Source organism: Lactuca virosa, chromosome 8, assembly GCF_052849685.1.
Source record: "Lactuca virosa cultivar CGN04683 chromosome 8, Lactuca_virosa_CGN04683_v6, whole genome shotgun sequence".
Classification (NCBI taxonomy): domain Eukaryota; kingdom Viridiplantae; phylum Streptophyta; class Magnoliopsida; order Asterales; family Asteraceae; genus Lactuca; species Lactuca virosa.
The window spans coordinates 17359944-17432032 of record NC_136433.1 but is presented as its reverse complement, the minus strand read 5'-3'; the positions used below and the strand labels follow the sequence as shown (position 1 = coordinate 17432032).

The 72089-nt window shown below is 38.5% G+C and overlaps 2 protein-coding genes across 6 annotated transcripts in view; one reads left to right on the top strand and one right to left on the bottom strand.

The window, feature by feature from the left end:
- Window positions 1-34665: 34665 nt before the first annotated feature.
- LOC145128515 (uncharacterized) lies at window positions 34666-46927 on the bottom strand. Of its 5 annotated transcripts, XM_079063308.1 has the most exons (11): window positions 46212-46927; window positions 38812-38954; window positions 38646-38727; window positions 37721-38568; window positions 37520-37614; window positions 37249-37397; window positions 37115-37162; window positions 36909-37016; window positions 36729-36819; window positions 36014-36044; window positions 34666-34961 (listed from the first exon to the last, which is right to left on the bottom strand). In XM_079063308.1, exons 1-4 carry the CDS (start codon window positions 46340-46342, stop codon window positions 38415-38417), a joined length of 510 nt encoding a protein of 169 aa, XP_078919434.1. In that variant the 5' UTR covers window positions 46343-46927; the 3' UTR covers window positions 34666-34961; window positions 36014-36044; window positions 36729-36819; window positions 36909-37016; window positions 37115-37162; window positions 37249-37397; window positions 37520-37614; window positions 37721-38414. The 5 variants fall into 5 exon arrangements, 3 of the variants coding, with proteins under 3 accessions (XP_078919434.1, XP_078919433.1, XP_078919432.1); XM_079063307.1 differs by having other exon boundaries at window positions 37520-38568; XR_013716962.1 differs by having other exon boundaries at window positions 37249-38531.
- Window positions 46928-72023: 25096 nt separating this feature from the next.
- LOC145130126 (uncharacterized) overlaps window positions 72024-72089 on the top strand; it is a 1758-nt gene continuing 1692 nt past the window's right edge. Inside the window, exon 1 of the mRNA XM_079064974.1 lies at window positions 72024-72089. This exon is cut by the window's right edge and continues 575 nt beyond it. Within this exon, the coding sequence (XP_078921100.1) occupies window positions 72024-72089 (66 nt within the window).

Here is a 72089-nt window from a genome sequence, read left to right as displayed (position 1 = left end):
GGTCGTTGATATGAGGACATGCTAGAGTTTTGAGCTTTCTAGGGCTAGAAGTGGTATATTTTGGGTGTTAGTGACTTGTTCAGCCATGCAAAGGCTTACAGTTATCGACTTTATGGATTAAGAGGCTTAGAAACGGTCAGATCTAAAAGTTGGACGAGAGTCTTAACTGATTAAGACCTCAAGAGCTAAGGGACTGAAACTGAGAGTTACGCGGGGCGTAATCTCAGTACGCGCAGCATAAGGGGTCGCGCACCCCGTTTCTGTGAGGACGCCGGGTACGCCCAACGTACGTGTTTGGTACGCGCAGCGTAACCCGGAGGGTTGACTTTTGTTGACTTTTAGGGTTTGGTCAACTTTAGGGCCTTTGAGCCATGGGAGGGGTAAAATGGTCTTTTACCCTTCTGAGAGTACTAAGAGGAGGAATAGTCTAGCCTTGAGAGATGTATTGATTTAGAGTGTATATTTCATATGATTAGGCGGGGGCTAGACCAGATTTTACAGAGTTCGAGCTTTACCGAGTTACCCGAGGTGAGTCTTCTCACTATACTTTACCTAGAGTGGTAATTAGAGCTATGAGACAGAGTATGATGTATGCTTTTGCATGATGTGATATCTATGTGATTTGTGGCACGACATTATTTCTATGTGATTTATGCTGTGTGTATACCAGAGTTAGGACCGGAAGGTCCAAAGAGCTAGGACCAGAGGGTCCACAGAGTTAGGGCCCAAGGGCCCACAGAGTTATAGCCTCGAGTGGCTAATGTGTGTTATGTTCTATAGTTATGTGCCAGTGTATTTGTATGCTATTTATGTGTTGAGATTTATTGTGATATGTGATATGCATGATCCAGAGTTATCAGAGTTAGGACCTTTGGGTCCATAGAGTTAGGGCTAGAGAGCCCACAGAGAGTTGGGACTGGAGGGTCCCACTGAGACACACTGACCAGAGGGTCAGCAGAGTCATAGCCTCGAGTGGCTAATATGTGTTAGAGTGGTATTTTGGGGAACTCACTAAGCTTTATGCTTACGGTGTTATGTGTTATGTGTTTCAGGTACCAGTGGTGATCGCGGGAAGGCGCCGGCATGATCTGTACACACACCCGCAGAGTTTATTATGATTTGATCTTGAGATTTGTAGTGAGATAAAATTGATACATTGTTTTTGAAAGCAATTGTGGATGAATTTATATGGTTTTAAAAAGTGAAAAATTGTTTTGAAAATTTGGGTGTTACAAAAGCCCTCTCTCAGAACTTGGCAGTGATCTCTGCCACAGTCTTAGTAGTCTGGCGGAGATCCAGAAACTCTCGTGCCAACTGTTTTACCACAATCGCTGGTGCAAACTCAGCTCGGAACCTGATAGAGAAGTCATCCCATGACATAGCTGATGGGTTTTAGGTGAAACAAATAAACTAGAAAACAATTCCTAAGTTCACATGCAACCTACTTTGGATCTATGTTTTAACTATTGAACATATAACTTTGAATTGCAAAACAAGAACCCTAGAGGAGAGAGGCTATTTTCGAAATTAACAAACTAGGTTTTTAGAATTACATACCTTTCAATTGTTATAGCAAACAATTGTTGATCCTCTTGAACTTGATCTTCTTGGAAGCCTAGCACCACAAATGTAATGCCTCTAATGGAGTCACACCCAAAAGCTAGCAAGAAGGAAACTTGAAGGAGAGAGAGTAGGGTATGCAAAAATCGGCCCTAGGGTTTCACAAGGGAAGGAGTGGCTGAATTTAGGAGCTGGGAGGCTCCTTATATAGCTGAGGGATCTAGGGTTTAGGGAAAGCCCTAATACTCCTTTGCTTGGGGCCTAAGCTAATCCAAAGGCCTTATCCAAGCCCCTTGGACGAAATCCTTAGGGTTTCCCCTATAGATTTCGTCCACCTCCTTCCAAGGAGGTTCTGGAGCCTTCCACTCAACTATTTGATAATTGCAAACTAGTCCCTGCACTTTAAAATTAATACAATTAATCCCAAAATTAATTCTAATTAATTTCTGGCTAACTTTTAATTAAACCTTATGATTTCTAATTAATATATTAATCTTTTAACATATTAATAAATCATTTATATTAATTTATTAATCTTATAATAAATTAATATCTCTCATTTCATAATTTCCTTGTCCAGTTGCTAGGTTTGAGGGCAACCCAAAAAGACTGTGCTGCTATCAATTCAAGTACATACCAATTATAGTTATGAGCTTAGACACCTAATCCAACAGTCTCCCACTTGGATAAGTCTGTAACTATGATTGCTAGTATGACTTCTAAATTTGACCAGCAAATTGTAGCTTCCAAAAGCTGCTGCTGAACTCTGACCCAGTCAGTTATGTGTCCTTAGATAAGTGATCATATAATCCTTCGTTCTGCAAGATATCCCCAGACACAAGACATGGAATGTAATCAATCTCTTTGTCCAGAATCTATGTTTCCCGATTTCTGATTTGTGACGATGTAGGACTTCTAATTGAACACATCAATTTAGTCCTGGCTGGGCCCAACACATAAGTCAACACCAAATCATCGAGGGGCCCATAGATATCGCTTTTCCGGTTAGGGTAAAAGGAACGAATAAACGTTGACTCATATGCTTGTATCTTTTACTCATCAAATTATACATGACAATACGTTTTATAACACCAAGTTACTGATGCGTTTTCGTATCACCACTGTATAACCGACTTTGTAAATTACAACCCATATATCTTCGTTTCAAGATTATAAGATATTATCGTCTCAGTATTACTCGTGATGAATTCCATGAAGTGATACTCTGAGCGAGGGTTTATCCAATACTCAAATCTCAATTTCTGAGTACTCATGAACATTGCAACAATTCTATTGTCATGTCTATCCTTAGACAATCTGCAATCCAATTCACGACAGTCTTAATTCACTACTTACTTCTAAAAGTACGAGCGACTGTGGAGTTTGAATAATCATATTATTCGGGAAGTAAAAACATGCAAAAAAATGAAACACAATAATAAACAATTGACAAAAGGCAGTAAACAAACTCATAAATAATACTTTATTATTTAATCACCAAAAGTCAATTACATTTACTTTGTAACAAGTTTCTGAACTAGACTAATCTAACTACTAAAACTAATATCATCTTTCAGTCCTATGCTCCGAGCATGCTGGATATGCTTAGGCCTACTCAGACCCTTTGTGAGGGGGTCTGCTGGGTTATCTTCAGATGACACCCTCTTTACTACAAGATGGCCTTCTTCTACTCTATGCTTGATGAAATGGTACTTTCTGTCGATATGCCTGGTTTTACCATGATCTCTGGGTTCCTTAGTTAAGGCAACCGCTCCCTAATTATCGTAGAACAGTTCCATAGGCTCCTGGCTGGTTGGAACAACTCCGAGATCTCCGATGAAGTTCCTCAACCAAGCTGCTTCTTTCGACGCTTCACTCGCTGCTATGTACTCTGATTCACAGGTAGAATCAGCCACGGTATCTTGCTTGGAACTTTTCCAAGTAACTGCTCCTCCATTCAGTAAAAATACCCAGCCTGATTGAGAACGGAAATTATCTCTATCCGTTTGAAAGCTGGCATCACTGTAACCATCTACTCTCAAAGTATCATTGCCACCAAGCACAAGGACCCAGTCCTTTGTCCTTCGCAAATACTTGAGTATATTCTTAACCGCTATCCAATGAGCTCTACCCGGGTTTCCCTGATAGCGACTGACCATGCTTAAAGCAAATGCTACATCAGGGCAAGTACATGTCATAGCGTACATGATCGATCCGACAGCGGAAGCATAAGGTACACGACTCATGTCAACTATTTCCTCATCTGTACTCGGGCATTGAGTCTTACTCAATTTGGTATTGCTTTGGATATGTAGCTCTCTCTTCTTGGAATTTTCCATACTAAACCTCTTTAGTACCTTATCCAAGTATGTGCACTGACTAAGTCCAGTTAGTCTCTTCTTTCTATCTCTCAATATTCTAATCTCAAGAATATAGGCAACTTCTCCAAGGTCTTTCATGGCAAAACACTTTCCAAGCCAAGACTTAACATCTTTCAAGGTTATAACGTCGTTACCAATGAGTAATATGCCATCGACATATAAAACCAGAAAAGTTACTATACTCCCACTAGCCTTGATATACACACAAAACTCATCTTCACTTCTAGAGAAACCAAACTCTTTGACTTTCTCATGGAAGCAAAGATTCCAGCTGCGAGATGCTTGTTTCAATCCATAAATGGATTTCTAAAGCTTGCACACTCTATTGGGAAACTTTGCATCAACAAAACCCTCTGGCTGATTCATGTAAACATCCTCAGCCAACTTCCCGTTAAGGAAAGCAGTCTTGACATCCATCTGCCAGATTTCATAGTCATGAATGGCAGCTATGGCGAGCAATATCCTAATAGATTTAATCTTAGCTACTGGCGAGAAGGTCTCATCATAGTCAACCCCTGGGGTTTGAGTGAAACCTTTTGCAACCACTCGAGCTTTCAATGTGTGCACATTTCCATCCATTTCTGTCTTCTTCTTGAAGATCCATTTGCACCCAACTGTCTTACGACCTGGTGCATTATCAACCAAATTCCAAACTTGGTTGTCATACATGGACTTAATCTCGCTGTCCATTGCCTCTTTCCACTTGGAAGCCTCTGGGCCTGCCATTGCTTCCTTGTAAGTAACTGGTTCATCTAAATTTACCATTGTCCTATCACTAATGAATGTGTCACCATCTGAAGTAATATGAAAACCATACAACTCAGGTGGCACACTCACCCTAGTGGATCTTCGAAGAGGTAATGAGTTATCAACTGGTTCAACAGGAACTGTTTCCTATAGTTGAGTGCTAGTGTCATCTAAGGTTCCTTCATTGGCCAACTCTTGAATTTCTTCAAGGTCTATGGTGCTCCCACTGTCCTATTTGAATATGAGCTCTCTTTCTAGAAAGACTCCTCTTCGTGCTACAAAGACCATGTTTTCACTAGGTCTGTAGAACAAATATCCAAAAGACTGCTTTGGGTAACCAATGAAAACACATTTCTCACTTCTAGCTGCTAGCTTGTCGTGAGTCTCTCGTCTTACGAAAGCTTCACAACCCCAGACTTTAATATGTGCTAACGAGGGAACTTTCCCCGTCCACATTTCGTGAGGTGTTTTGGCAACCTTCTTTGTAGGGACTAGATTGAGGATGTGGGCGGCTGTCTCTAAGGCATACCCCCAGAAGTGAATAGGAAGCGAAGCATGACTCATCATAGAACGAACCAGTCTAACAAGGTTCAATTACGCCTCTCAGCTACACCATTTAAATGTGGTGTCTTAGGAGGAGTTAATTGTGAGACCGTCCCACATTCTTTTAGATAGTCGTTGAACTCGATACTAAGATACTCTCCGCCTCTATCGGATCTAAGTACCTTTATCTTCCTGCCTAATTGATTCTCGACCTCATGTTTAAACTCCTTGAACTTTTCAAAGGTTTCTGACTTATGTTTGATTAAGTAGATATAGCCATATCTGCTATAATCATCAGTGAAAGTCATATATAATCGATTAGCATCCCTTGTAGTTGATCTGAAGGGCCCACATACATCTGTATGTATGAGGTCCAACAGACCCTCACCTCTTTCACAAGACCATGTGAATGGTGATTTCGTCATCTTTCCCAAAAGACAAGATTCACACATATGATCTGATTTTAGGTCAAATGATTCCAAGACTCCATCCTTTTAGAGTTGTGTTATGCGTTTCTTGTTAATGTGTCCAAGGCGACAATGCCACAAGCATGCCTTGTCTACACTATTAGACAAGTCAATATTAAATACACTATTTCCTAAGCTATCAACACAAAAGCACTGTTTCATACACACCATCACAAGGTAAAGCTTCAAACATGAAATCACCATTCTTATAAACAAAAATTGAACCATTCAAATCATTAAAAGAATATTTAAAACCTTGTCTGAACAATGCATGAAATGAAATAATGTTTCTCGTCATCTCAGACGAATAGCAACAATTCAATAAATCTAATCTAACATCATTACTAAGCAAAAGTTGATAAACTCCTATCTTAGTTACTGGTGAATACTTCTTTTTTCACATGATCAAGTTTATCCTTCCTCACTCTATCTCCTCACTTTCTTTTAGCCCCTACAAATCAGAACAGATGTGAAAACCACATCCTGTATCAAGGACCCATGAACGAGAAGATAATGAGTTTGTAAGTACCTGCTGAAGATGGCTTCACTTTGCCATCTTTGATATCCTGCAAATATTTTGGGCAGCTTCTCTTCCAGTGCCCTTTGTCATTGCAATAAAAGCAATCAACATCCTTTGGATCAGAAACATGGGGAATGGTAGCATTGGGCTTAGCCTTTGGGCCATTTGTAGATGACCCAGCTTGAGCCTTGCTCTTCCAATTTTTCTTAGGAGGACCTTTCCTCTTTTTCCCCTTTCCCCGTCCAATAGCCAAGACAGGGGCACTTGCAGGAGTGGAGGCTATACTTTTACCCTTCATCCCTGCTTCAGCTGTCTACAACAAGTTGTGCAATTGGGCCAGTGTCTGCTCAGTGTTGTTCAAATGGTAAGTTAGGATAAACTGACCATAACAATTAGATAATGAGTTCAAGACCATGTCAATGGCCAATTCCTCATCAAAGTGAATGTTGAGCTTGACCAAATGCTCTATGTAGCGTTGCATTCTTTGCACATGAGATACAACCGACTCCCCTTCTTTCATCTTGCAAGCCATGAGTGACTTGACTACTTCAAACTTTTCTTGACGAGCTCGCTTATGGTACTTTTCCATAAGGTCCTTATTCATATCAAAGGGCCAGTAGTCCTCATAGTACCTCTGCAGTTCTGGGGACATGGTTGCGACCATGATGCATGCCACTTTGGTAGCACCATCATAGTGTTTCTTGTAGGCAACATATTCTTCAGGAGTAACTTTAGACTCATCAAGCTCTTTGAGCTCCTTTTCAAGAACATATTCTTTGTCCTCAAATCGAAGCGCCATTTTGATGTTACGCATCTAATCGTTATAGTTTGAGCCATCCATAACGACTTTGGAGCAAATGTTGAGCAAAGAGAAGTTGTGGTTGGAGGATGATGAAGCAGAAGTGTTTCCAGGAGTAGACATCTGAAAAGAAAGAAAGTTTTAGTTAGATTTCAAGAAACCTCAATATTATAACCCAAAGATATAATATCAAGGTTAGGATCCAACTATGAAGATTCACAACTTAGAAATGGGATGCCGAGATCCAAGTGTAAATTTCATAAAGGTAGGTGAATGACGATTCACCAATTCCACCATTAGACAAAAATAAATGAAGTGAAATTCCTAAATCCTTTTGAGATACATTGAAACTATTCAATGGCATGTTTTAATCTCGGATTATGCTCTTCTATTTGTGACTGGGATATCGAGGATCACAAACAAGATGTGAATAACCATGCAAATGTGCTTGGTAACCTCATTGTCTTTATCATTAATTATTGATGTGCCGGTAAACCACACACGCTCCACCAAAATGATAATTATGAGATACCCATTACTACTCTTTATTAGTGCCTATTAGTGTGCTGGTAATCCACACACGCTCCACTAACGACCAATAAAGCATAATGTGCAATTTCATGGATTAGCATACTTTTCACATTTTTCCTAAAGTAACTAGAGTTGGGATTTTGTAAAATAATGTTCTAGTACTTTATTTAATGACATTATACTTTTAATGAGATGTAGTTGTCCTATCAAATCCGTTCTGCTAACGACCCTCCACTAATCAAGGAAGCGGTGGGTGAGAGTGGACACCCATTCAACTACCATTTTATAGGCAGTTTCTTTATACCTCCTTATAGACTAGCTTCGTGAATGAGGCATACTAGCGATTTGACTGACCATATTCTTATATATATATAATACTTAACTTTTAATTATAATATATATATATATATATATATATATATATATATATATATAAGGTGTGTTTTAAACTTTTTAAAACTTTAGGGTTTATATATAAATTTCGAAAATTAAGCTATTAATTTTAAATTTAAAAATAAACCAAATAACTAGATTTAATATTTATCTATTAATTAACTTTTAACTAATTTATTAAATCTTGTAAGGATTATCTAATTAAATTAAACAATTAATTTAATCCTAATCCATATCCCTTCTAGATTTCGAAAATAAGGGGATAGGATAATTTCCTTATTTTTCTTAATTATCCAATAAGGCAACAATTATCCCAAAACAAGAAACCCTAAATTACCATGTAAAATTCGGAAATCAAGGGAGGAGGCTAGGGTTTCCAAAACCCTAACCCTAATTTCGATTAGGGTTAATGGAGGCTAGGCTTTTTCGAAAACCCTATGAATCAAAACCCTAAAAATCGAAAATCTTGGCCTTTAGGGTTTAATGGCTATAAACCCTAATTTGCAATTCAACTATTATAGCAATTCAATTTAAAACAAACAATGGCTCTGATACCATTGATGGGTTTTAGGTGAAACAAATAAACTAGAAAACAATTCCTAAGTTCACATGCAACCTACTTTGGATCTATGTTTTAACTATTGAACATATAACTTTGAATTGCAAAATAAGAACCTAGAGGAGAGAGGCTATTTTTGAAATTAACAAACTAGGGTTTTAGAATTACATACCTTTCAATTGTTATAGCAAAAAATTGTTGATCCTCTTGAACTTGATCTTCTTGGAAGCCTAGCACCACAAATGTAATGCCTATAATGGAGTCACACCCAAAAGCTAGCAAGAAGGAAACTTGAAGGAGAGAGAGTAGGGTATGCAAAAATTGGCCCTAGGGTTTCACAAGGGAAGGAGTGGCCGAATTTAGGAGCTGGGAGGCTCCTTATATAGCTGAGGGATCTAGGGTTTAGGGAAAGCCCTAATACTCCTTTGCTTGGGGCCTAAGCTAATCTAAAGGCCTTATCCAAGCCCCTTGGACGAAATCCTTAGGGTTTCCCCTATAGATTTCGTCCACCTCCTTCCAAGGAGGTTCTGGAGCCTTCCACTCAACTATTTGATAATTGCAAACTAGTCCCTACACTTTATAATTAATACAATTAATCCCAAAATTAATTCTAATTAATTTCTGGCTAACTATTAATTAAACCTTATGATTTCTAATTAATATATTAATCTTTTAACATATTAATAAATCATTTATATTAATTTATTAATCTTATAATAAATCAATATCTCTCATTTCATAATTTCCTTGTCCAGTTGCTAGGTTTGAGGGCAACCCAAAAGGACTGTGCTGCTATCAATTCAAGTACATACCAATTATAGTTATGGGCTTAAACACCTAATCCAACAATAGGATCCACAACATCATCACCCAACTCACTACCGACTTCCTCCCACCAATCTCGTGCCCTGTCCTTCAGTAGGCAGGAAGCATATCTGACCTTCGCCTCCTCAGGGCAGAAACTCATCCTGAACGCGTTAGCCACATCCGCTAACCACCTCCTACTGACAATGGGGTCCCTCTCCCCATGGAATGCTGGATCTCCACAAGCATGGAACTCCCGAAAAGAAGGAGTGCGAGCTCCAACGATAGCCATAATCTCAACACAAAACGCGCCCAAGCGCTCATCCAATAACTCTGAAACACAGCGATAAACCTCCGATGAGATGAACTCCCGCAACTGATCACTAATCGACTCAGTACCTGCACTTGAGTCGGAACCTGAACCAGAACCAAAACCAGAACCACCTCCATGAGAACTCATCTGCAAACTGAAATACCAGAAGACAACAATCAGAACAAGCTCGAAAATTTCTTCCCACAAGCTCCTTAGATTCTCCAAGGCTCTCGCTGATTCGAGTATGGATCCTGTGATTTCAGTAGTACGGGCCCAATACTACCTTCCACACCTATCCATACTTTCCTCAGCAATCCTCCCGAATCCTCTAAGTCACTCTCCCAAACCAAAGCATAAAACTCACTAAACCGCTTCACTAACCCACTGAAGCATAACCTAGGCTCTCCTGGGTTCCCGACCTCACCCAACCCTCAGCTGCTGAAAGACTTCCACTAAGGTCTACTAACTTCCTCATGAATATAGTCACATGAAACAAAGATCAGATAATACTTCGAGTAAAAGACTCAACCCTAGAATGGTTGGACTCAGACAAGAGCTGCGCAATAGGGTCTAATCCATCATTCTAAGATTATTTAACCTGTGCCACATGTGACTTAGCATATTCACTTAGCAATCAGTTCACACCACCAAAAGTCCCACAAAGCACAAAGCAAGCAACATTCAGGCAACGGAAAATCGAACCAACATACTCTAATCAAGCCATTCTATCCACTTATCAGACATACAAACTAGCATGTAATACTAAAGCTCATACAATCAGGCATATAAAGGCATCCCTCCCATCATATAATACTGAGCAGATCCTTAACCCTAATCTAGCATGCGATTCACATGGTCATATCATATCACATAATAAACATGTATTGGTACTTTGGGAACCACTTACTTGAGCTCGGCCGATTGCACGCATTACACCCCTTTTTTTTTATTAAAATTCCTTTTTAGTTAAATGATTATTTTAGAAAAAATTTCACCAAGCCCTCAATTTGAGTTCAGGCACACCCGATAGTATGCCCAAATCCCTCAAACTAAGGCTCTGATACCGACTTGTAATGACCCAAAAATCAAGGGTAAAATTTTCATTTTTATTATATTCCAAACACTAATATAACTTTTGATCAAACATAGAAAAGCATTTCGAATAAAACAATTATCAGAGTTAATTCCCAGAAATCACACATTGCGGAAAACACGGGTGTATGCGCTGCGATCGTCCCGAGCTCTCTCATTTGAAAACTAGAGTACCTGAAACATAAACTGAAAACCGTAAGCACAAAGCTCAGTGAGTTCCCCAAGTACCACATACCATATATATCAACCGATCCATACATGTCATACATAATCATGAACCATACATGTCATCCATATACCATAATCAATAAGAGTGCTATGTGCCAACCATAGTCTTGCCATTATGCCACGAGCCGCCTCGTGGTCTTTCTTGCCAGGCCGGGGGCCACAACCCTGGGTCTTACAGACAAGTGCCAAGAGCCACCTCTTGGTCTTCCATGCAAGCATCACAAAGACAACTAGCATACAAACTATACTACTTAACTAATTACTTGCTAGAGTTCAGACTCTGGTCTTGCATATAGTGTGCCAGGAGCCACCTCCTGGTCTTTCATGGATGCAAATCTGGACCTTAAAGGTTGAAAGGTCATGTAAAGTTTCCAACTTTACTCTCATGCAAGGCTAGAAGAAGCTCAAAAGCTCAAAAGAGACCAAAAGAAGGGCTTAATGGATTCATGGAGCCCTTAAGACCATAAAGTTGGCACCTTTATGCCACAAGAGCTCCCAAGAACCATGGATCTGAAAGAATAACTCCTTTGGGAAGACCAACACCCCCATCAACCTAACAAACTTGGCTAGACCGTGGAAACTAGCCCTAACAAGGAGATCTAAGCATATAATAAGCAAGGTTGAGACTTTATACCCGAAAAATGATGGAAATGGAGCAAGGAATCGAGATCTGAAAGCTCCTTCTTGAATCCCCACCTTGCACTAAGATCCTCTTCCTTCAATATGCTTCAAACACCCCAAAATGTACTTAAAATGGGCTCACAACACTCAAGGAGGCTCTAGGTTTTCGAGATTAAGGTAAGAGGCTGGAAATGAGGCCAAAACCTGGGACTTAAGGTGTTTAAATAAGGTACAAAACCCCGAAATTAGGGTTTCTCAAATAACGTCCAAATCGTCGAGTTGGCCTTCACCAACTCGTCGAGTTGATCCTCAAAAATGCGCGTGCCAAAGACCTTCAACACGTTGAGTTTCCTTCCCTAAACTCGACGAGTTGGCCTTTAGCATGGGTGATTAATTTCCATAATTAGTTTCTAGATTCTGGGCGTTACAATAGGGACCATGATTGCACGGATTTCTATCAAGGGCTGATTTTGATTTAATATCACAACTAAAGGGATTGTTATCGCCAAATTTCTCTAATGTACAAATGGGGGGAACGGTGCATCTTGGCGGTGGCTTGCGATCGCGAGAACTGTTGGCAGAAGCTCTGGAGGTGGCTTGCGAACGCAAGAAGGGAAGACATCGATCTCCGACGAGCTCCCTTTGGTTCTTTCGTTCCGTCGCCGACAACCACAATTCGCGGAAATGGAAGAAACATGAACGACAACAGATCAGGGAAGTGGGAGGGTGGTTCGGTGGTGGAAAATTTTGTTGTGCAAGGGAGCGAACACTATTGGTGCTTGATTTTTTCGGAGTAAGAAGGGAAATGAAAGCAGTAAGAGCTGCCATCAACGGTCACTGCTAGGAGGATGCTCCGGCGGTCTCTTGGCGGTTCCTTCCTGACCCGATTAGAAGAAAACAAAAAGGGAGGGATAGGGTGGAGCAAATTGGAGGCAGCACAACAAATAATGGATGGAGACAATGGTTTTTATGAATATGAAATGGCGAGAGGGAGAGGGGACAACAAATTTGAGGGCGTGTCTTCTCTTGGCTGCAAGCTTACAACATAGTTGTTGCCTTCGATCCATGGTGCTAGTGGGAGCAGTGGGTGATTAATTGGGGTGGTTGTGTGAGGCATTTGAAGGATAGATGGAGAGCTATTGCTCTTTCCCGGCAGCCGGTTACGACCTCTGGTGGTGGCTCTATAAGGAAGAGAGAACAAGATGTAGAGAGAGAGAGAGAGACTAGAGAGGGATTGAGTATGGGGTAGTGAAAAAGTAGTTGATGCAGCTTCCATTTGAAGACTCCAACATTATTGAAAGTCTAAAGTTTGACTTTTAGAGATATTTTAGGAAACAAACAAGGGTTATGTACTTTTGGGGTTTAAATCTCATTTATCGATTCTCGTGTCATCATATCGTCTTGTGAAATTTTTCTGAAAGTGCCTGATTAATGTATGGGTTGTTGTAATTCCAGAAATGCAGACTAAAATCAATTCGGATATACCAAACTTCGGGAATCGACATTTAAAGTTTCACGATTAATTGCTTCAGTATCGACAGATTTTACGAATCTAATTTTGGTCGAGATTAAAAATGTTATAAAAATGTAATAAAATAATAGACCTTAGTCTTAGTTCAAAAATGTGCTCAAAAGCGATTTACGAGGTTCGTAGCTATTTCAAACGAAGCACTGCACAATTCGTTTAAGAAAAAATGAGATAAATACTGATTTTTATAAGTTTAAAGAGGCATAACTTTTTCATACGATCTTCGTTTTGGACGTTCTTTATATCCACAAAATTAGGAGAACATAATCTATTCGATTTTATTATAAATAGTTGTCAAGTATACTTAATGCAAAAAATTATTTTTAAAGTTACAAATAGAATTAATTTTTCTTGATTTTCGATTCGATCTTCAGCGATAGATGATTTGAACAGTTTGAGATGTTTTGAAAGTAATTATGAATACAATATCTTTAGTATACAACATGAACATAAAATTACACACATTGGTCTTTAATACACAACAGTTCGCAGTGATTTGACCGTCGAACACTAACGAATTTTTACCAATTGTTACAAACATGGATAGTTGGATTTCACTTAGCCCTCTAAGGTACATATCAAATAAAAAACCGGATATAATAGATAACATTTGGCCATCATTTTCGGCTGCTGCAAGACTTGTCACATGTTTTTCCATGTTGGAAACTTCAATATAAGATTTATGCACTTAAAATGAAACTTCAACACCATATGTCTCGCTTAATAACCGATACAAGGTAAATGCACATATAAAATAATAAAACTCGTTAGTAAAGTGTAACACCTAGACATCAGGTATTTTCCTTCCTGGTTTCAAAGTATAAATTTGTTGCAAAAATGGTCCTTATTCCATGCATGGCATACACATGGCATAGTTCATTAAAAGGAATGTGGAATCATGTGAGTACATCAGGCGTACTCATAGTATATGCAATGCATACAAAGCTGGTGAGCAAACCCTAATTTTGAGGGTTTGAACCCTATTTAAGCAACCTTAACTCTCATAATCCCTCCCACTTCTAGCCTCCATCCTCCCAAATCGATCCATCACAAACTCTAGTGTTCATTTGTGAGTTTTTGAGCCACATGTGTGTTTGGTGTCCATCCTTGAAGGAAGAAGATCTTTGTAGTGCTTTTGGACAACTTCAAACCTAGTAGATCTGAGTTTTTCACCTTGCAAGCAACCTCCATAAGGTATAAAGTTATGAACTTGATGAATGTTTCCGTAGATCTTGCAAGTTCTTAAGTTTTTATGCATTTTGGTCCCATAATCTTGGTATTCATGAGTATGGATTGCTCTAAACCATAAGAGTTGTCATTTCGGACGTTTTTGAGTGCTAGGAACCATAAAAATGTGATCTTGATCCCTTTTTTCCCTCCATGAAAGAGTTATGATGCTTGGGTTTGCGTATTAAGTTAGGGTATTGGTTTTTGGACTCCTTCTAGCCATGCAAAGTCATAAAGTTTGAAATTTATGAATTAGAATGATATTTGGGACTAAATATGAGTTATGGACGTGAGATCTTAATGTAATAAGCACTTAAATAAGTCTGTGTTATAGACGTGAGTACGCATCGTGTACTGATGACGTGCCCCATAACCAGGGAAGGGTCTCACTATGCCGTGCGTAGTGACTGAGTACGCATGACGTACTCAACCTGTATGGACCCTTTGACTTTTTGACTTTCAGCTTTGACCAAGAAGTTGACCAAGTTTGACTTAGGGGTATTTTGGGTAATTTGAATGGTAGTTTGAGTTTAGGTCAATGTTTATTGTATAGGTGACCGGTAGGGGCATCATTTGGAGCAATGATCTGTTCAGCTATATTTCGGTCTGTGAGGTGAGTTTTACTCATTGTAATTGTGGGTCGAAGGCACCAATGCCGACCTACTAGACTATGTATCCAGGTATATTGGATATTATTATGCTGGTTATATGATAGATAAGAAGATTTGTATGATTACTTGTATTCACTGGATATGTGTTAGACTGGTAGATATGTATGATTACCTGTACTTGTTGGTTATTGATTGTTATTATATATGTAGACATGTTATGGTTTGTTGGGTTGAGGAAGTTCTACTTTGTGCTGAAGGCCAAGATACCCGGGGCGGTCCGGATAGGCTGTAGGCCCTACGAGGTGGTCCAGTCAAGATGAAGGCCCAAAAGGCGGTCCAGATAGGCTGTAGGCCCTACAAGATGGTCCAGTCAGGCCGAAGGCCCAGAGAGCAGTCTTGATAGGCGGTAGGCCCTGATGTATGATGCCTGGTGGCCTGGGAGAATTTTGTAACAACGTAAATTTTCAAAACAACTTTTCATTTTCAAATCAAACTTTCAACCACATGACAATCACAAAACATAATGTATCACTGTGTCATAACAAAAACATGTCCCAAGATCTCATATACATAATTCCATCATTATATACGGATCATGCTAGCGCCTTCCCGCGATCCTCGCTAGTACCTGAAACACATCACACAACAACTGTAAGCATAAATGCTTAGTAAGTTCCCCAAAATACCACATACTACACATACGCCACTCGAGGCTACAATACGACCCTCCGGTCGATGTGTCTCAGCGGGACCCTCCAGTCCCGTAGCTCATTGGACCCTCTGGTCTGGTCATAGCTCGTTGGACCCTTCGGTCCGGTCTGTATCGTTGGACCCTTCGGTCCGGTCTATATCATTGGACCCTCCGGTCCGGTCTATACAACACATAGCATACATATATCACAATGCACATAATTATACATAACACATAGCACACAAGACCCTTTGGTCTACACATAAATACCACTCTAGGTAATATATAGTGAGAAGACTCACCTCGGGTATCTCGGATGATCTCGCACACGAATCTACTGATCTAGCCCCCGCCTAATCACATACACAATATCCTCAAATAAGTAATGGCTCTCAAAGGCTAGATTAAACCCCCTTCTACGATCCCTCAGAAAGGTAAAAGACCATTTTACCCCTCCTTGACTCAAAAGTCCAACTGTTGACCGAAACCCTAAAAGTCAACGAAAGTCAACAGCCACACTTTGACCCGACTCGCTGAGTGCACTAGGGTGACTCGACGAGTACACGCCTGCCCTCTTCGCCCCTGATCCTCCCTTGACTCGCTGAGTCAACCCTATACTCCATGGGTCGTCACAGGTCGCGAGTCACGGGGCAACCCGACTCGACTCGTCGAGTCCCTTATGGACTCGGCGAGTTCCTCCCATGAAAACTCTCAAAAGATCTCTTGAGGTCAGATCTGCTTCACCAAACAGTAGATCCATCCTTCTAACATTCAAAAGTCACGTAAAGGTGCAACCTTTACGTGCATGCAACCCATATCAAGCCTCAAATGGAGAAATATCACTAGAAGTGGCAACCTAGTCTCCAATTGCTTATTTGCTTGCAAAAAGCTAGAAGGTAGTGACTCTATGGACCTCTCAAGGTCCAGATCTGATATTTTCAACACAAAGGGGACCTCATACTCACTAGATCTTATATAAAAGGGAGGTAAAAACCCTAAAATCATGAAATCTGTCATATCAACACGAAAAAGAAGGAATTATACCTCCAGATACAATATCTCAAGATGATTAGCTCCAATCCAAGCTCCCTTCACGTTCTAGATGGATCCTCTCTTCTTTTTCTAGCAAAAACCACCCCAAAATGAAGATTATAAGCCCTTTCTTGCACTCAAGCCTTCCTCACTCTCTCTAGGGTTTCTCTGGAACAAGGTGGCCTCAAATGACGGCCATAAAGGCCTTTAAATAGGGCACAAGCCCCGAAAATTAGGGCTTCATTTAACAACGCGGAATCGCCGAGTCCAAGCATGGACTCGCCGAGTCCATTCATTAAATCCAGGCTGACAATGCGCGATTCTACTCGGCGAGTCTGAGCACCTACTCGCCGAGTCCCTCTCTAAAATTCACTAAAAACACTTAAAATAAGATACCTGGGTATCCGGATGTTACAAATTTATTGTATGTTAGATGTAATTGACATCATCAATGTAGTTGCTTAGTGTGTTAATCAGAGCCGGTCCTGAAAAAGTAAATATTCTCAAAGGCCCAGGACGAACAAGAAAAAAAGGCCCTTATCTTTATTATAATTTTTTATTTTTAAATAAAAATATATAATGAAAAAAATTGGGCCCTGTGCAGCTGCCCACTTTGCCCTCCCTCAAAGCCCCCCATGGTGTTAATCATAGTTGTATATAACTAAGGCCCTGTTTGTTTACCTCTTAATTGCAAAATTAAGAGGCAATGTCTTAAAAATTCAGATTCATATTGTTTGTTTGCATCTTATTTTTTACCTCTTAAAGTTGTTAATACCTCTTAATTTTTCAGATATTAAACAACATCTGAATTTTAAAAAAACACACGCGTTCCTATTATGCCCTAAACGATCGACCCTTTACCAAAACAACGCCTCCTTTTCTCCTCCTTATATGTGTTCTTCTTCCCTTCACCACCAGATTGGCCGACGACGCTGCTAGCCGACGACGCCGCCTGCAACGCCGCCGCTGCACCCCAACGTCGCCGCCACCGTCGTTCTTTCCTCCTCTTCTCCTCCCTCTGTGCGTTCTTCTTCCCTTCACCACCATATTCGCCGACGACTCCTCCTGCAACGCCGCTGCTGCACCTCAACGTCGTCATCACCGTCTAGAACGACGCTTTCGTATCCGTCTCCGACAAACCAGGTTTATTTCTTCCTTCTTTTCCCCAAAATCGATATTTTTTCTGTTTTTATGAAGGGTATGGTCTGAAATAAACGAAATCAACTTTCTCTTGTTCATCTAAAAAATCGATTTCTCTTCAAACTCGAGTTCCAATCGATAGTTTATCTCTTTTTTTGTTCAAATCAATTTTTTTTTTCTAATTTTTTCAATTTTTTCATGTTCAAAACTATTTTCTGTATTTTATGCTTGATTATTATGTGTTCAGTGGATATGATATTTGTAAATAATTGATATGATTTACTAAAATCATATTTATGTTATGCTGAAATATTGAAATCATATTTGTTGATGTGATGCTGAAATGTTGATGCTGAAATCATATTTGTGTTTGATGTTATGCTGAAATCATATATGTTCTTGTTGTTATCATGAAATATGCATTACTTTTGTTGAATTGTGCATTTGTTTTGTTGAAATTGTTGCTAAAAATGTGCCTTTGCATTGCTTAAATTGTTGTTGAAAATGTGCATTTGCAATGCTTAAATTGTTGCTAAAACATGCATTTGTTTGTTGAATTGATGAAAGAAATGGGAGAATACGGGTCAAGCACGAGAGGGAGATAATGATGGCTAAAACTTACACGATATAGAATGGGGTTCACAAGGCAACGAATACATGGATAATTTACGTGACCATATTGCAAATCAATTGGGGTCCAATTAAATTTGTAGGATTTTATTTGGATTTTAGTCTTATTTTTTGGATTTAAAAATATTTATGTTTGATTTGGATTTGTGTTTAATTTTGATTTATGCTAAATTTGGATTTTATATCGTGTTTATATTTTTTTATACTTATTTTAGAAATTGATTAGGTTATTTTATAAATAAACACTTGAATTCAATAAAAAAATAGAAGGGTAAAATAGTTGTTTTAATAATTCAGCATAACAATTCAAAGGTCCCAACCAAACAACATGTTAAACATTTAGCTCTTAAAATTTCAAACACTCTTAGAAATTCAGATCTCTTAAAAATTCAGATCCTGCCAAACAGCCCCTAAGATGTTATAGCTTGAGAATGTTTGATTTCGCCTTATTTATTGTTCCTTGTCTGTTTTTGGGCTTAGGTTAGAATCAAGTATTCGACTGTCTATGAAATCTAGTGTTTTGTATGATTAGCATGCACGAGCTACTGCAGGTTTGGTGGAAGTTTCATGAGTGAGTGTGATTGTAGCAGGCCACCTTGAGGGATGACCAGCCACTCTCGAGAGAGTGAGTCAAGGATGTATGCGTATCCTACTTGTAGGTTTTTGTATTCGGGTGGTCTGTAATGATCCATTGAGACAAATACAGGTAGGTGTGGAAGATAGTATGGGCCCGTACTACTGGAAGCACATGACTTGTACACATAGCAAGGAAGTCAGAGACAAATACAGGTCGGTGTGGAAGATAGTATGGGCCCGTACTACTGGAAGCACATGACTCGTACACATAGCAAGGAAGTCACAAACCCTGAGGGTTTAGTTTTCTATAATGGTTGTAATAGCATGAATTATGACGTTTCTAATATATTTGGTTCATTTTCGGTATGGTGTACACGAGAGGTTCCAGATCAGGAGCTATCTTCCCAGAGAGACCATTATTCATAGATGATGACATTCACGAGTTGATCGCCACTAAGGTGGCCACGACTATTTGGGGTGCCATCTTGGAGGTTTTTGGGACTATCAAGACTGCGATGTGTAACATCCCGATTTTCCGATATAAGTTTAAAGCTTCTAGAGTCATGTTTCAAGGGCGACTCGACGAGTTCGAAGGCCCAACTCACCGAGTAGAGACCAAATCAGCCGCGTGGGTTTTAGACCCTCTTTTGGTCTCACACACTCAAGAATAGAGGCTAGCTAGCTATTACGGTTTCTCTCGACGAGTTGGAGGACCCGACTCGACTAGTAGGTGCTGGAAAGTGAAAACCTTAATTTTTAGGGTTTGCACCCTATTTAAAGGCCCTTAACTTTCCTCCTCAGCCTCCCTTGTCACCTTGACGTCCAGAGAAACCCTAATAGCTAGCTAGCCTCTATTCTTGAGTGTGTGAGACCAAAAGAGAGTGTATTGGAGCATTTCTTGAGGAGTTAAGAGCTTGGAACAAGGAAGAGCTTGTAGATCCAGCCTTTCCAGTGTTGTGACAACAAGATTGAGGTATAAAGCTACCACCTTTACATTTCATTGCTTAGATCCCCCTTTTTGGTAAAAGAAATGGTCATTTCTAGGGCAAGGGATCACATTTGGGTTTGAGCTTGTCACAAGGGCATAGTTTCAGATCTTGACTTCCCAAGGCCTTATGGACATAAAGCCTCAAGCTTTAGCCCTCCTTCATGTCCAAAACCTTCTCCTAATGCTAGTTATGAGTGTTTTAGCTTCATAGAACCTTGCATGCACGTAAAGTAAGCAACTTTACGTGATAAAAACACCCTAGGAGCTTAGATCTACTGTTTGGAGCTTTGGAGCAGCTTAAAATCGTCTGAATGAGTGATGGGCTGAATGGGACTCGACGAGTTGCATGGTCGACTCGACGATTCGGTTGAAGATTTTCGTATTGGTTTTTGCATGGACTCGGCGACTCAGTAAGAAGACTCGACGAGTCAGTTAGGGTTCTTCCCGACATTTAGACATGCGTAGACTCGACGAGTTGGTGGGAAACTCGGTGAGTTGACTAAGGGTTTTCGCGGTTTTCTGAGTTTTAGAGGAACTCGACGAGTCAGTAGTTGGACTCGACGAGTTGGGTCAACATGGACTGTTGACCTTGACTGTTGACTTGGACTTTGACCAGGGTTGACCATGTTTGACTCTTGAGGGTATTTGGTAAATGAGTATTTATGGAAATGGATCATTGGTGGTTATAGGTGTTGGAGTTTGGGGCAGTATTTTCGGGAGCGTGATTTCGTGGTTCAGTCGGCATTGCAAGGTGAGTTATCCTCACTATACTAAGGGATCTAAGTCACCAATGCCGACCCATTGGATTTGATATCCCAATAGTTGATTACGTGTTAATTATGAGATGATTATACATGCTAGTTTGATATTCCAGTTAGGTAGATCTGTAGGACTACCTGTGTTACTGCTTGATTATCTGTATGTGCCATTAGCTGTATATGTAGACATGTTGTGTGGGTAGGGTTGAGGTTGCACTGTCTCGTGCGGTGACCAACAAACCCTGGAGTATGCCAGATATGAGCTACGGACCGGGAAGGCATACCAGTCTCATACTGAGGACTCATTAGCATACCAGATACGAGCTGAGGACCGAGTGGTACACCAGACTCGTACTGAGGGCTTAAGCGTATTAGAGCATTCCAGTTGCGGGCTGAGGGCCATGGGAGCATGCCAGACTCGCACTGAGGCCTGATCAGTTATATTTCAGTCTTAGGACTGCAGGGTGCAAGCCAGTCATAAGCTGTGGGCTCGACAACAAACCAGACTTATGCTGTGGGCTCGGAGGCAAGCCAGATGTGAGCTATGGGTTCGAAAGGCAAGCCAGACTCACACTGTGGGCCTAGGGGGTAATGCAGATTGTAGAGTTGTGGACCCATTACATGCTGTTATTATGTGTACTGTTTGTTATGTATCGGTATTTTTGGGGAACTCACTAAGCTGTGTGCTTACGGTTTCAGTTTATTGTTTCAGGTGCTCCAGATGTTTCGGCAAGGGGAAGACGTGATCGTACACATCCTCATGAATTGGACATATGGTTTCTGGGATACTCTTATACTAAACTATTTTGAAATCATTTTTGTAATAACTATTGGCTTTTGAATGTTTGAAAAAGTTTTAAATTGGCTTGATTTTTATGGGTGTTACAAGTTGGTATCAGAGCCTTGGTTTGAGTGAATTGGAGGAACACTCGTGTGAATCCAGTCTCAAACTAAGGAAAATATTTTTTTCAAAATAAATTTTAAATGGTTTTCAAAATAAGAAAAGGAGGATGCAGAGTGTACGATCAGCCGGAGCCAGTAAGTAGACCCCAAAATACCATACAATTATTTGATATTGTGATATGTTAGAATAGCATAAGAGTACTAGGCTAGGGATCTTCAGGAATTGCATGATAGAATTGCCTGATTGTATGATGCCTGGTAGCCTAGGGTTTTCACTGTATGAAATTGACATCATTACTGTAGTTGCTTAGTGTATGCATCACGACCGTACATAATTAAGATCTTATAGCCCTAGAATGTTTGGTTTGGCCTTATTTCTTGTTCTTGTCTGATGAAGGGCTTAGGGTAGGATCAGGTATTCGAAAGTCTATAGGGTCCAACGTTATGTATGACTAGCATACAATAGTGCTGCATGGTTGGTGGAAGTTTCATAGGTGGGTTGTGCGAGGTCGGTAGGACTGTATGAGATATTTAGTATTCCTCTAGGAGTGAGGATTGAGCATTCGATATGTTTATGTATATGGTTAGGGTGTTGTGGTGATACTTGAGACAAATATGGGTAGGTGTGGAAGGTAGTATGGGCCCGTACTACTGAAAGCATAGGACCCATACGCGTAGCAAGGAAGTCACAACCCCTGGGGTTTAGTTGGGAGTGGTTCCCTGTTATTGCATGGATTATCCGAGAACTCTCTAATGTATTATCGGAATGGTGGTTACGAGACGTCTTGAGATCGGATCCGGGTTAGGATCGGGAGCTGGCAGCCAGGATAGGCCAGCATTGTCAGAGGATCGTGTCAGTGAGATCATTCGGGAGGAGGTGATCGAGATTGTCCGGGGTCAGATTCTGGAGATGTTTGGGTCTAACAAGACCGCCATGGTTGAGTATTTCGACGAGTGCTACACAACCATTGCTGAGACGACTGCTGCAACAGCTTCAACAGCTGTAACGTCAGCAGGGGGAGGAGGTGGTCGATCTTTCTAGTACTGGGACTTGTTACTGGGACATATTCTGATGAGCAGAGGGCTGCAATTACTTGGGACCAGGGAGATGTTCCGTACTCGTTACATTCCGCGGGTTGAGTGGGAGAGACTGGCGCATGAGTTTTTGGATCTACGACAGGATTCAGAGTCGGTGACGGAGATCACCCGCATGTTTACTGAGAGGGCGATGTTTTGCCCGGAGTTGCATCCGAGCAGGCTTAGATGACTTGTTATCTGAGTATTCTCAAGACGGACATCAGACAGTTCGTGTCCATGCAGAGATGTGATACTTTACTAGATTTACAGGAGGCCACCAGGGAGCGTGAGTTGGATATTGTGCTTCAGCTGAGAGAGCAGAGACAGGCCCCGATGCAGTCACAGCCTGCGCCGAAAAGGTTTAGGGCCGCTGATTACAGACAGGAAAGTCAGAGGGGTCGCACTTGTGTGAAGTGCGGCAAGGTGCATGATGGGGTTTGCCGATCTTCTTCAGGATGCCACAAGTGTGGCAAGGAGGGTCACATCACGAAAGATTGTAGGCATCCGACTCCAAGGGCTGGTGTCAGGCTTTGTTACCATTATGAGCAGGTGGGCCATATGAAGGCCTAGTGCCCCTACTAGCTGCCAGGCCGGTGCAGGCTCCAGCGCCAGCTACCCTGAGGATTACTGGCGGGGGCCAGGGTAGAGCAGAGCCTCCGAAGGCTCAAGGACGCGCCTTCCAGCTTACAGTCGAGGAGGCCAGGACAATACCTGATGTGGCGACCGATATGTTCTTTCTCCTATCTATTTGTTTATGATTGTATTAGGAGCTTTCGTTTTCTTTATGCATAAGTTATTAGGACATAGGAGATGTTAGTTGGAATTTATTGTCAAGGGATTGTAGATGGTTAGGATCTAGAGATGCATTCGACGATAAGAAGTTAGGATAGAGAATCGCCAGTTTAGGATGAGAGGTCGTAATTTAGAAATTCAGAGGTCATCAACAGGAATTCAGATTCTCTTGAGGTTCGGTTACTTCGCATCGGGAGGATCGTCTTGCGTGGGTTAACCCCTCTAAGGTTAAGTATGGTAATACTCAATTGGGACGGTTAAGTCGCGTAGCAGCTTCACCACCAGTGGGTAGTGGTAAGTACCCTAAGTGGGGGAGAATTGGGAATTCTTAGATGGAGCATCAGCCATTGAGGGTTTTGTTTAGCTGCCAGGGCTCGACAGTACTTTCAGCACGGGTGTGCGGGCTATTTAGCGTATGTGGTGGATACGCGAGTCAGGGATCATACCACGGAGGGTGGACGATCAACATGAGTTCCAGAGTTAGGCCGTGATTACAGTCTATGGATTAGATCAGGAGTTCGAAACCCCAAGTGGAGGAGAACTAACTATATGGGAGAAGGAACCATGATGGGTCCAGGGTTATGCTCAATCGACTTAGGGCGGTCTGGATAGACTGCAGGCCCATCGGGGCAAACCAGTCAGGCCGAAGGTTCAGAGAATGGTCCAGATAGGCTGAAGGCCCGGAGAGGCGGTCCAGACATGCTGAAGGTTCTGAGAGTGGTCCAGATAGGATGAAGGCTCGGTGAGGCGGTCCGGTCATGTTGAAGACTGTGTATGTACTTTGTTAGATTTATTTCGGGTATTGAGCATGTTGCTTGGTGACAACAACCCGTAGGACTATATGTTACTTATGCTAGCTGATTATAGAATGTCCTTGGGGATTGTCGGTGGTTATGAATGAGAGCTTGGAAACTCTTGGGGTAGCAACTTGTTTTACAAGTGGATAGTGTATGGTGAGGTTTCAGTACTTTGGCACTTGTTGATGTTGTGAACGACATGGATTAGGCCTTCTTAGGCAATGAAGGAGGTGAGTATCTCCAGGATGGAGTGTTGGGCAACTGAAGTGACGACAGCAGTGTCGATAGGTTATCGGGAGCATTCCAGTCATGACCTGAGGGCCGGAGAGGGCATACCAGACTCATGCTGTGGACTCAGAAGCAATCCAGACCTATGCTGAGGACCATGTAAGGGTATTCCAATCATAGGCTGTGGGCATAGAGATTATGATGGTTATGTCTCTTGTTAGAGCGCGTTCGGAATGGATGTATTGTTGAGATTCGGGTGGGTTGTCCTCGGTTGTGGCAAATCAGAGGATTAAGGATGAGACGCAAAGATAGATCCTTGGATCTCAAGTTATAAGTAGACCTGAGTTATGTTCATAGAGGTATTCTAATCTAGGTTATTCCATCTTGAGGATGACCGGACCCTAGGATTGATTGGACCTGACATGCTTGGTAATCCAACCCGAGGGTTGATTAGGCCAAACACGTGTGTGATACGAGGGTATTCCATCCTAGGGATGAATGGATCCGTCGTAGGCATGCCTGGTATTCCAGCCCAAGGCAGATTGGGCCAGGTATGAGTGTTCATGCTAGTTAGCTGGTTGTGTATGTGAGTTGTTTCGGGAGCTAAAGGACGCATTATCCTGTCAGCACAGGGATGATTCGCTTCATGAAGGAAGGGGGATGATGAGTCCCCAATTCTTCGAGTCGTCAGGATTATTGCCAGGATTGGCAAAGTGGCAGATAGATTAGGCCTTTTGGAGGAGCTTAGCCGGATTATGGCGATTTCCATCATTCACAAGTTGCAAAAGTGCGTGTAGAACGGGAATGTTGTGGTATCATTGGGTGATACTTAGGTTGATGCATGCTGAAATTAAGTTGAGAGATAGGTGGTCGTCTTGGAAAGGAAAAGTAAGAGTCCTGTACAGAGAAGAGTTACCTTGGAAAAGGTACAATAGCAGTGCCTGGAGGGATTTGAGTTGACTGGGAAGCCGGAGGTTGCAGTGTGAGGGCATTATCCGAATTTATGCACTGCAGCAGGCTTCGAGGACAAAGCCTAGTTTAAGTGGGGAAGAGTTGTAACATCCCGATTTTCCAATATAAGTTTAAAGCTTCTAGAGTCATGTTTCAAGGGTGACTCGACGAGTTGGAAGGCCCAACTCGCCGAGTAGAGACCAAATCAGCTGCGTGGGTTTTAGACCCTACTCGACGAGTTGGAGGACCCGAATCGACAAGTAGGTGCTGGAAAGTGAAAAACCTAATTTTTAGGGTTTGCACCCTATTTAAAGGCCCTTAACTTTCCTCCTCAGCCTCCCTTGTCACCTTATCGTCCAGAGGAACCCTAATAGCTAGCTAGCCTCTATTCTTGAGTGTGTGAGACCAAAAGAGAGTGTATTGGAGCATTTATTGAGGAGTTCAGAGCTTGGAACAAGGAAGAGCTTGTGGATCCAGCCTTTCCAGTGTTGTGACAACAAGATTGAGGTATAAAGCTACCACCTTTACATTTCATTGCTTAGATCCCCTTTTTGGTAAAAGAAATGGTCATTTCTAGGGCAAGGGATCACATTTGGGTTTGAGCTTGTCACAAGGGCATAGTTTCAGATCTTGACTTCCCAAGGCCTTATGGACATAAAGCCTCAAGCTTTAGCCCTCCTTCATGTCCAAAACCTTCTCCTAATGCTAGTTATGAGTGTTTTAGCTTCATAGAACCTTGCATGCACGTAAAGTAAGCAACTTTACGTGATAAAAACACCCTAGGAGCTTATATCTACTGTTTGGAGCTTTGGAGCAGCTTAAAATCGTCTGAATGAGTGATGGGCTGAATGGGACTCGACGAGTTGCATGGTCGACTCGACGATTCGGTTGAAGATTTTCGTATTGGTTTTTGCATGGACTCGGCGACTCAGTAAGAAGACTCGACGAGTCAGTTAGGGTTCTTCCCGACATTTAGACATGCGTAGACTCGACGAGTTGGTGGGAAACTCGGTGAGTTGACTCAGGGTTTTCGCGGTTTTCTGAGTTTTAGAGGAACTCGACGAGTCAGTAGTTGGACTCGACGAGTTGGGTCAACATGGACTGTTGACCTTGACTGTTGACTTGGACTTTGACCAAGGTTGACCATGTTTGACTCTTGAGGGTATTTGGTAAATGAGTATTTATGGAAATGGATCATTGGTGGTTATATGTGTTGGAGTTTGGGGCAGTATTTCAGGAGCGTGATTTCGTGGTTCAGTCGGCATTGCAAGGTGAGTTATCCTCACTATACTAAGGGATCTAAGGAACCAAGGCCGACCCATTGGATTTGATATCCCAGTAATTGATTACGTGTTGATTATGAGATGATTATACATGCTAGTTTGCTATGCCAGTTAGGTAGATCTGTAGGACTACCTGTGTTACTGCTTGATTATCTGTATGTGCCATTAGCTATATATGTAGACATGTTGTGTGGGTAGGGTTAAGGTTGCACTGTCTCATGTTGATTATGAGATGATTATACATGCTATTTTGAAATCATTTTTGTAATAACTAATGGCTTTTGGATGTTTGAAAAAGTTTTAAATTGGCTTGATTTTTATGGGTGTTACACGATGATTGAGTTGTTTGATGAGTGGTACGTCGTCGTGTCTGAGGCTGCTGCTGCTGCAGCTACCATAGTTATTGTTACGGGGGTTTAGAGGAGAGGTTCATTCCAGTACCAAGACTTCAGCAACATGAAGCCCGAGGAGTTCGAATGGGTTATGAGATGGATTTTTGATGTGGAGGGATTCTTTTTCACTTGTTCCTGTCTGGAGGACTGGAAGGTCAAGTGCGCCCTGAACCTTCTTTGTCTAGGCACGAAGGACTTGTGGACCCTGGTGATTGGTTCTTATACTCCAGAGCAGAGGGTTGATGTTACTTAGGTGTAGTTTCTGGAGATGTTTCGCACGGAGTATATTCCCTTGGTAGAGAGAGAGAGGGAGATAGATAGGTTGGATCAGGAGTATTTGGCACTGAGGTATACGTCATATTCGGTAACTGAGTTCACCAAGATGTTTACTGTGAGAGCTCTTTTCTATCATGAGTATTCTGCCTCGAAGCAGACCAATGGCGTGGTACTTGAGAATTCTCAAGACTGAGTTTCAGAAGCTTGTGTCTACCCAACGTTACAGTACCCTCTCCGAGCTTCAGGATTCTGTACGGAGGCGGGAGATTGAGATTGAGATCCATACGAGGGACGAGAGGCAGGCTCCGGTGCAGCCACAAACTGCAGCAAAGCAGTTCAAGCCCGATGATTCATGATCTGGAGGTTATAGGGGTCGTACTTGTGGCAAGTGCGGAAAGAAGTATGAGGGTCTTTTTCGATCATCTAGTGGTTGCTACAAATATGGAAAAGAGGGGCATTTTATGAGGGATTGTCGCCAGTAGGCCCCAGTACCTGACTACTTTGAGGATTACAGATGGAAGAACGTGGAGATCTGAGGCAATGAAGGCCAGGGGTCATGCCTTTCAGCTCATGACAGAGGAGGCTAGGGCGGCATCATACGTTGTTACTGGTATGTTTTCATTTATAATTTTGTAAAGTTATTTTATTGTATGCTTATGATTGTATTTCTGTGAGGTACCTTCTTGGTGAACTCCTTTCTTGCTCTTGTGCTTTTTGACTCAATTGCAAGTCGGTCCTTTGTGTCTCAATCCTTCAGTAATAGTTTTGATATGTCTTTTGGAGAGTTGGAGTGCCTGTTGCGAGTTTCCATCGCCAACGAGCATGGGGTTTCTGCATCCCATGTTTTTTAGGATTGTAACTTTTAGATTTTCGGGGTGTCTTACCCAATCGATTTGATCCCTATCCATATGGGGTATGTTTGCGTGATAGTATGGATGGACTGGTTGAGCAGGTTTGGTGCCATGCTATATTGTGAGGGGCAGCGGGTGGTGGTTCGAACCCCAAGTGGGGGAGAATTGACTATTTATGGTGAGGGTACCAGGGTTGGATCATCCTTTTGTTTTGTTGCTAGGGCTCGACAATATCTACAACATGGGTGTATGAGTTATCTTGCGTATGTGGTTGACCCTCAGGTAGAGAAGGGGGTTTCGATTTTGGATGTACCTATAGTCAGAGAGTTTCCAAATGTATTTTTGGAGGAATTACCTGACATGCCTCCCATAAGGTAAGTGGAGTTCATGATCGATCTGATCCCTGGTGCATCGCGATTGCTAAGGCGTCGTACCGATTAGCACCAACAGTGATGCAATAGTTTTCCTCTCAACTTTAGGAGCTATTGGGCAAGCAGTTAATCAGACCGAGCAGTTCACTTTGGGGAGCGTCGATTTTTGTTTGTTAAGAAGAATGATGGTTCACACCGGATGTGTATTGATTACCGAGAGTCGAACAAGTTGACAGTGAATAATTGTTACCCACTTCCACGTATTGATGAACTCTTCGATCAGCTGCAGGGTGCATCTTGGTTCTCCAAGATCAATTTGAGGTTAGGGTATCATCATATGAGAGTCAGGGAGGAGGACATGGAGAAGACAACGTTCCAAACTCGTTATGGTCATTATGATTTCGTGGTGATGCTGTTTGAGCTTACCAATGCACCGGCGACATTTATGGATTTGATGAATCAGGTATTCTGGCCGATGCTCGACCGATTGGTCATTGTTTTTATCGATGATATCTTGGTCTACTCCAAGACCAGGGAACAACAGGAGGAGCACCTTCGAGAGCTGCTGGGAGTTTTGAGGAGGGAGAGGCCTTATGCCAAGTTCTTGAAGTGTGAGTTCTGGTTATAGGAGGTCTAGTTCTTGGGATACCTCATTAACTAGAAAGAGATTCTGGTCGACCCGGCCAAGATTGAGGCAGTTATGTAGTGGGAGGTCCCGAAGTATCCTTCGTAGATTAGGAGTTTTATGGGTTTAGTAGGGTATTATCGAAGGTTTATTCAGGATTTCTCCAAGGTTGTTGTGCCTCTCACTCGTTTTGACGAGGAAGGGCATGGATTTTCGTCGGGGGACTGAGCAGCAGGCTGCGTTCGAGACGCTGATACGGATATTATGTGAGGCCCCAGAGTTCACCCTCCCGGAGGGTGTGGAGGATTTTATTGTGTATTATGATGCTTCTATAACCGGTTTAGGGGCAGTACTCATGCAATGAGGGAGAGTTATTGCGTATGCTTCTAGGTAGCTGAAGCCTCACGAGGTTTGGTATCAGACGCATGATCTGGAGTTGGGGGTATTAGTGTTTTCCCTCAAGATTTGGCGACACTATCTAGATAGGTTCCGATGTACCATCTACACAGATCACAAGAGTCTGAGATATCTCATGGATAACCCGAATCTGAATATTAGACAATGTAGATGGCTTGACGTGGTCAAGGATTATGACTGTGAGATTCTTTATCACCCGGGGAAAGCGAATGTGGTCACTGATGCTTTGAGCCGCAAGTTGGCTATCACATCTGTTCTGGGATTATGTATGAGGATTTCTATCGATTCGCCGCTTATGTATTTGATCAGGGAGGCTCCGTCCGGGGAGTCAAGAAGGAAAATTGGAAGCAGGAGAGAATTTAGGGTGAGATTGACAGGTTTTCTATCGATAGTCGCGGTTTGTTGACTTGGTGTGGTTAGGTTTGTGTACCAAATTTTGGCGTGGTCAAGCAGACTGTGATGGAGGAGGCACATAAGTCCATATTTTCGATACACCCTGGAGCCACAAAGTTGTATTAGGATTTGAGACTTAGTTACTGGTGGTCGTGAATGAAGAGGGAGATAACCGGGTACGTTGAGAGGTGCTTGACCTATCATATGGTCAAGGCTGAACACCAGAGGCTGCAGGGAAAATTGTAGCCTTTGGAGGTTCCCATATGGAAATGGGAACATATCACAATGGATTTTATCTCCAAGTTACCTATGAAGGCTAAGGGGTTTGATGCGATATGGGTCATTGTGGATTGTATGACCAAGAGGGCCCACTTTCTAGCTATTCGGGAGAGCTCCTCAGTCGAGAAATTGGCCGATATATATATATATATATATACATATATATATATATATATATATATATATATATATATATATATATATATATATATATATATATATATATATATATGCGTGAGATTGTTTCTCGTCATGGTGTTCCATTTTCCATTGTATCTGATCGAGATGTGCGATTCACTTCTCGATTTTGGCAGAGGTTCCACAAGGAAATGGGTACGAGATTGCACTTTAGCACTGCTTATCATCCGCATATTTACGGCCAGAGTGAGCGGACCATCCATATGCTCGAGGATATGTTGACTGCACGTGGTATAGATTTTGGTGGCAATTGGGACTCCTACCTTCCTCTGGTTGATTTTCTTACAACAACAACTATCACTCTAGTATTGGTGCGCCGCCTTTTGAGCTTCTTTTTGGGAGGAAGTGTCGTACCCTAATTTGTTGGGGGGGGGGGGGTCGGTCACAAGTTTATGCGAAGGACCGATGTGTTCCTTTAGAAGACAGAGCTTATCCAACAGATCAGACAGAGGTTGTAGACAACTCAGAGTTGACATAAGAGTTATGTTGATAGACGTCGATCAGATTTGGAGTTCCAGGTCGGTGGTATGGTTTTACTGAAGGTATCACAACTTGGAAGGGTGTAATATGCTTTAGGAAGAGGGGTAAGTTGGGGCCCCGATTCGTCGATCGTTTCGAGTAGTTGCCAGGATAGGCAGGGTGGCCTATCGACTGTATCTGCCAGAGGAGCTTAGTCAGATTCACAATACCTTCCATGTTTCTCATCTTCAGAAGTGTGTGGCTGATGATTCAGTAGTGGTTCCTTTAGACGATATCCGGGTTGATGATCGCCAGTACTATGTTGAGAGGCCAGTGGCGATTTTGGATAGGAAGACGAAGGAATTGCGCAACAATGGGGTCCCATTAGTCAAAGTTTAGTGGCAGCATCGGAAGGGTTCCGAATGGACTTGGTAACCTGAGGCAGAGATGTGGGAGCACTACCTAGAGTTATTCACAACACCAAACTTCGAGGATAAAGTCTGATTCAAGTGGGGGAGAATTGTAACACCCAGACATCATATATTTTCCTTCTTGGAATCAAAGTATAAGTTTGTTGCAAAAATGGTCCTTACGCCATGTGTACTTGGGGCTTACGCATGGCGTAACTCATTAAAAGGAACATAAAATCATGTGAGTACTTCGTGCGTACTCATAGTGTACACAGGGCGTACTAGGCTGGTGAGAAAACCCTAATTTTGAGGGTTTGAACCCTATTTAAGCAACTCTCATAATCCCTCCCACCTCCAGCCTCCGTCCTCCTAAATCGATCCATTGCAAACCCTAGTGTTCATTTGTGAGTTTTTGAGCCATTTGTGTGTTTGGTGTCCATCCTTGAAGGAAGAAGATCTTTAGAGTGATTTTGGAAAGCTTCAAGCCTTGTATATCTAAATTTTTTACCTTGCAAGCAACCTCCAGAAGGTATAAAGTTATGAAATTGATGAAATATTCCTTAGATCTTGCTAGTTCTTAAGTTTTTATGCATTTTGGTCCCATAATCTTGGTATTCATGAGTATGGGTTACTCTAAACAAAGAGTTGTCCTTTTAGATGTTTTTGAGTGCTAGGAACCATAAAAATGTGATCTTTGTCCCTTTCTTCCCTCCATGCATGAGTTATGATGCTTGGATTTGTGTATTAAGTTAGGGTTTTTGATTTTGGACTCCTTCTAGCCATGCAAAGTCATAAAGTTGGAAACTTTATGACTTAGAATGATATTTGGGACTAGATCCAAGTTATGGGTGTGAGATCTTAATGGAATAAGCACTTAAAGAAGAGTGTGTTACGGATGTAAGTACGTCAGACATACCTTAGAGTACACAACACATACTGATAAAGAGCCTCGTAACCAGGGAAGGGTCTCACTACGCGGTGCATAGTGACTAAGTACGCAGGGCGTACTCAGCCTGTATCGACCCTTTGACTTTTTGACTTTGACAATTGACTAGGAAGTTGACCAAGTTTGACTTGGGGGTATTTTTGGTAATTTGAATGGTAGTTGGAGTTTAGGTCACTATTTATTGTATAGTTGACTGGTAGGGACATTATTTGGAGCAATGATCTGTTCAGCTATATTCTGGACTGTGAGGTGAGTTTTCCACTCTGTACTTATGGGTTGAAGACACCAATGTCAACCCACTAGATTATGTATCCTGGTATATTAGATGATGTTATGCTGGTTATATGATAGACTGGAAGATCTGTATGATTACTTGTGTTCACTGGATATGTGTTAGACTGGTAGATTTGTATGATTACATATACTTGTTGGTTATTGATTGTAATTGTATATGTCGACATGTTATGGTTTGTTAGGTTGAGGCGGTCCTACTTTGTGCTGAAGGCCAAGATACCCGGGGGCAGTCCAGATAGGCCGTAGGCCCTACGAGGCGGTCCAGTCAGGCCGAAGGACCAGAGGGCGGTCCAGATAGGCTTTAGGCCCTACGAGGCGGTCTGGTCAGGTCGAAGGCCCATAGAGCGGTCCAGATAGGCTGTAGGCCATGCAAGGCGGTCTAGTAAGGCTGAAGGCTCATATATGCATCTTGTTATCTATTTGGTTGTGTGTGGTACTTTGGGGGAACTCACTAAGCTTTTGCTTACAGTTTGGTTGCTATGGTTTCATGTACTTCAAAGGATAGGGGCAAGGCGAATGCTTGATTGTGCACATCCTCCCAGATTTTTATGAGATTTTGATTTTAGGATACTATGATTCATGTTTATGACTTTTGGAAACTATGTTTTGTAAACACTTATGGTTTTTGGATTGATTTTAAAAATGAAAATTTTACCTTGATTTTTGGGATGTTACATAAAGAGGACATTTGCACACCGTTTTAGGTCGTCGTACAAATCGTCACTTTTTTTATGTAAAACTAACGTGAATGTGTGAAGTCTTATGTACAATGGTGACTCATTTTCAATAAACTGTCATGGAAACAATCATGTGAATTAGTTTATGACCCTTAGTGATGAGAAAAATGAAAACCGAGACGACCTGCTTTTCAAAAACCGACGCCATAACGCACTTTTGTACTAGTTTTATGATAATTAATGGTACTAATGACACTAGTTGATTAATAATGATATATATATATATATATATATATATATATATATATATATATATGTCATATTGGTAGATTATGTTGGTAGAGTTTTGAGAATTATGGGTGATTGTCTCGTAGATTAAAGGCTTAAAAAAGATTGCATGTGGATATATCATATCAAGGGATATGATGTCAAGATGCATGTGAGATGTATACAATTATTTCAAGTTTTCTACCAGACTAAAATCGTATTGATATTATCATTATTTTATTGACATTATTATGATGTTCATTTTTTGGTATTATCTAATTTACAGAGTCTTATAGAATATTTGAATTGTAATGGAGATGTAAGATGATGATATATTTCTAGAATGTTGTTTGTTATCTTTCTTAATCCCTTATAAAATGGTTGGATTTGATATCTTGAGTCACAATGAGTGTTAGACTATTTTTTTTCATTCGTAGAAACATATAAAGAAAAAACCAAGGCAAGAAAGATGCGAACCCCATCAATGTTTCGAGAGTTCTCTTGCATCTAGCAAACTTCGAACATTTATATGTATGAACTATTCACACTGTTATTGAGTGATGCGAACACTCTTAGGTTAACCAAATATTACTTTTCGTGTAAGTTATGAGATTTCCACTCATTTTTAGCTTAATTATATATTTATATTCTTATTTGTAAATATTCAACTAATATGTTTTATTTTCATTAAAAAGTGTTCAACATTATGCCAAAACTTTTTCAAAATGAATAAAAACATATTCCTTTTTAACTTATATTTTTTAATTAGTAAGTACTCAAATTAATATAGTATAAGTTATGAATATTGAAAAATTCAATAGGTTTTAACTAAATGTTTTTTACTAATGACTTTTCATTTATTAAGATATTAAATTAATTGCCGCAAATATCATTCATATTATTTTATTTTATTTATATAAGTTTTAAACATGTGTTATTTTATAAGAAGTTAAGTAATATTATTTTAGAATAATAATTATTTTTTACAATATTAATTGACAATGTTTATTTCATAATTTATAACAACTAGAAAAGTGTCCCCCGCTTTGCGGGGGTCGGAAGCCATCAATGTCGTTTTTCCGGAATCCTTCAATGTTGGTTTTTTTTATGCGCTACGGACATTGGTTACATAGGTAAGGCATACAAAAAGATGTTAGTAATAGACATAATGTTCAAAAGATGGGTCTTCATTCTAGGCTTCTTTTTTTAAGATTTCTTTCACCTCCTGATACATGCACATTCAGAGGCAGTGTATGGTATTCTCATCTGTTTTGCTGGATGGTGACAGTAGGAGTTGTACATTAATCACCTCTTTCAGGCGAAATTCTGCTGCAGCCTACAAGAAATAGTAACATACTTTCGTTACTTTATTTGTTATAACATGTTGCTTTAAAGTACAATGCGTTAGGAAGAAAAAAAATAGAGAAAGTAGAATGTTGTAAATGGAAATCTGACATGACTCTTGTTATGTTAAAACTGGTGAAATATATATTTTGGAATGTAAGGGTAAAATTGTCATTTAGTCTCTTATTCAGACACTTAAAAAAAAGAAACTGGTTTTATGTATACATTACTCTGTCATTTCGTATCCAACCACTTTACTGAGATAGATACAAGATGTAGAGTAGAGGTTTTTTCTTTTTTCACCTCATCAGGTCCTGTATAGATGAAGTAAAGCAGTTGAATGGGTAATGATGTTTGTAAATTTCTTTTCTACCTTGAATGAGACTAAAACTGTCTATACTCACCATTTATAGCACTGTACTTTCCAATTTACCATTTTATGTAAGAAAATAGTTTTCTACATATGATTTGCAACCACATTTCATTATAAGACCAAAGCATGATTGTTGCATAAATTGGTAAACCAAAAAGTACAACATTGTTGAATAAATGGTAAAAATGTAAATCATTGTTGCATTAATTGGGAAAAATGAAACATTATTACATAAATAAACATTTGACCAGTGTATGTGATTGTTTTATGTAATTTCTTACCCATAATAGCAATGTACTTACATTTATTACCGATAATAGCAATATACTTCATTTTTTACTTATAAATTATAATAAGAACATACTTATGACGGTGATTTTTCTTGCAATTTCTGCCCATTTTAGTCATTGTTTCAAGTTCTTTTTGACCGGAATTGAAACAAAACCATGAAATAAGGTTCAAAATTGAAAAACGTTTTGATTTGGACTATACACAACAAACATAAGAAAGAATAGCGACCGTTTTTGTATTTTACTCTAGTTTTTAACTGAATTTGAAAAAGTGACTTTCCTAATAGAAGACCGGTATCTAAAATGAAAAGAATTAATAAAAAAAGTTATTTTAATAAATTTAAAAAATATAATTTGAAAGAAAAAACATGAAACACTTACTAAATGGGTCGGAACTTTCAAGTCTTGTTCCCTGCATTTAAAAATTCAATGAAAGAGAATAAAGTTAACATTTCTTTTAATCAATCTGATCTATTTTGTGACTTTGATATATTATATATATATATATATATATATATATATATATATATAATATAGTTTTGGTTCCTTTAGAATACATAGGCTTCACGTTCACAGGCTTAAAGTTCTCTATGTCACGTTAAATAGCAAGAAGCACAGGTAATTGCTATAAAGATTTATGAACCTATAACTGCTCCGACATTGACACATAGTGGACACTTTTGCCCTTACTTGAAAGTTGAAAGTAATTGCTATAATGATTTTATATTTTCGTTATGGTAATGCAATGCTAGAGGTCGGAAATCAGGTTGTTTCTGATGATGAAAGAAAAAGTAAAAGGAAACATCATATAGTTTCCATAATCCTGTACACTAATGTATTTACTTTATTAGAAATTAAGTAGATTAAGAACAGATAGAAAGATTCGTTATATTGATATCCAGCTCATTAAAGATCACCAATATTGAATTTTACAACTAAAAACCGTTGTTTCAGGGATCAAACATCAACGTGAAGCTTCTTAATTGGCTGGGAATCGAAGAACATAAACAAGGCTTCATTTTTCTTCAAGGTTTTTTTTTTTTGTGAAAAATATTAAGAAGTGTAGCAAAAGGTGTGATAGAGGGTAGAACGGTACATGAAATTGAGAGTGCAACTGTGCAACGAAGATATTCTACAGACTTCAACATCCCTTCTTTCTTCACAATTTGACTATTGAACTCTAAAAACTTTAAAACAAAATCAATTAAAGAAGCTAATCAGTAGTTAAAATGATGAAAGCATCAAAGATGTATTTTTCATGTCTATTTTATCAAACCTTAAATTTGCAACCGCCATCTACATCTATGGCTTCTGGTGGATATTCTACCAACAAATAACATCCAAGAACATCTGCTCTTTTTGTTTCAACACCCTTCAACATAAACTTTACAAAAAGAAATTTGTGAGATTAAAAACAAATCCCTTTATATATATAAAAGAAAAAAAGTCAAATTGTAAAAGGATTAGTTAGAACGAACCAACCTGTCATTGAATGAATTCCATAGTCGATATCAGTCCTTCAATATTGTTCTGCAATTATGTAACCAAAATTAATAAAATTAAGAATATAAAATTTCAGTTAGAATAATAATTGACTTCAAAATACATTATCATACCTTTTGTTTGCATCATCATCAGGTCCATTAACTTCTTAACTACAATACTATGGAGCTACTATATCCGACTGGACTGCGTTGCTCTACCAACCATAAAAAAACACTTACAACTTCAAACGAAAACTTCACCGTAAGCATCTACACACAAACTATAAACCAATTTTTTCAAGTTGAACATCTTGATATCGTTGATAATAGCTGTTAAGAAATGGTATAAGGTCTTGACAAATGTAATAGATAAAAAGGAATTAATAATTAGATTGAAAGTTACGGTTGAATTCCGGGCTTCTTCTCGAATAAGCTGAATAGAAAACCAACTTTACTCTGTTTCCGCCAGTGTTTTGTACGACATGCAGTTACATACGCCTGAAAAAAAAGTAATTTATTGGATAAAGAAGAAAGAAGAAGGTAGAAGGGAAGTAAAAGATGTGTCAGGATAAGAAGCGGAGGTGACGAAAGGGGATTGACCTACTTGCATCATCGGGTGACCACGGTGTTTACTATTTTACTTCTCAATCCTTCCACAATATTCCTTTTATCCCTCTTCCAAATTCCACCGAACAATATGAATAATATTCCTTTTATCCTTCCACTAAGTTTATTGTCAAAAACATATGTTCATATGTCTTCTACAATACAAAAGCTTCTTTTTAAAAATAATCTATTTTTTTGTTGTTGAAGCACACGTCATATTTCTGAAAAAAAAATGTCGGATCTTTTTTTTATGTATAAAAGCTAGTAAAATTGTGACTTATGTAATTAATCAAGCTGAAGTGTCATTCAGGCATTTCATCGAGCATCTAAAGTGCGATTGGGTTTTCTACTAAACTCATATGTATAAGATGATAATAGTATTCCACGATGCAAACCATAATGTATAAACAGCAGAAAATGTTTTAGCAGAGTTACCAGAGTCAATTAATGCGAAATTTGAAATGAATAAAGCATGAAAGTGGAAAAAATTACGGCTGAAGTGTACCTGAATCAAGTTCCTGGGTGCTTGCTTGTGTCAGAATTATTGTTCTTCGCAGATAAGATTCATCATCGCCTCAATCTGGTAAAGAAGAATCAAAATCGGAACCCATCAAACAAATCAGAAATGAAATACATCATGGCGTCAATGATGGTAAAGAACAATGGAAATCGGAACACATCATAGGAAGCAATCAAAGCCGGAGGTTTGTCATCAGGTTCTTCTCCACCGGTGAGAGGCTGGGAAAGACGGAGGCGGTGAAAAGGCGGCGTCTGAAGCTTTGAGAATGGTCGTGACCAAGGTGAGTATTCTGAAACACGCCTTGTAGGAAGTAAGCAGTGAAGCCGCTATAGAGTTACAGTAACCCTATGATCGGTTACTCCATCTCTGTTATCAGAAAAAAAAAATGGGAAAAAAACCATACCTGCGGTGGAGATGAGTCGGTGGTGGGGCCGACGATTCTGAAACACTCTTTCTAGGGTAGGACATGGTGGAGGTTGATAATTCTAAGAAGAAGAAGAAACGAAGAGGGTGAGGCGAGAAGAGGAGAAAAGGCTGTGTATTTTGGGAGGAGGGAAAGAAGCAAAGACCTGTTGGTGGCATGCGGAGGCAACCGATTCCGCGTTCTATGCAAGAACCAAAGAGCTGTTGGTCGTTTGAGAGGAGCGAAAGAAAATCGGGAACATTGTAGAAGATACCGGATGAGAGAGACACTGGGGGAAGATAATGACGCCTTCAAACACAAACAAAAGGATATGAAGAAATTAATTAAAGAAGTACAGGGGCCGGATATGTAAATGAAGGGACCAAAGGTGGACAAAATGTGCCAATTTTACTGTTCTTTTCCTCCACAATTTTAATATATATATATATATATATATATATATATATATATATATATATATATATATATATATATATATATATATATATATAATAATGACTTAAATATTTTAACAAATTATTAAGATATTAAATTTAGTACGACACATATCATTCATATTATTTTATTTTATTTATAGAAGTGTTACACTTATGTTATCTTATAAGGATTAAAGTAATGTGGTTTAAGAATAATAATTATTTTTTACAATTCTAATAGAAAGTGTTTATTTCATAGTTAATGATATTAACTTAAATATTTTAAAGAAAATATGTTTGTTATTATTTATCTATATAAATATAATTTTGCGCAACACGCGATAATTCGCCTAGTATCTATATATCTATATATCTATTACAATAAATTCAAAATTTTTTGAAACCCATCTATTTGAAACTCTCACTACAACTTAAAAGTTTTTTACTTTATGTATACTTATGATTTCGAAGTTAAAGTAATTAATCATTACAATTCAGGAGTTTTTTTTAACTTATGAGTATGAATTGTTAATATTTTTTATTTTATGTTATTTATACGTGTTTAACTACATAAGTAGTATATAAGTAAGTTTTGTTAATAAAAAAATTCATGTATTTGAAAAGATTTTTCATTTAAATATGAAGAGTTACAAAAACGAGTTTTGCCGCATGCATCAATGGTTATTGCAACACAAATTTTTATTAAGATAATAGTGTTTCTATATATTAAATATATGTTGATTTCTATATTATTTTTGTATGATTTATTTAATAAGTTCTCTGATACAAATATTATAGTAGATGTTGTAGTGTTTTTATTTTATTAAAAGTTACTATCTTTTTATACTATGTGTTATATATATATATATATATATATATATATATATATATATATATATATATATATATATATATATAAGGATAGGTTATAATGTGGATGGACAACTATTGTGCAGACGTGTGGACGGTGCTATTCTATGATAATTACTAAGATAATAGGTTGTTTAGTAATGTGAATACGTTCAACCTCACACAACTATTGTCATTTTCATTCATTCTCACTAATTCTTATTCATTTTTGTTCTCACATATCGTTTTTCACTCATTGTCATTCTTACAGAATACGACTCAATAAACATTCTGACAGAATGATAATAATAATAAAAAAAATCTATAATAACCTTATAGTCGATTTAATTAGTGAAAATGAATGATAATGACAATAGTTATGTAAGATTGAACGTATTCACATTATCAAACAACATATTTTCTTCGTCATTCTCACAGAATAACACTGTTCACACGTCCGCACAATAGATGTCAATCCACATTTGAACATATATATATATATATATATATATATATATATATATATATATATACTCTCCATAAATTATCAAAAGTTTTAGTATTTATTTTATTATATTATTTGTTATTCGTTATATATAGAAATTAACATATGTTTTATATACAATTTACACATCTTAAAACGATATATAAAATCATCAATTAATGGTAGATACAACCAATTATTTAAAACTATTGCGTTTAATAACAGTATAAGTTAACTATAGGTTTGTGTTAATAACATTGATTTTTCATGTATAAATATTCAATAATAATCTCTTAAAAGTTATTATTTTATCTATATAATCCTAGTTGTATTAGATAACTTTTTATATTTTTTTTTGCTTATTATCTTTGTAAAAGTTGTATAAGACACTTTAGATTTATGTTTATTATTGTCGTTGAAATAACAATTTGGTATTTATTGTCTTGGATATTTTCTTCATTCTATATAGAAAAAATCTGAATTTTAGCAATCTTTCTATAATGACTTTTTTCCAAATGCTATTTTACGTACCAACAAATTAATGATGTAACTATGTCTCTAAATCATCCATATAATATGTCTCTAAAGATTATCCGTCTGAAATATGTATTAAAAATGATCCATCGGTAACGTCATAAGAAAATAACCACCAATGATTTTACTGACGGATAGTGGCAGATTTGCGGTCGAAATTTGCCCTTTTTATGTAGTAATGTATTATATATCTTCACCTTATAGAAATGGAAATCATTTACTACAGTACAAGCTATTGATCCAAAGTATTGATCACGCCATACTAACGTTGGAATCCCTCATAAATTGTAAATTTCCATTAGTATATCGATCCAACCCTTTCCCACATTAGTATCTAACCTCAAATCAACACATTCTAATCATCCAGATCCACTTCATTAGTCTTCTAAGGTAGTATCGGCCGTTTGATATTTATTCTTGCGTAGTAGGTTAATATCCTTTTCCTTAAGAGAATGCAATGTTAAACAAAGAAAACTCATATCATACATACTTATAAAGCTAGCATTTTTTCTTGAATCTCATGCATTTGAAACCCTATTTTTTAACTTCCTCAAACCACATTCATTTGAAACCCCATTTTTTAACTAATACAACTCAAAAGTTTTCTTAATTATGATTTAACACTCAAAAGTTTTATAACTTATATTATGTTTAATTAGCATTTAGTGAAAAATTTACTATAAAAGACCAATCTTTTGTGTCTTTTGTGTTTTATAAAATCTTACATGTAAGAAGGATTTGAAGATATTGTGATTCAAAAGTTTTCATATAGTTGAAGCATTCACGATCCAAATATGATGATTTGAAGAAATGAGTTATGTCGCATCGATGGTAATTGTAATATGATTTTTTCTTTCAACCAAAACAAATGAAGCTTTTCTATTCTTTCTTTATATTTAGTTTCTCATTTAATCTTTATATGTGATTTGTGTGTATTACTCAATCTTGAATGTGACTCTCCAAACATCAATGTTTTGCTTGGAATATCTTTCTGATTCTTCTTTTTCAAGAAAAATATTTTGATTGCAGGTTAGTGAAGAATTGTCATCAAGTTTCTATGGTTGAATGGTGTTAAATGAAGAAAGAAGATTCATAAAATGGATATATGTTTTTTTGTTTGAGCAAAGTTGACAAATGTTAGTTTTTTCTTTTGATTTAAATGTATGTTATGTAACATCTTTATTTATATATTCAACCACCCAATGCTCTTATTTATTTGATTGTAGTTTTTCTATTTTGATTATGTTTATTTTCTATTATTTTTTTGTTGGGTTATCCTACACAACATATTTAAAAGACAATATTTAAAAGATAACATAATTTTGAACATTTGATATGTCATTATGATAGACTTATCATGATATGTTCTTCATATGAAAGTAATTTATCCATATTACTACGACAAGAATTACATATGACAATTACGAAAATATATATATATTATATGTGATTTGTTTAACATGTATATGCACATATGTATGTTATAAATTTATAATTAAATATCTTTATGTTTAATAATTGAAGGGATTAAAATGATGCATCAAAACCAATTATTTAGACGAATATAATAATAATAATAATAATAATAATAATAATAATAATAATAATAATAAATATACATTTCCAAGTACCGCATTCATTTGAAACTCACACTACAACTCAAGAGTTTTCTAACTTATGTATATTTATTAGTTACAACTCAAGAGTTTTTAACTTATGATTATTAATTAGTAATCACTAATAACTTTTTATTTTCCTTTCTTTTATAAGGTTGTAAAGTTTTGCTCATTAAAAACATTAATGTATTTGAAGAGATTTGTGATTTAAATATAAAGAGTTAATATAAATGTTATCATAGATGTTTTAGTGTTTTTATGTTATTAAAAGTTATAGTGTTTATTTTTCATATTTTTTATTATTCGTTGTATATATATATATATATATATTTTTAATACAAATGTTATAATAAATGTTTTTCTATTTTTATGTTACTAAAAGTTGCAGTTCATATTTTTGTTCATATGTTTTGTTACCCGTTATATTATCATTCATTTGATATATAATTTACACAATTTTAAACGGTTTATAAAATTATCAAATAATTCTATATATCACAATGACTTAAAAATTAAACTATAATGTTTAATAAAACTAATATGTTAACTATATGTTTGCTTTACTACTAACATTTTGTTTCAAAGTAGAAATATTAACTAATAATTTGGTAAAAGTTATTATTTCAACTATATAATTCTACTCTCGCGCAACGCGTGGGGATTCGCCTATTATCTTATAATATATGCATTTTTCTAAGCACTACATTGATTTGAAACTTATGTCTTTTCATATTTCGTTGTAATAATGATTTTTAATTACCATTTAAGAGTTTTATACTTAATGGTACTTATGACACTAATTGATTAATCTTGGTATATATATAATTCACATTGGTAGATTATTTTGGTAGGATTTATAATTTTTTGAGTGATTGTATGGTAGATTGGAAGCTTCAAACAAAATGATTTATGTGAAGAAAACAATTTTTTTTTCAAGGTCTATTTTAATATTATGCATGTTCGTCTTTCGAACAAAAACTTTGATTTGTTTTATTTAACGTTTTAACATGAATTTTCTTTTACATGTAATATTGTCTTATATATGAAAAAAGTAAGCGGAAGATGATTTTCTTCATTGTATGACAACTAACCGATGATGAACAAATCTGAGCACAATAAATGAAGAATATTTCATTAAGTTTGGAAAATAACTTAAGATGGATTTCTTTCTCTTTTCCAAAAAGATCAAGACAAGAAGCAAAATAAGTAAGGAAGACTTCGTGAAGATGGGTTATCTAGGTTATTGGTGACTAAAATGTTTGTGTGTATGTGTGTGTCTGTGTGTATATATATATATATATATATATATATATATATATATATATATATATATATAAACACATTTGTAACATCACATTTATAGTATATTTTTATTATTATTTTGAGTTATTATAATTGTATATAAAGATTAGACTTATGCATGTTATTATTTAAATATTTACACATTCAAGAGTTTTTAACATATGGTTATTAATATGTAATGTCTTTTATTTTCCTCTTACCTATACACATTATAACTATATTAGTAGTATACAAGTAAGTTGTGGTAGAAAAAATCATGTGTTTGAAGAGATTTGTGATTTTAAATATGAAGTGTCGAAAAAATGAGTTTTATCGCATCAATGGTTATTACAACACCATTTTGTTTTAGGGGATAATAATGTTTATGTATACCAAATGTATGTTGATTTCTATATATTTTTGTATGATTTATAAGGGTTTAATAAGTTTTGTTGATATAAATGTTATAGTAGATGTTGTAGAGGTTTTATATAATTAAAAGTTGTAGTTTTTTTTCCATACTATTTGTTATTCATTATATTAGATATTAGCATGCATTTATATACAAGCTACACAACTTAATACGTTTGATATAAAATTTACACAACTTAAAACGGTTTATAAAATTATCAATTTATAGTAGAAATAACCAATGACATAAAACCATGGTTATTCATAAAACGAACAGGGTAACTATATGTTCTGTTTTGCTAGTAACATTGGTTTTTCATATATAAATAATAAATTAAAGTTTGTTAAAAGTTATTATTTTAATTAAATAATTAAATGCTCGCGCAACGCGCGGGGATTCGCCTAGTACTATATTATAAAGGAAACATTTTTTCTTTCACCACATTTATTTGAAACTCCCAACTTTTCATATTTCCATATAATATACTTAATTTATTAACTTAAATATGTTTTTAGTTGTAAACATTATCATAAATGGAAGAATTTGTGACTTATCAATATGATATACTTAATTTGTTAACTTCAATATATAGTTAAATAAATAACCTACATTAATATATCAAATAAGCTTAAAAATTTAGTGTAAAATTTAAAACCTAAAGTAAAATATCAAACAATGTTTAAAAAAAATTCAATATATATTTTTTAACATAGTTAAAAGGAAAACATTAAATATAATAATAATAAAAAAACCTAAATTGATGAATCGAATTAACTAAAAGGTGTCTGAAAACTATATTGTAACAATATATTTTTAACATGTGTCGCGCAACGCGCGAGAATTCATCTAGTATATATATATATATATATATATATATATATATATATATATATATATATATATATATATATATATATATATATATATATATATATATATATATATATATATATATATATATATATATACTGTTACACAAACTCAAATGAACAAACAGTTGTATGTCCAACATGTTTAATTTGTTTAACACGGTTATTCGGGTTTTCCTCTCAATATTTCTGTCCATCTATCTCTCTCACACAAACACATATTCTTAGAATCCAAGTAAAACACGCCTAAAGAATATCATGGACATACAAAGCAATTACACACATATATATGCACAAAGGAAATCAAATAATTTACATGACGGGTGTTCAAGACAAACCGAGACATAACAGAAGCAGAAGAAAAGACCAACTTAAACCCAATATAGAGAAGAGAAAATTTTAATTAGGTGCATTCAAGTTTGGACCTTTTATTATACATACATTTTAGAGAGCTTCCGCTTTCAAATTCATAACAAATTTTACCATTCCGAAATGAACAAATAAATCTAAACCCCTCGATGATGTAGAAACATTCAAGTCTTTGTACACCATAAGCAAAACAATTAATAAAAGCTATATAAAAGCAAAAACACAAATATATGTAAAAGCATAAAAATATTTTCTAAAAAAAACTTGAATATATACAGTGTTATAGATTCTTTTCAATGAAAAATACATGGGTACCCAACACGGGTTGAGACTCCTTCATCACAACATGCAGTTTATGAATCTACATACCAAATAAACACCATGTTGCATCAATAGAAAACTTATTTCCTCGTATGTGGTTTCTCTTTCTAAAAAAGAGTACAAACCTGAAACCGAGATATCTAACTTTACTGTCAAGTTTGTAAAACCCTAAAAAATAACAATACTGACAATTGTTTAGCCAGGACACTTCACGTGTATAAACAACTCAGTTTGAATTGATACAATCCAAATATTCGTATCTTTTTTCAGGATAAATGTTTGTGATGGGAAATATATAGAATAAAAGAGTTCCATTGTCAAACACTGACACATCTACGTACATACACGCATGTGCGAATCGAATTTAACAAATGAGATCGGAAAGAATCCTAACCTTGTTTGTGTAAGGTAGGTCGTAGATCTAGCCGTTGTATTCTTGTATTGAATTGTGGTACAGTCAATTGATTTCTGATGCAGCATCATCAAGATTCTCATTTCCCAAAGATTTACATGTAGGGCAACCATGTGAATCTTGATGATGCCGCACCTGTAAACAATGACATTATTCTCGGAAAAGGGATGGCTTCAAAATATATGTTGATTTGAAGCTAGCTAGTTGAATTAGTTTAAAGAACCCTAAATCTATGAAAACGATTAAAGAAAGAAGGAAGAATACCCACAAACAATATACACAGAAGTATATGATTAATTAGTACTTGTTTGTCATGTTAGTTTTTGAAAATGGATTTTCTAAAAATTTATGAACCAATATTTTAAGTTGGTCTGCTTTCATAACTGAGGACGAGGTAAAATCGATGCTCAAATAAGAGAAAACACATAAAGATATATAAAAGGAAATAATCAAATGAAGGATGAAAACATGTACAATACAAAATAAAGAGGTTTTAAGAAAGGGGGTTTAACCAATTATAACTTGTTCTTTGGGAAGCTAAGATCTAGAGAAGAAAGCAGTAATTTGATGAAGGGTTTGGGCTGGGGAAGAAGATATATAGAACTGGGGGAGTGTGTGGAGAGTGGAGCCCATGTGAAGTGGAAACCAATTTGTGCGAGTAAATAGGATCTTTCGACTTCAAGGATTCTAGCTGGATATTAATGGTAATTACTAGCTAATTAATTAGAAAACGAGGTTCCGGACCTCTCTATATATCACCTAGTACCATGCATTAATTAACACATTAAAATCCTTAAATATATATAGCCTCAAATATCTCGTGCATCATTTCAATCTATTATTCAGAATTTGATCGATAAACTTGTCAACGGATCGACATTGCATCATTTGTCCGCGTTTTCAAAATATTCAAATTTTAGATTTCTATATTTGAGCGAATCGATAGGCATATATATTTACTGTATACTGAGTAACACAAGAACCGAAATATATAGTCACTGCTGAGTCGCTGTGGTCCTATAACAAGCAGATACAAATTAAAGAAAGAAAAGCATCCCTTTATTTGCTTTTTTTTGGCAAAGATCATGAAATCTTAGGTAGGACATAAAGGCTTTTAGGAAAAATAAAGTCTCATCGTACATATGATATAAAATGAATCACTGTACGAAAGGCTTGAAACCATCCATCGTGTTCAATATCATGTGACTCTCAATAATTACCACAAAAGTATATATGAGTGAATATAAATTGCAGGTTTTCCCTTGTGACAATTGGTGGGGCACGATGCGACCAATACATGTTTTTATTTTTGAAAGAAGGAACGAACGAGGTAAAAGTTCTTAGTAACACATGAATCTGCGGGTTGGTGTCTGAATCAACTAGTAGCTACCACAATTATTGTAGAAAGATAGTGGAGTACTACACGCAATAATTCAAGAGGCATTACGTTTGGTTGAAACCACAAATATATTTTTCTTCTTCATTCATGTGGCAGAAAGATTTCTGCAAACTAACCATTATGCATTAACCACTTGGTCAATAATGGCCTAATGGTAAGAAGTGAATACTTTCAAATGAGAGGTCATAACTTTAAATCTCGGTGAAACATAGGTGGTATTTAGAAATAGTTCCGGTTAAAAAAAACAAAAAAAAGTATGCATTAATTCTAATGATAGATTAATCCTGACTTTTTAATATATAGTAATCTTGTGATTTTCTATATATATCTAGCTAGGTTACATCTAATTAGTTATCAACATAAATCAGTGCCAATTCATTTAATCATTTCGTTTTCTTGATCAAACCAGTTGAGAAGGAGAATATTCTTACATACTGAAATATGACTAGGACTAACTTATAAAACCAGGGACGGTTTTAAGGGGTTCCCGGTGTGGCACCGGCAACCCCTAACTTTTCTGGCCGCAGTGGAAAAAATTTCGATTTTTCGATTTTTTTTACTTATTTTTCATGTATCGGCAACACCTATTCATCCCGGCAACACCTGCAATGTATTCATGCGTCCGTCCTTGTATAAAACTATTGGTTAAGACAGATGACTGAATGTCCAATAAGAATTAATAGCCGCGATGCCCATAGTCCCACATTAGCGTGCATGATGGGCACTCATCATATATGTAAATATCACGTTCTTAAAACTTCAAAGTAACATACAGCAAATGGTGCCCAAATATACTGGCACCTAAAAAACTAAAATCATGAGCTGAACTTATTAATTTAGTTAACAGTGATAAATTAGAGTAGCTATGTGTTGCAAGTATATATGATTCATATAAAATACCCAAAGTCGAGATTAAGGGGTCATCATATATAGTAACAGGTAACCAGTTAGGTCATATATATTGTAGCTAGATCAGCCGTTAGGTTAAGCAATATGGCATCTACGTACATACGTGTGAACAGCCATAGAGGTTGAATCTATAAGTACATATATACATTCTCTACTCTGTGTTTTCTTCAGTCAAGGTTAGCCGAAGATCTAACCTAATTAAAATAACCTTTTATAATTTCTTTGAAAATAAATAAATAAATAAATAAAAATCCAGCAATAATTAAGCTGGGAAAAATACAGAATAAAACAGGGATACAACAACCGAACAAAAGAGATGAAAGAGCAACTCGATCGATAGGCTGTAATGTACCTGCGCATAATTATAAACTCCTGCATGCACATATCAATATAACAAATTCATGCATTAGTTTCAAATCGACACTAAACTAGTCTACAAAATTAGGGTTGAAGATTAAGTCTGATTCAAGTTATGATTGGAACATATTTATAATATAATATAATATTTATAATATAAATGACACCCAACTATGGTTGAGTTTAATAACAACTACATATGCTCCTTCACTTAATCAGTATTCATTCCATTACACTATACTATGCATTGTGGATGCTATTAGCATATGGTAGTGTTACAACTTAGGAAAAATGATTCAGGAGGATAAACAATCGATGATTTTGTTTATATTTGGTCATTTTCATTTTTTTATATGCAATATACCATCAAACTTGTTGTTTGTGTTCACTATAACCATTTTGACCGACTATCACAAGTGATAGTCGGTCAAAAAGGTTATGGTAAACACAAACAACAAATTCGATGGTATATTGCATACAAAACAAAATTGACCAAATGTGAATAAAATCAACAGTTGGTTTCTGAGACATTTTCCATTTTATTACAAATGAGTTGAAAAATATGAATTGGAAATCAATGAGATAGTATATATGTCAAGGCCAATTACACGTTTGGGGGAATAAAAGGGTTCTTCAACTGTTATTGGCAAAATCATTCAACAAGTGCAAAATCGAAGTACACATAACTGTAATAAAAACATTAAGTAAGTTTTGATGGTTAGTTCTTTTCATATGGATGTGAATTCGACGAACATGTATAACATCAACATGAAATGCTAAAGTTGATGTTGAACATATTAATCAGACTTATGGCAACTTTTGTTAAACTTTTTCTAATGATTTCAGGGAGGACATTTATAGGGTTTCTTTAGATGATGAGAATGGTACAAACCTTTATAAATAAGGAAAACTATATTTTATCTTTTTTGAATATCCTAGTATGTCAAGAGATGGATTTAATTGAGATATCTAATGAGTATCAATGGACCCTATCTAATGATACCGTTGATACGAGGAGAAGAGGACAATGAGTAAAACGTAAACATCGGGGCCTGATTCACTATACATAAATGTTTTCTTTAGTTAAGTTAAATGAAACCTTGCTTTTGGGAAAATAAGGAAAATGACTCAGGAGGGTAACCAATTGTTGATTTTGTTCATATTTAGTCATTTTCCTTTTTTTGTATGCAATATATCATCGAACTTGTTGTTTGTGTTCACCATTACCCTTTTGACCAACTATCACATGTTATAGCCGGTTAAAAGGGTTATGGTGAACACAAACAAGAAGTTCGATGGTATATTGCGTACAAAAAAATGAAATTAACCAAATGTGAACAAAATCAACAGTTGGTTACCCTCCTAATTCATTTTCTCTACAACTTACAAGGACTTCGGCAAAGTATATGCTTGGTTGATTAATTAGTTTTTTTTGGTGTTCCGGTACATAAACTTATCATTTTGCAGGTATTTTACCATATTATCATGAATTGATAGAAATGGAAATCATTTCCACCTAATCTATTATTTCCCCACATTAATACAACCAAGAACCCCAATCGTTCAACACATTCTAATCATACAATTCCTCTTGATCAACTGTTAATTTGTCTATATGTCAATCTTAGCATGTTTCAAATGTAATCATTTTCCATTAATCCTCACAATGTGCATTTAGGAGTTATGATCCTTTTATTTTTGCTTTGGGTCATCTGGAACTATAGGAACAAGATTGTGTTAAAACTAAAGAACACATGTTTGAGAAAAGGTGTTTCTATTTCATTATACAAACTAGTGTATATAATACAAGGAGATAACAAGATTTCATATGATGTAGTGATTCACTAACTGGTTATTCTATCTAAGATAATATCACGAATAGGTTAATACGGAGGATATATTCAAGAATCAAATATTCAATATACATATATATATATATATATATATATATATATATATATATATATATATTCAATATGATCCCTAAAGATAGGCCAATCTTGTCATGTAACCAATGTAATTGAGATGTGTGTAACGATTTAGTGATCAGATCACCGAGTTGATCGAAGGATGAGACTTGAGCAATACGCAGCAGACCAGATTGAACTTGATCTTTAATGAACTGATAATTAACTGCCACATGATTCATTCGAGAATGGAATAAAGGAATGGAACTCAATTGTGTTGCGCCTTTATTGTCATGATACACTATCGGAGAAGTCGGTAAGATGATACCATGTTTAGACAGAAGAGAACAAACCCACCTAATTTCTGCTACAGTTGAAGCGATCAAACGATACTCCACTTCTGTAGAGGAACGAGCAATAGTTGGTTGCTTCTTTGAACTCCATGATACAAGGTTTCACCTAAGATAAACTAGATAATCACTTGTAGAAGAATAATTGTCTTTATTACCAGCCCAATCTATATCCAATAATGCATGAAGAACTAAAGATGTATTGCGAAAGAGGAGAAAGCCCTTGTCTAATGTACCATGTAGGTATCGTAAACTCTGTTTAATGAGTACCCAATGTTCATCAGTAGGCATGTGCATAAATTGAGCCATTTTATTAACTGCAAATGAGATATCATGTCGGATTAAAGAAATGTATTGAAGGCTACCAACTACAACACGATACTGAGGTTGCATCTGGAAGAGGTGTGCCCGATAAGCTGATATAGTTCTGGAAATACGAAAGTGAACTGAGATCTTTAAGAAAAAATTCATAGGAAAGACTTCGCACAAACTCAAAGATAAGATTTGTATTACTACCTAATAGGATATAGCCCTGGAACAACTATATCCTTTCTAAACATACTGAACCAGAATGTTGAAAAGTCGCTCGAAGTTACCCTCCCCGCTTGTCTCGAAGTTGTTTGTATGTATACCGAACTGACATGACAACTTGAAAGGAAAAGAAAGAGCGACGAGAAGGTACAAGATGACGTCGAAACAGTAGCGACAGTACCTCGAAACTCTGAGAATACAGCATGTACGAGGATACACAACTGGTTGATCTTGGAACTACCACAACACAACTGTGCAATGATATATACAATACCAATAGTCGTACCTTCGGGCATAATGCCATAAATGCGATAGGATGGCATGTCAGAGTCGATATGGGAAGAACTCGCTACTTCTTCCCATGCTACTATAAATAGAAAACCCGACTCGTCAAGAAGGCAAGTGCATAGAATCACTCTCAACTCTCTTGTATAACCACTAATTTCAAATCCTCTCACTAACTTAACCGTCAGAGAGTCGTCCGGGATCCCCTCCCGGTCGACTTACTTACGGTTTGTTTGTAGTCTTCAGGTCAATCTATTAGTCTCGGAAGAACCAAATCTCAAGTAAAAGATGGAATACGGACCTGAGGGTGCATCAAGTGGCACCATCTGTGGGACTCTGCAACAAACAACAGGCGCCAGCACACCAGCAGTTGGAGCGAGTCATGTCGCGAGAATGCAAAACCTAGAAGGCCTAGAACCAACCCCATAGGTTGCTACCGTGGTGAGATATCAGAACGAAGTTGTCAGAAAGTTTGCCAGTAACGAGGGAACAAATTCGCAAGGCAAAACGACAGAAGAAGTGGAGTTAGAAGAATTTGAAGCATTCAAAAGCTTTAGGTCTATGAGGAAATTACGAAGTGAAAGACAACTCCAGAAAGATAAAGAATGAGATTGAGTTTCGGTTCACACAGACAAACGAAAGATTATGATGAAGAAGGAAGGGAGTCAGACCCTCGTGAAAAAAGATCAACCAAGAATGAGAAAAATGCAGATCGACTACCCAATGCATAAGACATCCATAATAAGCAAGAAAGGCTACCTGAAGTAATAGAAGCAAAGAAATACTACCAAGCTTTCAAGAATCTAAATTTCCGCTATCCTTTTACGGACAACATTAATGAAACGCCTATCCCCAGAGGGTTGAAAGGACCGAGGGTGCCACCTTACGATGGCACCGGAGATCTGGAAGATCATGTATCCAATTTCCAGTGGGCAATAAAAATGATACCAATAGATCCAAAATTGTGGACCCTATACTTCACGGGAACTTTAGACGGGTCTGCTCGATATTGGCTTGCCGGCCTACCACCTCGAAGTATAGGGAGCTTTGAAGAGCTCTGTCAGAAATTCTAATAGTTTCATACAGCAACGAAGGTTCCAGCAACAAGCACACGCGATATTTGCATGTCGACGGCGTGAAGGAGAATCGAATAAAGCGTACTTTAAAAGGTTCAATGAGATCAGTAGAAAGATGCCGACCTGGGATGACCCTATGATCATAGCAGCGTTCGCTTATGGGCTCCTAGAGGGGGAGTTATTTCGAAAGTTGGTAGGGAGAGAATGGACCAACGCAGAAGAAATGATACGAAAAGTTAATCGGTTCCTAAGGTAAGAAGCTGAAAGTGCTGAAAAGGCGAGAGCTGAAGGAAAGGCCATAGCGGGAAGAGGAAGAAAAGAAGAACAAATTAAAACATACCAGCCTCAATCCAAGGGGCTGCCTCGCCACAGCTACGATAGAAGGTCACACCAAAACGAGAGGGGAAGGAGGAATGGTCGTTATCAGCCATATCGACAGGAAGCTTATGAAGCTTATACTTCACAAAGTGTAACATCCGGATTTCCAGGTATCATAATTTAAATATTTGTTTTTTAGATGAGAAGAGGGACTCGACGAGTTGACGCCTAAACTCGTCGAGTAGGATCGCGACTGATGACTCAGATCAATGAATGGACTCGACGAGTCGGAGAGTCGACTCGACGTGTCCGCGCTGTTGGCAGAAACCCTAAATCTTTAGGCCTGAGCCCTATTTAAAGGCACTTATGGCCTTCAATTGCGGCTACCTTTCCAGAAGAGAGAACCCTAGCGAGCTTGAGTGTGTAGAGTGAGAGGAAGAGTTATCTTGAGCTATTTGGTGTGATTTTGCAAAGGAGGAGAAGAGTTCCAGCAAGAAGGACCAGAGGAGGTTGTTGTTCTGAGTTAGTCAAGCAAGGAGCTTCATTCTGAGGTACCAAATCGAACCCCTCTTCTTCCCTATTGTGTAGATTCCATTTTTGGGGTTAGGGCTTGAATCACTTCATTTTTGGGGTCTTGAATGCATCAAATCCCTCTTCCTAGTTGTGTTATTGATCTGGACCTTTCTAGGTCCAGGGAGCCAGAGAGTATGAAGCTTTAGTCGAGTAATCATATGGTCTTGAAGCTAGGAAGCATTAATGGGGTTTCTATGGTATATAATGCAAGATACACCATGCATGGACACCAAGTTCAGACCTTTACGTGATTTTTGGGTGTTAGAAGGCCATATCTATAAGTTAGAGAAACAGATCTGACCTCAGAAGGTCGTTTGAGCATTTTCTGTTGGATTAATGTCTAAGTCCATAACGATATTTGGTATGTACTTGACCCGACCCGACATGGTCCATTTGGGTTGCACTTCACTGGCATAATTTATATGGATAGTCTTTTGAGAATAGTATATTTATGATTTATATTAATATATTATAAGTTCTAATATATTAATATGGAATCATATTATTTAATTAGTATTGATCAAGAATTAATTTAGAATTAATTAAGTGATCAAAAAGAACTAATTAAATATGGACTCTTATATATATGGAATGGGCCAAGTTCATTTAGGTTGGGCTAAGCTTTCATGGATGGTCCATGGAGCTTTTAACCCATGGATCCTATGTAAATGAAAGGTTATGGGTATTAGGGTTTACATGGATGTAACCCTAATCCTCCATAATATATAAAGGGGTCCTTGGCTCACAAAATTGGCACAAGTGTGTGAAAATAAGAGTGGGCTGATTTTAGTGTGCATACATATTCTCTCAAGTTCTTCCAAGGTGTTTTGGTGATTTGTGATTCCATTTGAGGCTTCCACACTATTGGGGCTAAGCTCTTAAAGCTTGAAGACATCAAGCTACATCAAAAGGTATGTCATCTAACTAGAACTTTGTAGTATAGGTGCTTCATAATATGCTAGTTAGGATGAAATCTTGGAATTGTTAATATTTGCATGTATAATAGAGAAAACATAGATCCAAGGTTTATAGGGTTGCATGTACACCATAGGAGTGTTTGAATGCTCAAAACCCAACAGTGGTATCAGAGCCATGGGTTGTTTTCTGTTATATTGATGCAAATGTTTTATTTTCAAGTTGAAAAAAAAAGGAAAAAAAACATGACGTTTGTCAAATTTTAAGATAATTACTTGTTTTGTGAAAAACGAATTATTTGTAAAATTTGAATAATTTGTTATATGAGTTGAATTAGGTCAAATTTAGTAAAAGATAAAATGATATGATTATTTTATTAGTTTTAAAAGTTTGATCTAAATGTTTTAAGGAGTTTCAAATTTTGTCATAAAATTTTGGAGCTCAAAAGTTTTTTTAAAGTTGTGATCTTAAGGGTTTTTGAAACTTCCATAAGTTATGGATATGAAAGTTTTTTTTTAAAAAAAAATTTGATTCAAAGTTTTTATGGAGTTACAAAATTTGGTGTTAATGTTTTAAAGAATTTCATAACTTGTTCTTAAATTATGGAACATGGAAAGTTTTCAAGAATTACAAAGTTATGGAACACCATTAATTCCATAAGTTATGGAATCCAAAGGTTTTCAAGAATTACAAAACTTGCCCTCAAGTTTTGGAATTTGAGAAAAGTTTTTTATGAAAAAAAGAATTGAATTCTAAAACTCTTGGGTTCATAACTTAAACAATTAATTAAATAGTTTTAATTTTGAGTTTAATAATTGGAATTATGATGTTTTGTTGAATAGTTCAAATTAACTCTTATGGACTTTATTAATAGTTAATTATAGCGTTTAATTAAAAGAGTATTATTAAATCCATAAATATATGGTTTGAGTTTAATTAAATTAAAAGTTTAGTTTAATTAATAGATTAAACCACCAAGTATTTTAAATGTCTAAAATACACCCTTATACTATTATAATATTAAAAGTTTAATATATTATATGTATAAGAGCAAGTCGTCTTACCATTAGTATGCCTCATTCACGAAGCCGGTCTATAAGGGGGGTATAAGGTTACTGCCAATAAAAAATGGCAGTTTAATGGGTGTCCACTCTCACTCACCGCTTCCTTGACCGGTGGAGGGTCGTTAGCCGAACAGGTAGGACAAGGACTATAATTCTCCCTTCATTATAAGTATAATGATAAATACTAAGTAACTAAACACTTATAAATTCCCAATCTTAGTTACTTAGGAAAATGTGAATAAGGTGCTAATCCATGAAATTACACTTTACACTTTGTTTAAGCTGTTAGTGGAACGTGTGTGGTTAACCGACACACTAACCTGGACTTAACAAGGTAGGCAAAGGGTAACTTAATGTTTATCATAGTATCGTTGGAGCGTGTGTGGTTAACCGGCACATCGATTGAGGGGTAAATATTAAGGGTACCAAGTATATTTGCATGGTTACTTCACACCTTGTTTTGTGATCCTCGGCATCCCAGTCACAAAACCTGAAGGGCACACTCGAGATTGAAACATGCCATTGAAAAGTTCAATGAATCTCAAAAGAATCTAGGAGTTTCAAAACCAATTAAAACCTAATAATACATTTCGTTTATCTTGGTGGAAATTGGTGAATCGTCATTCACCTACCTTCAAATATTTTATAGCTTGGATTACGACATCCCTCTTCCAAGTTATAAAATAGTTTGTTGGGTCCTAGCCTTAATATATCATATTGGGTGTTATATTAAGGACTTAAATCAACTTTACGTGAATTTCTCCCATTGTTGATGTCTGGTTTAGACAACAATGATCTTCCCAAACCAAGCTTTCCTAATGAATATGACTTCCCGAGTTTGGCTCATGGAAGTCATACTTCTCTTCCTCCACCTCCTCCAATTATTCTCCCTAACCCACAAGTTCAAGGTCACTCAAGCCCTAATAGCAAGCAAGGTCTATGTGTGATCACATCTTAGAGATGAAGTCACATATTGACAAGCCGGGAGAGTTGGGTGTCAAAGTCTTGAGAAAGTTGGATGTTCAATCACTTTCTAAGTCACATAGTGAGTTCCTTTGGGACTACTATGAAACAGACTATGACATGAACCTTAATGATCATATCTATTTGCTTGGTGCTGCTGAATCAGCAATGATTTGGAACGATAGTAAAGCAAATTTGATTAGAAGATCAACTTCCCAAAAACTTTATGGACAGTGACAATGGTGACACTAGAAATCCAGAAAAAGCATTCTCTTCCCAATGGAAAGGGATTGGCCATAGTCAACCCGGTTGACCAAATGGTAAAGAGAAAGGCTAAGTCTGAGATAGTCCCATTACCAAAGGGTCCATATGTTTATTTTGCCAAAGGATGGGGCGTTGATTGCAAAGCTGCCAAATTTACCTAAGGATGTTAAAGTCAATAAGTTTGACTCTACATCAGATAGAGCCCATTATCTAACTCTGTTAAGTTCTATTCTGAGATCCTCATTACATGATGTGACTGGGTCACATGTTGATGTTTTAAGAATCAAAGAATGGAGAGAAATCTTAAAGGAAGTATATGCTGATTCTGATCGCGAAGGTGGATTTCGATCGCATCCGAATTTTGAGCAGTTGCTTAAGAAGTTATGATATATTGCTAAGGAATAGATAACAACAATTTTCCATGTGGATTGTAAGGATAAGTTTTTCCGCAAAGTTTTAAAATAAAAGAAAATTGTTTAATTTTATTTATTTGAAGTATCCTTACAATGGCATTTGTGGAAAATTGTTGCTTATATGATTCCACTGACAGCAATATTGGAAAGTGGATTTGATTCTTTCATTTGTGGTAGTGTCTAAATTTACCAAATCAGGAAAGTTCCTCATCACCCAAGTTTCAATTGGACCGAAACTTGGAATCATGCAAGTTGAATAGTATGATGAATGAGAACTTTTAAGCATTGGAAAATCAAGACTAATTACTTGTTCACATGGATGTGTGAGTCAAGTGAAGGACTAAAGGGATCGAGTACACATTCTTATGCACTGGTCATGTCCACCACAAAGCTCGTTAACACTATTTGATTTACTAAAGTTTAGTAAATATGGTTATACTTACAAGTTTAAGTATAATTCTGAAACATTGGAAAAGTCTCAATGTATGGCAGAACGAATGGGAAGAATCAAATTAGGCAGAAAGATAAAAGTTTCTCAAATCTGAAAAGATGGGAGAGTACTTTAGTATCATGTTTGTGATCATCTTAATGATTTAGAAATCATATCACAATTAGTCCTCTAAAGGTCATCTTAGTGCATTCTTATGACTAAGAAGAGGAGTCATGAATTGTTGAAATGGTTAGATCATGAAGATGAGTCATACTTCGTTCCAAAACAATTCTTAGAGTCATACTCCAAGATTGTAACTTGAGGGACATATCTTAAAAAAAGGTTTAAAACACTTGTCAAATGTAAGAGTAAAAGTGTCCTACTCTTGTACATTTGAAATTGGTAAGTTGTGATGTTTTGGATAAAACAAAGACCAACTAAGGCCAATTGTGTGAAGTGTTTGTCTTGATAAAGAATCAACACTATCTCTTGAATATTTGGCAAGATAGTCTTATATGTCAAGAGGATAGTGGGAGTCTTAAAGATCCTAAAAAGAATTTCAAGAACTAATCAAGAATAAAACCTGAGGTTCTTCACTAGCACACGACTTGAGGTTTATAACCTATCGTGTTGACATATTCTGTGCCCATTCCAGTTAAAGTTGGCTTTGCATAGGAGTTCTGAAAGTTCTCAATTGGTTGCATAACAACTTGGAAGCAATGGCAGGCCCTGTACTGCCAGGTGGCAAGAAGTTAAGATTGCATAAGTTCAGTCCATATGAGTTTGGATTTGTCATTATCCTTGTCTTGTGACTATGGTTTTGACAATTCACATGGATAAGAACACATACACCATAAAATCTAAGGGTCATAAGGTTTCTCTCCGATTCATGAAAATGATGGTGAGGAAACACTTCCACCAAGTAGATTTGAAGCAGATGGCAAAAGGTCTAAACAATTGAGACTATGATTACGGCATCCCTTTTCATAGTTCTGAAATTGTTTAGACACACATGCATGCTATCTAAGGAAAGGTGTATGATTTTGATAAAGTTTTATCAAAGCATCTCGTATCAGAAATCTGAACTTTGGTAAGAAAGTCAATAAAGTATTGATTTCTAGAAGTCCAGCTGATTTCTGAGTACATGTCAAAGCTAGTGGGAGCATAAGTGTTATGCTAATAATCATCATGTTAGTGGGAGCATGATAATTATTGTTAGTGTTGCAAGTAGCAATGTTAATTATAGAAAACAAAAGTTTCAATTCGTGAGGCTGCAGGGATTGAAAAAGTTGTTTTGCTATAATTAAGGGAGAGGATATACTTCATTTCAGTTCTAAAGGCTTAGATTGAGACCTTAATCATCTTTAGTCAAGAATATATATATATATATATATATATATATATATATATGAATTTCATGTTGGATTGGTTCAACTTAAGGAAATTCTATATATTGCGTTCTCAAAATTCGATTATGATTACGGCATCCCTCTTCATAGTCAAATTTTGAAAACATGGCAAATAAAAATATTGTAGCAAAAGACTGGTCTAGAATCATGTCTTTATGTGAGACATCATGAATCGTGTACCATTTGCTTTGGGTACAGGATCGATTGCATGTGCTATAATATTTGTCATTTCTAAATTTTTCCAAATGCCCAGAGGCATTAAGAAGGGAAAAAGGTCTAGAATTGGATATGACTAAAATGATTAAGCAATTGTCGAGGACAATCTGAGGTTTACCAAAGATTGGTTGCTCAGGGACAGTTGGAAGTATAGTGCTAATTTTGGAAGGACCATATTGACATATTCTGAAAAGAGGCATCTCTTATTCAGAAGTGATAGTCAAAATGAGAATATGGAGTTGTCTCCATAGGTGGAAGTTATCTGTGTAAGAGTTGAAAACTTAATGCAAGAAGCATGTCCAAAGCAATGTACTTTAAATATGAGACTTAGTTTCCATGGAGTTGATCTCCATTGGAATACCTTATAATGACTGTTGACAAGTCTTTGTGACTTTGTACATATTCATTACAGGAGGGTCAGTGCATATAAGTTTAAAATCTAAACAGATTTTGATAAATGATTGGAATTTGAAATTCTCACATTTTTCGATAAGGATTTGGGAGTGTGAAATTAGAATCATTGAAATTATGTTCAATTGGTTTATTTCACAAAGTAAGGATCATAGACAAACATAGAGTGCATACTTGGTGTATGGCAAAGCTATTGTTTAAGAAAAACATAGTGTACTTGCTTGGAGCATGGGACAACTAGTGTTTTTAATTCAAGTATAAAGTTGATAAAACCGAAACAATGAATAATGATTAATCAGTATGGTGATAAATAAAAGTGTTTATTTATATTCATAGGGTTTGATACCATATTTGATTCATTTATTCTTGTGTTTCACTTTGCATGTTTTGACTTCCAGAATAACTAAGTCGCTCTTCCTGAATGATTAAGTTATTCAAACCATCCACAGTCGGTCATATGTTGGAAGTAGATATGAATCAAGACTGTCATGGGTTGGTTTGTAGAGGTCCAAGTTGGTGGACAAAGTGGTGCTACAACACTCATGAGTGCTCATAAGTTCTGAGTATTGGATTCAACCCGCGCTCATTTGAATCACTTCATGGATTTTATCACGAGTGATCATGAGACGATAATATCTTATATTCTTCAAACCTAGAGATATGAGTTGTTACTATGAGTTGGTTATACATTGATTGCACGAAAACGCATTTGGTAACTCGATGTTATAAAACGTGCCTTTATGTATGATTCAACAAGTAGTAGAACAAGCCATATGAGTCGAAGTTTATCCATTCCTTTTTACCTTCGGGAAAAAAGCGATATATGTGGGCCCCTCGATGATTTAGCGATGACACGTGTGAGTGCTTGGCCAAACCAGGACTGATTTGATTTGTTCAATCAGTCAGTCATCATAAACCAAAAATTGGGAAACAACAAATGGACAGAGAGAATGATTATAATCCATGTCTCAGTCCATATGATATCTAGAATGGAGGAATATATGATCCCTTATCTAATGGACAAGTCATTGACAAGGTCAGAGTTCGACAGCGGCTTTAAGAGCTACGATTGCCAGTTAGGTTTTGAAGTCATACTCAATAATAGTTTTAGACTTATCCAAGTGGGAGACTGTTGGATTAATGTCTAAGTCCATAACTATATTTGGTATGTACTTGACCCGACCCGGCATGGTCTATTTGGGTTGCACTTCACCGGCACAATTTATATGGATAGTCTTTTGAGAATAGTATATTTATGATTTATATTAATATATTATAAGTTCTAATATATTAATATGGAATCATATTATTTAATTAGTATTGATCAAGAATTAATTTAGAATTAATTAAGTGATCAAAAAGAACTAATTAAATATGGACTCTTATATATATGGAATGGGCCAAGTTCATTTAGGTTGGGCTAAGCTTTCATGGATGGTCCATGGAGCTTTTAACCCATGGATCCTATGTAAATGAAAGGTTATGGGTATTAGGGTTTACATGGATGTAACCCTAATCCTCCATAATATATAAAGGGGTCCTTGGCTCACAAAATTGGCACAAGTGTGTGAAAATAAGAGTGGGCTGATTTTAGTGTGCATACATATTCTCTCAAGTTCTTCCAAGGTGTTTTGGTGATTTGTGATTCCATTTGAGGCTTCCACACTATTGGGGCTAAGCTCTTAAAGCTTGAAGACATCAAGCTACATCAAAAGGTATGTCATCTAACTAGAACTTTGTAGTATAGGTGCTTCATAATATGCTAGTTAGGATGAAACCTTGGAATAGTTAATATTTGCATGTATAATAGAGAAAACATAGATCCAAGGTTTATAGGGTTGCATGTACACCATAGGAGTGTTAGAATGCTCAAAACCCAACATTTTCATGGAGGAAACTCATCGAGTCCATAAGAGGACTCGACGAGTCGGATCGTGTTGCTCCGCGATTCATGATCAGTGGTAACCCGTCGAGTGAAAGGCTAACTCGATGAGTCGAGTGAGGCCTTAGGAGGATTCAGAGGACACGCATGGACTCGCCGAGTCACCCGAGTGCACTCGAAGAGTTTGGTCAAGGTTGGACCGTTGACAAGAGTTGACTTTCGTTGACTTTTAAGGTTTGGTCAACAATTGGACATTTGGACCATTGGAGGGGTAAAATGGTCTTTTCCCCTTCTGAGATATTATAGGAAGGGTTTAGTCTCGCCTTTGAGAATCGTTGTTAATTAGAGGTAAATTACTTTATATGATTAGGCGGAGGCTAGATCAGTATTTCGAGTTCGAGACTTTCCGAGATTACCCGAGGTGAGTCTTCTCACTATACTTTACCTAGAATGGTAACTATGTGTGACCAGAAGGTCTTATGTATTTGTATGAGTTATGTGACTTATGTGAGATGCTTACTGTGATATGTATATGCTGAATGAATTGGGCCGGAAGGCAAACAGAGTTGGGGCCGGAAGGCAAGGCATGGTAGGGCCGGAAGGTCTACCAGAGCTGTGGGACCGGAAGGTCCCACTGAGACACATTGACCGGAAGGTCATGCGATGCTATAGCCTCGAGAGGCTAATACGTGAATGTGGTACTTTGGGGAACTCACTAAGCAATTATGCTTACCGTGTTATGTGATATGTGTTTTAGGTACTACCGAGGATCGCGGGAAGGCACCGGCATGATTTGTACACACTGGCAGAGGATTATGTTTTTGAGATTCTGGGATATGTTTTATTGTGATGATATTTGATACACATGAGATTTTGAGAATATTATATGAATTTTATTGTGTTTGGAAAAATGAAAAATTGTTTTAATATTTACGTCGTTACAAGTTGGTATCAGAGCCTTGGTTTGAGGGATTCAGATGCACCTTCGGGCGTATCTGAACTCAAACTGAGGATTTGAGAAAAAATTTCATAAAAGGAACAATTTTTCTAAAAAGAGTAAAAGATTTTGAGAAAAGCGGAAAGGAACAGTGTGTACGATCAGCCAACGCCCGAACGGTGATTTCCCAAAATACCCTTACATTATGTGTTATGAGATATTATGTAATGTGCTATGCATGCTAGTGTAGGCTAGGTAAATCATATCTTCGGACTAGGGTGGCCTAATATGTGATGCCTTAGCCTAGGAGTTTATGCTGTTGTGGGTTGCTTTGAGTGCATGTAGGTAGCAGAGAGTATCTTGTGAGAAGTCTGCTTGAGAGTAGGCTGAATTCAGGGGGTATAAAGTACTTGCAAATTGGGATCCTAGGAGGAGGACTTGGGTAGATACGGATATGGTGTGGAAGGTAGTATTGGGCCCGTACTACTGAAAGCACCGGATCGGTAAACATCCCAGGTAAGAATCCTTAGGGTACTAAGGAACAAGTAGGAACGGTTGATCGAGTGTGATTAATCTCGGTCGAGTCTCTGATTATTTTATGTCATGTTTCAGAGGCATCATGGTGGGGACGCACCACAACCCAGGAGGCAGTGGTACCAGTGGTACTACTGATGAGGAGATCCGTAGGATGATTCACGAGGAGGTGGCCACAGCCATTCGAGCTGAGATACCGGAGATGTTTGGGTCTATCAAGACCACGCTGATTGAGACATTCGACGAGCGATATGCTGCTTTGACTGAGGAGGCTGTTGCTGCAGCTACTGTCGTTGTCGCTGCCGCGAGGCTACATGGGGGTGACTCGTTGCTGTACCGAGAGTTCAGCAACACAAAGCCCCCAGAGTTTGACGGGACTCAGGATCCGATAGCCGTGATGAGGTGGATCTCTGACATTGAGGGATGCTTCTACACATGTTCATGTCCTGAGCATCTGAGGGTACGGTTTACGCTGAACCAGCTTCGCTTGGGGGCGAAGGACTGGTGGAAGTTTGTGACGGCTGACTTCACTCCTGCAGAGTTCACTGCAGTGACTTGGGAGAGGTTCACCACTATGTTTTGTGATGAGTATGTCCCTCCGGTGGAGAGGGAACGGTTAGCCGAGGAGTTCTTGTCCCTCAAGCAGGGGACCGAGTCTGTGACAGTGATTATGAAGATGTTTCATGAGAGGGCGTTGTTTTGCCCTGAGCACGTGTCTTCTGAGCAGGCACGAATGAGCCGATACTTAAGCATTTTGAGGAGGGACATTCGCGAGTTCGTGCCGAACTCGTCATACCGGACATTTGCTGAGCTTCAGGCAAATGCCCGGAAGAGGGAGATTGAGCTAGAGACTCAGGCCAGGGAGGATGCGGAGTCTCAGAAGGGGGATAGGCGACCGGTACAGTCTCAGCCGGCAGCCAAGCGGGCAAAGCCCGCCGATTCGAGGACTGGAGGCCAGAAGGGCCGCACTTGTGGGAAGTGCGGCAAGGGACATGAGGGGATTTGCCGGGCAAGTGCTTGCTACAAGTGTGGCAAGGAGGGGCATATAGCCAAGGATTGCCCCAAGAGGTTCATGGTTTGTTTTCACTGCAATCAGAATGGCCATCGGAAGGCCGAGTGCCCACAGCTGACGCAGGGACCAACACATGGATCTGCCCCTTTTGCTGCACGAGCTACAGAGAGTCGGCCAGTGAAGGCCGAGGTTCTGAAGGCTCGCGGGAGAGCCTTTCAGTTGACAGCATAGGAGGTCCGCGCAGCGCCCGATGTCGTGGCTGGTATGTATTCTTTTGTTTACTTATTCTGAGATTGAAATAATGTTCTTATATTGTGGTATGCATAGGTACTTTTCTTGTGAGTTATGTACCTGCCTTAGTGCTATTTGACTCGGGTGCGAGTCGATATTTCGTGTCATTAGCGTGTAGCCAGCACATCAGTATCCAACGATAGGCGTTGAGTCGACCTCTGCGAGTTTCTATAGCATACGAGCGAGCGGTGTATGCTACTGATGTGATTCGAGGATGTGTACTCGAGATTTTCGGTGTTGAGTTCCCAATAGATCTGGTACCGATTATGATGAGGGATTTCTGTGTCATCGTGGGCATGGACTGGTTGAGCCGATTTGGAGCTGTTATCGACTGCGGGCGTTAATTGGTGACCATACGAGACCCCAGTGGGGGAGTACTTACGGTGTATGGCGAGGGTACCCGATTTGGGTCAGCATTTTGCTCAGCTGGCAGGGCGAGACAGAGTCTACAGCAGGGATGTAGAGGGTTTGTAGCCTATGTGATGGATACACGAGTTGCCGCAGAGAGGCCGAGTTCTGTCGATGAGGTTCCGATAGTGCGTGAGTTCCCGGATGTTTTCCCCGAGGAGTTGCCGGGTGTGGCTCCGGAGAGGCAGGTGGAGTTCCATATTGATTTGGTTCCTGGAGTGGCGCCTATTGCAAGGCACCCTATCGCCTTGCGCGACCAGAGATGCAGGAGTTATCCTCGCAGCTTCAGGAGCTGCTGGGGAAGGGATTCATCCGACCGAGTAGCTCGCCGTGGGGAGCGCTGATCCTTTTCGTCAAGAAAAAGGATGGTTCACACCGGATGTGCATTGATTACCGAGAGTTGAATAAGTTGACGGTCAATAACCGTTATCCACTACCGAGGATCGACGATCTGTTCGATTAGTTGCAGGGAGCGTCTTGGTTTTCCAAGATAGACTTGAGGTCCGGATATCACCAGATGAGGGTCCGTGATGAGGATATCCAGAAGATGGCGTTCAGGACTCGTTATGGGCATTACGAGTTTGTGGTGATGCCTTTTGGGCTCACCAATGCACCAGCAACGTTCATGGATCTCATGAATCGAGTATGCAGGCCGATGTTGGATCGATCGGTGATTGTGTTCATCGACGATATTCTAGTGTATTCGAGATCCAGAGAGCATCATAAGGAGCATCTGAGGGAGATCCTTGGAGTGCTGAGATCGGAGAGGCTTTATGCCAAATTCTCCAAGTGTGATTTCTGGTTACGAGAGGTGCAGTTCTTGGGACATCTCGTTAATCAGAATGGGATATTGGTCGATCCGGCCAAGATTGAGGCTGTCATGAGTTGGGAGGTGCCAAGATCCCCCACCGAGATCAGGAGTTTTCTGGGGTTGGTCGGCTACCATCGGAGATTTATCAGAGATTTCTCCAAGATTTCCGTTCCCCTCACCAGATTGACCCGGAAGGGCGTTGCTTTTACTTGGGGTCCCGAGCAGCAGACCTCGTTTGAGACTCTTCGCCAGAGATTATGCGAAGCCCCGGTGTTAGCCCTTCCGGAGGGAATGGAGGAATTCGTGGTGTATTGTGATGCGTCTATATCGGGGTTGGGTGCGGTGCTTATACAGAGAGGGCACGTAATAACATACGCATCTAGGCAGCTGAAGCCTCATGAGACGAGGTATCCCACCCACGATTTGGAGTTGGGGGCAGTGGTGTTCGCCCTCAAGATATGGCGCCATTATTTGTATGGGGTTCGGTGTACCATATACACGGACCACAAGAGTTTGAAGTATCTGATGGATCAGCCCAGCCTGAATATGCGCCAGAGGAGATGGTTGGATGTGGTAAAGGATTACGACTGTGAGATCCTGTACCACCCGGGCAAGGCTAACGTGGTAGCCGATGCTCTGAGCCGCAGGGCGGAGAGTGCCCCGATTCGAGATATATGCATGAGGATGACGGTGATGACTCCAGTATTGGATACCATCCGAGAGGCCCAGGCAGAGGCTGTGAGACCGGAGAACCGCAAAAGAGAGTGGGTGATTGGGCAGGTATCCGAGTTTGTGACGGATAACCGAGGGCTTATGACCTTTCATGGTCGGATTTGGGTGCCGTATACGGGCGGGGCACGTAGCACTCTGATGGAGGAGGCGGATAGATCGAGATTATCGATCCATCCCGGGGCCACTAAGATGTATATGGACCTGAAGAGATACTACTGGTGGCCCTGTATGAAGAGGGATGTTGCATGGGTAGTAGAGAGGTGCTTGACCTATCGCCGGGTTAAGGCCGAGCACTAGCGTCCGCATGGTAAATTGCAGCAATTAGAGGTTCCCCAGTGGAAGTGGGAACATATTTCTATGGATTTTATCACCAAATTGCCGAGGACCGTAAGAGGTGTTGATGCAATTTGGGTGATTGTGGATCGGATGACGAAGAGCGATCACTTCCTTGCTATCAGTGAGAGCTCTTCTGCAGAGAGGCTGGCAGAGATATATGTGAGAGAGGTGGTGTCGCGGCATGGAGTGCCGATCTCGATTGTGTCAGACCGAGATGTACGTTTCACTTCCAGGTTCTGGAAGAAATTACATTAGGAGTTGGGAACGAGATTACACTTCAGTACTGCTTACCACCCACAGACGGATGGACAGAGTGAGCGGACGATACAGATGCTCGAGGACATGCTTCGGGTATGTGTTATGGACTTCGGTGTAAGTTGGGACACATACCTACCTTTGGCTGAATTTTCTTACAACAACAGCCACCATTCGAGTATAGGTATGCCTCCCTTTGAGCTTTTATATGGGAGGAGGTGTCGAACTCCCATATGTTGGGGAGAGGTAGGGCAGCGAGTGATGGGTAGCACTGAGATAGTGCTTAAGATGACTGAGCAGATACAGCAGGTCAGACAGAGGTTACTGACAGCCCAGAGCCGACAGAAGAGTTATGCGGATAGGCGGCGATCCGAGCTCGAGTTCCAGGTTGAAGACTTTGTACTCCTGAAGGTATCTCCTTGGAAAGGAGTGATCCGATTCAGGAAGAGGGGCAAACTGGGGCCCCGATACATTGGTCCTTTCAGGTGATCGCCAGAGTGGGCGAGGTAGCATACCGTTTAGAGCTACCTGCGGAGTTGAGCCAGATTCATGATACCTTCCACGTATCCCAGTTGAGGAAGTGTATAGCCGATGAGACAGCAGTAGTGCCGCTAGAGGATATTCAGATGGATGCGAGCCTGAATTACATTGAGAGGCCGATCGCGATCTTGGATCGGAAGATCAAGGTTCTGCGGAACAAGGAGGTGCCTCTGGTTCAGGTCCAGTGGCAACATCGGAGAGGGTCCGAGCTGACTTGGGAGCCGGAGACGGAGATACGGGAGCAGAACCAGAGTTGTTTGCAGAGTAAGACTTCGAGGGAGAAGTCTGATTCTAGTGGGGGAGAATTGTAACATCCGGATTTCCAAGTATCATAATTTAAATATTTGTTTTTGAGATGAGAAGAGGGACTCGGCGAGTTGACGCCTAATCTCGTCGAGTAGGATCGCGACCGATGACTCGGATTAATGAATGGACTCGACGAGTCGGAGAGTCGACTCGACGAGTCCGCGCTGTTGGCAGAAACCCTAAATCTTTAGGCCTGAGCCCTATTTAAAGGCACTTATGGCCTTCAATTGCGGCTACCTTTCCAGAAGAGAGAACCCTAGCGAGCTTGAGTGTGTAGAGTGAGAGGAAGAGCTATCTTGAGCTATTTGGTGTGATTTTGCAAAGGATGAGAAGAGTTCCAGCAAGAAGGACCAGAGGAGGTTGTTGTTCTGAGTTAGTCAAGCAAGGAGCTTCATTCTGAGGTACCAAATCGAACCCCTCTTCTTCCCTATTGTGTAGATTCCATTTTTGGGGTTAGGGCTTGAATCACTTCATTTTTGGGGTCTTGAATGCATCAAATCCCTCTTCCTAGTTGTGTTATTGATCTGGACCTTTCTAGGTCCAGGGAGCCAGAGAGTATGAAGCTTTAGTCGAGTAATCATAGGGTCTTGAAGCTAGGAAGCATTAATGGGGTTTCTATGGTATATAATGCAAGATACACCATGCATGGACACCAAGTTCAGACCTTTACGTGATTTTTGGGTGTTAGAAGGCCATATCTATAAGTTAGAGAAACAGATCTGACCTCAGAAGGTCGTTTGAGCATTTTCATGGAGGAAACTCGCCGAGTCCATGAGAGGACTCGACGAGTCGGATCGTGTTGCTCCGTGATTTGTGATCAGTGGTAACCCGTCGACTGAAAGGTTAACTCGACGAGTCGAGTGAGGCCTTAGGAGGATTCAGAGGACACGCATGGACTCGCCGAGTCACCCGAGTGCACTCGACGAGTTTGGTCAAGGTTGGACCGTTGACTAGAGTTGACTTTCGTTGACTTTTAAGGTTTGGTCAACAATTGGACATTTGGACCATTGGAGGGGTAAAATGGTCTTTTCCCCTTCTGAGAGATTATAGGAAGGGTTTAGTCTCGCCTTTGAGAATCGTTGTTAATTAGAGGTAAATTACTTTATATGATTAGGCGGAGGCTAGATCAGTATTTCGACTTCGAGACTTTCCGAGATTACCCGAGGTGAGTCTTCTCACTATACTTTACCTAGAATGGTAACTATGTGTGACCGGAAGGTCTTATGTATTTGTATGAGTTATGTGACTTATGTGAGATGCTTACTGTGATATGTATATGCTGAATGAATTGGGCCGGAAGGCAAACAGAGTTGGGGCCGAAAGGCAAGGCATGGTAGGGCCGGAAGGTCTACCAGAGCTGTGGGACCGGAAGGTCCCACTGAGACACATTTACCGGAAGGTCATGCGATGCTATAGCCTCAAGAGGCTAATACATGAATGTGGTACTTTGGGGAACTCACTAAGCAATTATGCTTACCGTGTTATGTGATATGTGTTTCAGGTACTACCGAGGATCGCGGGAAGGCGCCGACATGATTTGTACACACTGGCAGAGGATTTTGTTTTTGAGATTCTGGGATATGTTTTATTGTGATGATATTTGATACACATGAGATTTTGAGAATATTATATGAATTTTATTGTGTTTGGAAAAATGAAAAATTGTTTTAAAATTTACGTCGTTACACAAAGCCTGAACAGGTGAAGCATAGATAAAAACAGAAAATATCCTCGAGACCTAAACAAATATTGCGACTTTCACAAAAAACTAGGTCACGCGACGGAGGATTGTGAATGTTTAAAAAGAGAGAAAGAGAAGAAGCGGTCGTGGAGAGTCGACGAATGAACAATGAACAGAGACAATGCACCAAAGTATGACGCTGAAATTTCCATGGTACAAGGTGAAGAAGATTCAGGTGACAAGTTAACACAGAAGCGAAAAGTAACTAGCATTGAGTTCGGTATTCATGACCCAATAACTTTTGATCATAAGGGGACGGAGCCCCTGATAATAAAAGCGGCGATAGGAAGAATGTTCATTAGAAGAGTTTACGTGGATAATGGAAGCGCCGTCAATGTAATGTATGAACATTGCTTGAAAGGAATGCCCACGGATATCCACAGATACCTCAAGCCTGCCACGGCTGCAGTGGTGGGATTCGCAGGCCAATCTGTGTGGCCGAGAGGGAAGATCTCACTGGCTTTCACATTGGAGGACTATCGAGGTAACATCTGGAAAACCATATTAACGGAATTTATGGTAGTACAAGCACCTTCTCCCTATAAAATACTTTTTGGAAGAACCGGCTTGTGGAAGATGCAAGCCGTCTCATCCACGGTACACGGCTCACTCAAATTTCCTTTTGAAGAAGGGGTGGCGATAGTTCAAAACACCACCCCAAGGCCTCCTGAGCGTAACCATGCTGTACAACCGGAATAAGCTGATCCCATGGAAGAAGAAGGAGTTTCTTCAGTAAATACTGAGGAAGTAATTGTCAATAAAGATCACAAGGATTAAACAATCAATATAGGGGTCGAGCTCCCTAGAGTGTTGCGAGAGGGATTGATGACGATACTAAGAAAGTACCAAGATACGTTCGCATGGACACCTGTAGATATGACAGGTATCCAAAGCCAATAATAGAGCATCATTTGAATATCGACCCTTCATACGCACCAGTAAAGCAAAAGAAGTGTATCATAGCTAAAGAAAGAAACAAAATCGTTAACAAGGAAGTCGAAGCTTTAGTAAGAGCTGGAATCATGAGAGCCACACAATTCCCAAAATGGATCTCCAATCCAGTGCTAGTAAAAAAAGTGGACGGAACAATGAGAATGTGCGTTGATATCACCGATCTCAATTAAGTCTGGCCAAATGACAGTTACCCTCTTCCAGAAATAGAGCAGAAGATCGAGTCGTTAGGAGGGTATCGATGGAAGTCTTTCTTGGACACATACACATGGTATCAAAAAGTGAAGATGGCCACAATTGATGAATACAAAACAACCTTTCACATGGAGAAAGGGACCTTCTGCTGCACAAATATGCCTTTTGGATTGAGGAATGCAGGGGCAACTTACCAGAGGTTGGTAGACAAAGTATTCACGAAAAAAGTGGGAAGAAACATCGAGGTATATGTGGATGGTATGGTAATCAAGAGTAAGGATGATGATGATTTCCTGGCAGATGTGGAAGAGACTCTCAGGAGGCTACGACAAACCCACATGAAGCTTAACCCAAATAAATGCATTTTTGGGGTGCAAAGAGGGAAGTTCGTGGGCCATATCGTAACAGAAACAGGGATAGAGGCGAACCCTGAAAAGGTGGAAAGCTTGCTGAAAACAACAACACCACGAACAGTGAAGGAGGTACAGAGTCTTAACGGCAAGTTGGCGACATTAGGACGATTCCTAGCAAGGTCAGCAGACCAAACGATACCTTTCTTCCAGACATTGAAAACATTTAGAGGGAAGAAGGAAGTACTATGGTTGGGTGAAGCGGAAGAGGCACTCCAGAAGTTGAAGCAATGCCTCAAACAACTGCCAACCCTGGAAAGTCCCTTAAAGGAAGAAGCATTAACGGTATACCTGTCAGCAATCCACGAGGCCATTAGTGCAGCATTGGTTTCAAAAAGAGGAACGAAGCAAGTACCGATATACTTCGTTAGTAGAATATTGCAAGGAGCGGAGCAAAATTACTCTAAAGTGGAAAAATTGGTCTTGTCCTTGGTATATGCAGCCAAGCGATTACGTAGATATTTCCAGGCACACCCTATTGAAGTGTTAACTGACCAACCGATGAAGCAAATTCTACTATAGCCAGAACATTCAGGAAGAATGACAAAATGGACGATAGAACTAGGGGAACACGACATCACGTATAAACCTCGAATCAACATAAAAGGGCAAGCTCTAGCTGATTTCTTGACAGAAATGCCAGATGACCCATAGTCATCGATGATGACTACTCCCAAAGACATTGGTGAACATCTAAAAGCACAGACCCAAGAAACCAAAGAAATTTGG

Excerpts from the sequence above, each read along its gene's own strand:
- LOC145128515 (XM_079063306.1), bottom strand. The coding sequence starts at position 46,342 with ATGGTTGCCCTACATGTAAATCTTTGGGAAATGAGAATCTTGATGATG. Across the intron at positions 38,955-46,211 it reads ACCTACCTTACACAAACAAG|GCGTCATTATCTTCCCCCAG; the intron begins GTTAGGATTCTT and ends TTGTGTTTGAAG. Across the intron at positions 38,728-38,811 it reads CCTCCGCATGCCACCAACAG|AATTATCAACCTCCACCATG; the intron begins GTCTTTGCTTCT and ends TCTTCTTCTTAG.